The sequence below is a fragment of the Euleptes europaea genome, chromosome 13 (genome assembly GCF_029931775.1).
Source record: "Euleptes europaea isolate rEulEur1 chromosome 13, rEulEur1.hap1, whole genome shotgun sequence".
Lineage (NCBI taxonomy): Eukaryota > Metazoa > Chordata > Lepidosauria > Squamata > Sphaerodactylidae > Euleptes > Euleptes europaea.
The window spans coordinates 51,449,549-51,521,409 of record NC_079324.1 but is presented as its reverse complement, the minus strand read 5'-3'; the positions used below and the strand labels follow the sequence as shown (position 1 = coordinate 51,521,409).

The following is a 71,861-nucleotide window of genomic DNA, read 5'->3' as shown; positions in this document are numbered from 1 at the left end:
GGTTGTAGCTTCACATAAACAAGCAAACCCACAACAGCTGCACTAACGTTTGATGCAGAATGACCAAAATACATTCCTTCCTCTGCTTGTTTTCATTAGTGTAGCGGACATGCTATTGCTCACCCAGTTCTGGGTGTGTTCAATCCTGATCATGGAAAGGAGAAATATTCCTGAGAGGGTACAGGAGCAGCGTTCCTTCTTTTTAGAGCCCTTTTGTTAGAGACAGGGGGGTTTGAAATGTCTTAAATAAATAAATGGAAGGAGGAACTTGTGTTTTTCACCATTTGTTACTGATACCATGGACAGTATACAATGGATTCCCTATTTAGTCACACTGTGGGCAGCCTTCCTAATTGCAGTACCCCCTACTAGCTTGGGAAGAGCTGCATTTCCCCAGCAGCACTATATTGTGGTATGAGTGCTAGGGAAATGCTAGGAGGTTGCAACAGAAGCTCTTCCGTCAGGGAAGTCATCCAGACTGTAGTCAAAAAATGAGTAAGAAATGTGCATCTGTTCCAACTGGTTGTCCGGAAAGACACAAGGGGTTTAACGCAGTGGTTCTCAACTTTTTTTTTTTTTTGCTATGGTGACCAACTTTAAAAAGCAGAGCATGCACAAATCAATAAAACTGCAAAAGCCTGGGACCCCCTTTCATAGGCTTCGTGACCCACTTGTGGGTTGGGACGCACAGGTTGGGAAATGCTGATTTCATGGCAGAAGGGTACAGAGGCCTTATTGCCCCAGACCTATGGCTGAAAAAGAGAACAACGGCTCTGGTCTGGAGGCAGGGTTGCCAGGTCCCTCTTTGCCACTGGTGGGAGGTTTTTGGGGTTTGAGGAGGGGAGGGACTTCAATGTCATAGAGTCCAATTGCCAAACCGTCCATTTTCTGCAGGTGGAGATCAGTTGTAACAGGAGTTCTCCAGCTAGTACCTGGAGGTTGGCGACCATATCTGGAGGCCAGGGGCAGCCAAAGGGTGTGTTTATGTACTGGATCTGAGGAGGAACAGTAGTAGCTGTGCATATGCTGCTGTATGAAGATTTCTGACTACTATATGGGTGGGCATGGATTAAAGATTAATTTCATTTCTCCATTTGTTGTAATTTTATAAACCCCATTTGTTTAGTTTTTCATTCATTTTAATTACTTTAATGTGCTTTTTTCATTCACTGTTAGTTTGTTTTCAATGGGAGACCCAGCCATTGATTCTCCTGACTGTTTCTTTATAAGAAGTTGGTTTTTATATGCCGACTTTCTCTACCACTTAAGGGAGACTCAAACCTGCTTACAATCACCTTCCCTTCCCACAACAGACACCCTGTGAGGTGGGTGGGGCTGAGAGAGCTCTAACAGAGCTGTGACTTGCCCAGGGTTACCCAGCTGGCTTCGTGTGTAGGAGTGGGGAAACAAATCCAGTTCACCAGATTAGCGTCTGCCACTCATGTGGAAGAGTGGGGAATCAAACCCAGTTCTCCAGGTCAGAGTCCACCGCTCCAAACCACCGCTCTTAACCACTATACCATGCTGGCTCTCTTTAGGGTGTTGCATCTAAATGGCATGCCATTTTCAGGCTTTCTACTACTTCCCCCAAAGCATTTCCGAGCCATAGGACATAGGCTGTTCCTTTTAGAGGCCATTTTAAAAGGTGTGTGTCCTATGGATTTCCCATTGATTTCAACAAGAGGCCCAGCTAATTTTTGCATGCCTGGTAGGGTTTGGCCCAGCACTTTGTTGAATGCATTGACCAAATGTTTCTTTGATTCAGACTTGAAAGCTCTCTAGTATGTCAGGCTTCTCTCAGGCTTCTCGATCTTGTAAACTTTCATAAAGTATATATGTTGTTCCCACCAATGTCTCCAATGCAAAATGTCTCCACTGCATTCCTTTGCATCACCCAGGTAAGGCAATGGAAAGCTGCAAAATGAAAAATGTGAGATTTTTCATTAGTTTCTCAAATGCTTTGGTTTTCCCTGTTAGTTTCTATTGCTGAAAACTAACAAAATGGCGGGGGACTATGTGTTTAGTTTTTAAAACAAACAGCCTAACCCTTATCCATTATGGGGCAAGTGGGAAATCTTTTGTTCCCCTGTGCATGGGTGCAGAAGTGTGTTTCCATACATGCATTTCACTTACTGGATCAGAGCAAGTAAATATCAACACAACTGCAACATCCAACCCTTGAAAACGAGCTTAGAAATACCTCTGCATGGAATCCTCCGGACACTTTTTTCTCCTTTTTCGGTTTGGGGAGTCTGGAAACAAATTTATCCAACAGGCACACTTTGCCTGCTGGCTTCTGCTTTTCCTTACTCTGGAACTGCCTTTCCCGGTCTTCATCGGAACTGGATATGGCAGTGGTGGTGGCAGTGGTAGTGGTAGTATAGTATTTAGATTGTGAGTACGTTGAGCAGGAATCAGTATGTCTATGACTGTAGGAAACTGACCAAGATTCACTCTCTGGACTTGAGCAAGCATCTTCTGTGATATCAAAGAGGTGCTCCCCGTTTTCAGTGGTCACATCACAGAGTTTCCGGACTGCATCTTCCACAATGCACTGAAGACTGTCCAGGACTTCCTCATCAGCTAGGAAATTCATAAAATCCGAAAATTCGTCACCGGCAAGACTGCTTGCTCCACATGCACTTCCCTGTCTTTTCCGCTTCCCTTTCTTTGCACTGGCAAAAGCACTGGAAGTAGAAAAAGAGGAGGGGGTGGCGTCTTGATTCCGGAATCCACAACGGGAAGGCGGCCTCAGCATGTTTCTCCAGTTGTTGCTGCCTTTTCCATGGCTGGCGTGTGGGTTTCTCATCTGAAATCGAGCAAAATAGGGAATGTCACCAAGAAAGGAATTGGTAAAATCGAATGCTTTTTACGTTATTGGGATTGTTTTCAATAATTTTAACCCTGGTAGGATTGTAGGAGAGCCCCGTGGCGCAGAGTGGTAAACTACAGTACTGCAGTCAAAAGCTCTTCTCACAACCTAAGTTCGATCCCGACGGGAGTCAGATTCAGGTAGCCGGCTCAAGGTTGACTCAGCCTTCCAGCCTTCCGAGGTCAGTAAAACGAGTACCCAGATTTCTGGGAGTAAAGTGTAGGTGACTGGGGAAGACACTGGCAAACCATCCTGTAAACATAGTCTACCTAGTAAACATCAGGATGTGACGTCACCCCATGGGTCAGGAATGACCCGGTGCTTGCACAGGAAACTCCCTTTACCTTTACCTAGAACTGTAGGAAGCACACTAAGGTAACATTATCCCTGCCCTTATTGACTGGATATAGGAAGCTGCCTTACATTGAGTCAGATCATTGGTCCATTTAGCTCAGTATTGTCTACAGTGAGTGGCAGTGAACACACATGAACACACATGAAGCTGCCTTATACTGAATCAGACCTTGATCCATCAAAGTAGGAAGCACACTAAGGTAACATTATCCCTGCCCTTATTGACTGGATATAGGAAGCTGCCTTACATTGAGTCAGATCATTGGTCCATTTAGCTCAGTATTGTCTTACAGTGAGTGGCAGTGAACACACATGAACACACATGAAGCTGCCTTATACTGAATCAGACCTTGATCCATCAAAGTAGGAAGCACACTAAGGTAACATTATCCCTGCCCTTATTGACTGGATATAGGAAGCTGCCTTACATTGAGTCAGATCATTGGTCCATTTAGCTCAGTATTGTCTTACAGTGAGTGGCAGTGAACACACATGAAGCTGCCTTATACTGAATCAGACCTTGATCCATCAAAGTCAGTATTTACTCAGACAGCAGCGGCACTCCAGGGTCTCAGGCAGAGGTCTTTCACATCACCTACTTGCTTAGTCCCTTTAACTGGAGATGCCGGGGATTGAACCTGGTACCTTCTGCATACCAAGCAGATGCTCTACCACTGAGTGGCTCTTCAAGGCTCTTGGACAGGGAGAGGTCTTTCTCAACCCCTGTTATCTGAGATCCTTCAACTGGAGATTCCCCCTTGCCCAACTGATTCTTAACTGGCCTCAACATTCCAAGACCAATGAGCATGCCCAGTCTTCATCAGACCACTTTTGCAATTTTCAACCCTTCTTTTTATAAATTTACAAAGAAACACCTTTCTCCATCTCTGGGGAGTCCCACAGATCCCTAGTCTACGGGTGGTCCATTTCATTGCCATAATGATAGGCAGTTGCCCTTAGAGGGAACAAGCTGTGGGACTGCAAGGAGCATGGGAGTAGTAGGATAAGTAATTTGGACATTTCCCTCACAAACACCCCCAAATAACCTCCCTCTTTCCAACAGTAATAACATTTTAGAAGCTTGAGCACTCCACTTGCCCCTCCATTATGTGCTTTCTTCCTTGAACTGGCTCTCAACTGCTCTCAGGACTCTGCTTCCTGGAGCATGCTTTGTCCTCATCTGGCAGTTTGGGGAATTCTTTTCTTTTGGGGCAATTTACCACATCATCTTTTCCTCCATATATAGGGAGTCGTCCGAGTACCTTGTTTATCCCTATCTTGTTTATGAGTAGCTTGGTTTTGCTGTTTTGGCACAAACCACCTATGCTGCTAGATATGTAAAAATGATGCTGCTGTGCAGTTAGTTACATGAAGGGGCATGAGTGCATAAGTAGAGTTCTGCTGGGTCAGGCCAAACTTCCTCTAGTTTGGTACCCTGTTTGTAACTGTGGCCAGAAGCTTCTGGGAAGCTCACATATTGGGAAGAAAGACAACATCCCTTCCCCACGGTTTGCCCACTAACAGCTGGTATTCAGAGACAGACTGCCTCTGGACATGGTACAAGTAGCCATCACAGAAAAAGGCTACTATGGACCTATTTCCCAGGAATTTGTCCCTTTTTGAAATCTGCCAGCACTGTAACTTATGGCAGCAAGTTGATTCTACATTTTGTGAATAGGGCCTAGTTTTTCTGTGTGAGGAAAGTCAGTCAATTTCATTGTTGGCCCCTCTCTAATATTATGAGGGAGAAAAATCTCACGGTCCCCTGTGTTTTAAACCTCTGTGCTCGACCATGCTCTAATTTCAAATGTTTTAGCCTTATCGCTTTGGAAAGGCATTCCAACTCACAATTCAATCAGACAGCATTGAATACTTATACTGAAACTGCTTTGCTATTTTCTTAGATTTCTTTATAGCCTGATGGTCATTTAATTAAAAAAACATGCACACTAGAAACAGGGAGTTCATTACAATATATTTTGACTGAGAGGAAAAGCTGAGCTCTGCATTTTGGGAAATGGAGATCCATGCGAACAGTGACAGCTTTCATCTTTCCTTGTAATGCTAGATATTTGACTGCATTCTGAGCTGCCACAAATTAGCTAACCGGGTGGCTCTTTGTCCTAGAAAGTCACCCAAGACAATGGTTCCTTGCCTCCCCCCTTCTTACCTGTGGCCCCTTGAAGCTCTCATCATCGGCCAGATAGCCTGAATACTTGTGGGTCCCCATAGTGCTGAAAGGACAGCACCCGGCCACCACCTCCTCACGCCTTTTTCATGCACAGAGCAATGGTTAGAGAGGAGAGATTCCAAGTGGGGAGTTGGATGGTACTGGTCATGCCATCACTGCACCATCTTGCCTTCTGTAAGCCTGGCATAAATTCCCAGAGAACAGCCCCCTCCCCAGGAGGTAAAGGGTAGGCCTTGTCGTGAAACTTTTACAAATATTGTCACTGTTTTAAAATATCAAAAGGCAGGGGAAATCAGAAAATGCCTTCCAAATCCCGGAAGTTGAAAAATAAAAGATGAAGAGGTAAGCATGGGGGACTCCTTTCTGGTCCTTTAGCATGTCTACATTTTCACGAGGGCCGATAACTCTGAAAGGGAGGATGATTCAGGATTCTCAGAACAGAAGAGTCGTGGCACATTCAGCTTGGAAACTAAGTCGCCTACAGTCTAAGTCAGGGGCTTATTCCCTAACTAGTCGTGTTGATTTTTCCCCCTTTTAAATATTTAGAATAGTGTTCATCGAAGCTGAAAAAGCCAGATATCAGAGATGCTGGAATCAAAACCTTTCCTCCCATAAGGGTTTTTCCAGGGAGCTAATCGGCAGAGAGTCCAAAGAACTACATGATAGCAAAGGATCAGGTAGAAGCCAACGAACGACCCGCAAGTCGCAGAGAATCTTCCTCTGCCATTGTTAAGTAGGCGATTCTATTGTTTGTCCAAGTGATTCTACTCATTCGCATAGGGTCTTCCATTCAAACCATGACACGATGATAACACTAATATTAAGAATTATGACATTAGTAATAGATAGAGGTGAAACAAGGAAATATAATACTATAACATGAATATCGTATTATGAAAATGAAAATTTATCAAGTGGTAAAGGGGATATATGAAGTAAGCAAAGATATGTAATTGAATTGAAATAATGTATGAGACATATCTAATAGTAGTTTCTTGTTCTAGTTAGGTATAAATACAGATGATGAAAGGTAGAACCGTTTAAAAAAATAACAACAATATGATATTGTATCAAAAGTTTAAACTGATACAGTAACTAGTCTAAAATGGTGGAATTTATATTTTTGTTTAGTAATAATTTTTAACATTGATAGAAAATATGCTAGTAGTAAATATAGCAGTGATTCTAATAACAATGCTTCAGGTGGTTGTTTTACCTTGTTTATGTTTATGATTTTTTTTCTTACTTCCCCCCAATATCTCTTCTTTAATTTTTGTATCTCACATTTTAAAAAATCAAAAGTTTTATTGAAAAAACCCAAAACAAAACCATGACACGATGGTCAGAAAATTGCCCTCAACCAATCTTCCGGGACCAACAATTTTGTTTTAATTTTAATTTTTAAGACACACAATTCATACATATAACACACAACTTTCACTCCACATACTTATTCAGTACTCCATACCCATAGCAAGACCCCAACATAAACCCACTATAGTGGAACTAAGTCATACTGCTTTATCTAATATTACCCTTACGTCCTAACAAACTGCTAAATTTTCAGTTAAACTTAAAGTATAAACTTAATATATTCAAAACATGCAATCTAAGCACTGAAATTATGTTATTTATTAATGCCCTTCACTAAATCTCATGGCTGATATATCTAAATTATAATGCTGCTATTTGGTTATATGGTCTAATATAATGCACTTGTAACACATCTAGTGTAGTTGATTTAATATCTAATAATCTCCGCAATCTATTTATTTTTAAACTACCGTAATACTTTCTATACAAGCATTATTTTGCTGCCCTGACCTGGCTGGCCCAGGCTAGCCTGATCTCATCAGACCTCAGAAGCTAAGCAGGGTCTGTCCTGGTTAGTATTTGGATGGGAGACCACCAAGGAATACCAGGGTTGCTGTGCAGAGGAAGGCACTGGCAAACCACCTCTGTTAGTCTCTTGCCTTGGAAACCCCAAAAAGGGGTCCCTGTAAGTCAGCTGCAACTTGATGGCACTTTACACACACATACACACACACGTTATTTTGCTACATAATCAAAATAAGGCTTCCAGTTCTTCTGAAATTCTTCCCGATGATCTCCTGCTCACAAAGTTCGTCAGCTTGGCCATCACTGTATACTCTGCTAATTTATCCAGCAATCCTGACTTTGAGTGCTTTCTCTTAAATCACAATGCAGGATTCTCAGAGAAAGAACGGTCACAGCAGCCGTGAGTCTCAGCTTTCGGAAAAGCACCCAAACATATGCTGCACGAATGGATGAAAGCTAATCCAGCCTCAGGATCAAACCGGACCTTCCCAGTGGAAAGCTTAATGGAAACTGCAGCCACTGGGGCCCCAATTCTGATCAGGGCTGCGGTCTCGGTCAAGAAGGGATTTAAAACTCTCACCTGCGTGGTTTCCCCAGTTGAAACTGGCCCCTTTCTCTGTTATGAACCGGGGGGGGGCACTCGCTCTCTTTTCTCTTCCAGAACTAGTAACAGCCTGTGGGACTTGGCTTTGGTTGGCAAAACCACACGAGGGGTTAAACGAGGTGCAGAAAAGAGCAACCAAAATGATTAGGGGACTAGAGCAACTGTCCTATGGGGAGCGGTTAAGACGCTTAGGGCTATTAAGCTTGGAAAGAAGGCGGCTAAGGGGAGACATGATAGAGGTCTATAAAATTATGCATGGTTTGGAGAGAGTGGACAGGGAGAAGTTTTTCTCCCTCTCCCATAATACTAGAACGCGGGGTCATCTGCTAAAGCTGGAGGGTGAGAGATTCAAAACAGATAAAAGGAATTTTTTTTTCACACAACGCATAATTAAATTGTGGAACTCCCTGCCCCAGGATGTGGTGATGGCTGCCAACTTGGAAGGCTTTAAGAGGGGAGTGGACATATTCATGGAGGAAAGGGGTATTCATGGCTATTAGTTAAAATGGATACTAGTCATGTTGCCTACGTATTCTCCCAAGGATCAGAGGAGCATGCCTATTATATTAGGTGCTGTGGAACACAGGCAGGACGGTGCTGCTGCAGTCATCTTGTTTGTGAGCTTCCTAGAGGCACCTGGTTGGCCACTGTGTGAACAGACTGCCGGACTTGATGGGCCTTGATCTGATCCAGCACGGCCTTTCTTATGTTCCCCTCTATCATGCTCCTGAACCACATTAGGGGCTACAGCCTTTTTTTTTTTTTTTTTTAAATGAAAGCTGGGAATTCAGTTAACATGATACGTAGATAGTTAAGATGGTTGTAATGATATTCAATTGCCGATGTTTTTTAAAAGCCCCTAGTGGCAGGGGAGAAATGGCAACTTCAGGGGAAGGGATAATGGTTTCTCTGTGGGCAGGACCAGAAAATAAATCCGACCTTTCCGTGGCAGCCATTCAGGCTTAGCTGCGATCTTTCCCAAAACTTCGTAGCAAAGCAGGTCAGGGAAAATGTGGAGAAAAGCCAGGGGAAACTCTGGGAGATGCTTGAATGCCCTACATTGCTGTGGGGAAATGGGGGGGGGGGAACAACCTCTTCTTAATAGCATTGAACCTGCGGCAAATAACCCATGTGAAAATGGCCGGAGTGAGTACCTCTGTCTCTGTGGGCAAACCGAAGTACAAGATCTAGTGCATTATTTACTCAACAGCCCACTGTTGGGATAAATTTACACATGATCTTATTACTAAACTCTCCATTATCACAGGGTAGCAGCAAATGTATTATTTTCTCATTGATACAGGCATGTACACAGCTTGCAGAATGGCATTATTCCATTAGAGGTACATTCAGCCCTGGTGGAATGCTCTGCCTAGTGACATCAGGGCCCTGAGGGACCAAAAGATTTCTGTGGGTCCTGTAAGACAGAGCTTTTCCACCAGGCCTACAACTGAGTACAGGTGTTTTATCAATGCTGGCCTCCCTATCCTTTCCCCTCCCCTTTTTTTCTTGTATAATTGGCATTTTATAGAGGGGGGGTGCCTGCTTGGCTATGACATCTCTTGCTACAGCGGATACAACACTAAGTTGTGTGCCATCTATTTTAATAACTGGTTAACCATCTGTGAGTTTGTATTTATTATTGGGTGTTTTAATTGGTATTTTTAATTGGTATTTATATGTATGCTTTGTGATTTTATTGATGTTCCCTGCCCTGAGCCTGGTTTCAGCCAGGGTGGGCAGGCTAGAAATATAATAAATAATATTAATAAGAATAAGAATCTTTAGAGGATAGGCCACAGCTCAGAGGCAAAATGCATAACGTCTAAAGTTCAATCCTTATTTGACTTAGTACTGTATAAGGCAGTGTTGTGTGGTCACACCGGCCTTCTCCCCCCTCCCCATTGCTGACCAGGGCTGCCTTCGTTACTGATAGGTTGGAATGTTGTAGTCAACCTGCTGGAATATAACAGGGAAGTGTTCTTTTGGGTTTCCAGAAAAAAGCATCCTAAAAAAAACCAAACCATTCATGAAAAAGTATGCAGCCAGGTGGCATTCTTCCCATAGTTTTGCCTTACGGGTAACCAGGGTTTATTGAACGAGGCAGGAAATTCAGGTTTCTCCAGGCATGTACAGTCCCCAGACTGCAGAAAAACAGCTTTGCGTGTCAGTGGGGTGTGCGTGCATACAGGCCACAGGTGTCGCAGAGGGGCCAGCCCCAAGGCTCCCGTTTCTGATATCTATGAGATCATTTGGAATGACAGAGTGATAGTAAATCCAAGGGCACAAGTTCAGGGTTCAGCAGGGTATGTTCCTTTCTAAGATCTGTAGGCAGGGCTGCAGATGATCTGATAAACAAGCAGGCTAAAAAGAAATGTCAAAATCCCATGACCAGCTGAGTTCTGCACCATAAATAACTTGGAAACTAAGCAAAACATCACAGAGTTCCAAAACGCAGGACCCGAGATGCTGAAAACTGCTTTCTCCCAGTACCAGTATCTCTGTGATGAACTCTGCCTATCCATTTTTAATCCTATCTTTCCCTTCAAGGAGCTGGGGGCAGCTGACATAGTGCTTCTCCCTTCATCTATTTTATCCTTACAACAGTCCTGTGAAGTAAATTAGGCTAAGAGAGTAATAGGGTCACCCATTGTGCTTCATGAAGGGCTGTCATATAGAGGATGATGCCGAGTTGTTTTCCGTTGCCCAAGAACCTGAACCAACGGGTTGAAATTAAATCAAAAGAGTTTCCGTCTAGACATTAGGAATAATTTTCTAACAGTTAGAGCGGTTCCTCGGTGGAACAGGCTTCCTCGGGAGGTGGTAAGCTCTCCTTCCCTGGAGGTTTTTAAGCAGAGGCTAGATGGCCATCTGTCAGCAATGCTAATGCTATGACCTTAGGCAGATCATGAGAGGGAGGGCATCTTGGCCATCTTCCGGGCATCGAGTAGGGGTCACTGGGTGTGTGTTGGGGGAGGTAGTTGTGAATTTCCTGCACTGTGCAGGGGGTTGGATTAGATGACCCCGGTGGTCTCTTCCAACTCTATGATTCTATTCTATGACTGAGCAGGGATTTTGAACCCGGGTCTCCCAGGTCTCAGTCCAGCACTACCATTACTAATAATATAGTTTCCCTTACCTTTTCCCCTGTAATCTGGTTATCTATTAGAAGAAGTGGTTGTTCTATAACCCTGTTCTATAAACAGTGCAATTTTCCAAATGGACTTTGCAGATGAGCTACTCTCCCCTCAACCGTTTTGATCATTACTCAGAAGTAAATTCCACTTGCAGAGGACTCCTAAGTATGTTCAGAGGGTCAGCCTTCTGTGCAATGCTGCCATCTAGAGGTGGAAAATGGGAAAACGTTGGTGGGTATCACAAGGGGAAAATACGAACTGCATATTTTAATGTGATACTTGATAGAATTTACATCTCTGGCTTGTGCTACAGAAATAGTAATGACCGTTGTTGTTGTTGTTGTTGTTTGTCGAAGGCCTGACATTTCAGGATTTCAGCCCCCTCCTCAGGGACTCCCAAGAAAAGGCTCCAACTTCAAGGTGAGGAGCCAGAAATCAAGGGTCAGGCTATTTGCTGGAGAGCTTGGCTTGAGAGCTTTTGCAGACAACTGCATATTTTTCCAGGCTCCGCCATCAGCACAGCTCCATGCTGCCTTCTCACCCACCAGGGGCCTGATCTTAATAGACTCTACTTCTGAAGTCTCCAAACTTTTTGAGCCTGTGGGCACCTTTGGAGTTTTGGCACAGCTAAAAAAATGGCTCCCGAGGGCTCCGTCAGTTCTGACTTTTCCCTCCCTCACTGCTGTTATCCAGCTGGCTCCATTGATGAATACTGGCTGTCACACAACGCCTGCCGCCGGAGGGGTAGCCAGCCAGTGACTGCCACAGCTAATGTTTCCGCACCCCCCACAAACACGTGAACATACGTTCCGATCAACATGGGGAAATAGCTTGCGTGTTTGTGCAGGGCACAGTAAACCGGGATCTTTTACCTAAAGAGGTGGCTGTGAGTGGCAAGTAGGAGTTCTTTAGTAGGAAAAGGATGTCAGATACCTGATTTAAAAGGAATATAGAGTTTATTGAGGGATTTGGTGCACTAGTGGGGGGGACTTAAGAAAATTGACGTTTATTGAGAGAATATTTTTTAAAATGGGTAAGACTTTATGCTTCCAAGATTTAACATTCCAAGAAATCTCCACTTGTAGAATAATAACTTAAAACACCAGTTCATGTAAGTTTGTGAAATGTCAGGCTGCACACTGCAAGGTGCCTTAGTACTCACGTGCAGACTTCCACATGGATTTGCACAGGGGGACAAGACCCCTCCACACATTCATTCAGACAGCCAACTTCTAGAGACCTTGGAGAGGGAGCTAAAACCACTCTAACAACATCCACTTATCACCTTTTATCCTTCACTGCCTCCACAGAACAGGGTGAGAGGCACATGTTTCTCCCCTCCTCGGTTCAACCCTCTTAACAGCTCTGCAAAGTGGGCTGGTGGAAAGAGCGAGTTGGAGACTGAGCTTCAGGACAGAGGGGAGGTTTGAACCTGGTTTCCTTGGTCTCTGGTCAGTGCTCTAACCACTACACTCTGTGTTCACATGGCATCTTCAAAACGCAAAGGGTGGGAAGCAAAACAGGGGCAATGATGATGTAACTGCTACTGCTGTCAAGAAACAAGGCCTGCGTGTGTTCAGTGCTGTCAAGTTGCTTCCGACTCATGGCGACCCTGTGAATCAATGTCCTCCCAAACGTCCTGTCCTTAACAGCCTTGCTCAGGTCTTGCAAACTGAGGGCCGTGGCTTCTTTTATAGTGTCAATCCACCTTATGTTGGGTCTTCCTCTTTTCCTGCTGCCTTCAACCTTTCCTAGCATTATTGTCTTCTCCAGTGACTCTTGTCTTCTCATAGTATGTCCAAAATACGACAACCTCAGTTTAGTCATTTTAGCTTCTAGGGTCAGTTCAGGGTTGATTTGATCTAAGACTCACTGATTTGTTTTTCTGGCAGTCCATGGTATCCATATCACTCTCCTCCAACACCACATTTCAAAGGAGTCTACTCTCTTCCTATCAGCTTTCTTCATTGTCCAGCTTTCACACCCAATATAGTAATAGGGAATACAATGGCATGAATTAACTTAATCTTGGTGGCCAGTGACACATCCTTACACTTCAGAATCTTTTCTAGCTCCTTCATGGCTGCCCTTCCCAGTCTCAATCTCCTTCTGATTTCTTGGCAGCAGTCTCCCTTTTGGTTGATGATGGAGCCAAGGAATAGAAAGTCTTCAACAATTTCAGTTTCCTCATTGTCAACCTTAAAGTTGTGGAATTCTCCTGTAGTCATTACTTTTGTCTTCTTGATGTTCAGCTGTAGTCCTGCTTTGGCACTTTCTCTTTTAACTTTCAGCAGTAGTCATTTCAAGTCTTCGCTATTTTCTGGCAGTAATGTAGTAGGTAAAGGTAAAAGTCCCCGTGCAAGCACCAGGTCATTCCTGACCCATGGGGTGATGTCACATCCCCACGTTTCCAAGGCAGACTTTGCGGGGTGGTTTGCCAGTGCCTTTCCAAGCTGGGTAATGTAGTATCATCGTCATATCTCAAATTGTTAATGTTCCTCCCTCCAATTTTCACTCCACCTTCATCTAAATCTAATCCAGTTTTCCTAATTATATGTTCTGCATATAGATTGAAAAGATAGGGCAGGGGTCTGCCAACTGCGGCTCCCAAGCCGCATGCGGCTCTTTGGCCCGTTGAGTGCGGGCCAAAGAGTTCTTGGTTCGGAGCCCCTGCTCTCGCGCCCGCTCGTGCCGGCAGCCGGGCTGCAGAGCCGGCACGCCTGAGAGAAAGCGAGCGAGCGAGCGTGAGAGAGCAGGCGAGCGGGTGCGCTGTCTCTCCCCCCCCCCACTGTGGAGAATGGCCAGGTCCCCCTTTCCCTTGCACTCAATGGTTGGGAGGCTAAAGCCTCCCCTCCCCTCTAGCCGTGCGATTGCTGGGCAGGCGGCTCGGCGGTTCCTCCCCCCCCCGCCTATCAGCTGTTGGGCGGGGCGGGCTTCCTTTGGTAGTACTGGCCTCCGGCTGAGTCCCATTGGGAGGCCATGTCTACCCACTGGCTTTCTTGGTGGTAGACCTGGTCTCCGAGGAGGGGAAAAAGTCCCCCTTCAGAGGCCAGGTCTACCAATTGGCTTCTATGGGCCTCTGGAGGCCAGGTCTCCTGCCAAGAAAGCCAACGGGTAGACCTGGCTTCCCAATGGGACTCAGCTGGAGGCCAGGTCTACCACTAGGCTTTTATGGCGGTAGACCAGGCCTCCAGACGGGGAGGGGGAAATGGCAGGGACTTACCATTTAATTTTTATCAATAAATAAGATCACTATTAAGAATGCTATCAAGTTTTATTCAGCGTACCTATAGTTTAATTAAGACTTAAAACTGTAATTAAAGTTTATTAAGTTAATAAACAGTGTATATAGTTTAAGTTTAAGAAATTTGGCTCTCAAAAGAAATCTCAATCGTCCTACAGTTGATATTCGGCTCCTTTGACCAATGAGTTTGCCGACCCCTGCGATAGGGACACCCCTTTCAAATACTGAAAGAGCGCAATCGCGCAGCCTCCTCTTTTCCAGACTAAACATCCCCAACTCCCTCAGCCTTTCCTCACAAGGCGTGGTCTTGCAAAGAAAAAAACTCTTGGCCCCAGGAAAGGTACGCGCTCTGTCAAGATTACAAGTCTGTCAGATAGTTTGACAGGTGCAGGATAGATCAGTGAGATCTAAGGATGATGTAATCAGCCTGGAAAGTACCTGGGGAGCTAGAGAAAGCTGGCCTGATCCAGTTAGAGCCAGGTGGCTGATGCAATGCAGTAGCAATGCCAGGATAATTGGATATCTACTGTGATTGGTGCCCTGACCTGGATGGTCCAGGCTAGCCTGATCTCATCAGATCTCAGAAGCTAAGCAGGGTCAGTCCTGGTTAGTATTTGGATGGGAGACCAGCAAGGAATACCAGGGTTGCTGTGCAGAGGAAGGCACTGGCAAACCACCTCTGTTAGTCTCTTGCCATGAAAACCCCAAAAAGGGGTCGCCATAAGTCAGCTGCGACTTGACGGCACTTTACACACACACACTGTGATTGGTGGCTGCGTCCACCAGGTGTATATAATGAAGTGAAACCGCAGTTCTATGCGGGATGTTATGAGCGGAGAGTGTGAAAGGAGTATCTGTATATATTTCTGCACTGTACAAATAAACTACACTTTTCTATGTGGCCGTGGACTTTCTGATGGGTATCCTGGACAAGACTGCTAATCCGCTTGGCTTCCGCGTCACGCTCCAAATTCCTAAGCCCCGTATTCCCTTTCCCCGCAGCTTCTTGGCTTGTCCGCCTTTGGCCACCGGGGGGCGCCGGCGACCCACCCTCTCTGCCAGCCCCCCGCCTCTCTCCCTCCCCGCTCGCAGAATCGCCAGGCGGTGCAAACGGGCAATGGATGCAGCAGCAGCCGCTGCTGTTGCTGCTCCCGCAGTTCTTCCACGATGGGTGAGTGCAAGAGACCCTCTGCGCGATTTGGGGGAGGGAGTGCATCCTCGAGCAGCTGCATGAGTGGGCGGTGGCGGTGGTGGTGGGGGAGTCTTCTAGGCAGAGATCCCAGGCCTCCCCCCGCCCCACCTCTGCGGCTGTCGGCCTGAGCAAAGAAGCGACCGAAACCCTGGCATTCAGACGTGCTCGGGCAGCTGCCCCGCCGGCCCTTGCAGCCTCCGTTGTGCGGAAGGGGAAGGGGGGAGATCTAAGCCGGCGGGGGAGGAAAAGCACCCGAAGATGGGGCTTCTTTCGCTCCCTTCCTTTGACGCTTTGCCGGCCGGAGGGGCCAGCCCGGGCCGGCTTTTGGGGTTGCAACACGGGACGCTGGAGCGGCTCCGGGGCGTTCCCTGTGCAAAGATCCGGCGTGCAGCAGGAGGAGGGGGACTACCGGGCCACGCGGGCCATTTCTGCACGGGAGGTTGTGCCTTGGATTTGCCGCTCTCTAGATGCACATTTCCCCCCCATCCGCAACTCTGCATGGGGGCTTATGCTTGAGTTTTGAGATTTTTTTTTAATATTTTAATTGTTTTTTATATTACAGTAGTTTCCATCATCCATTAAGATGATTATATGATAGAAACAATATTTCTCTGTTCTATATAACTAATTAATTCATATATTTACGTTGACTCCCCCTCTCTCCTCCTCTGTCTTTTTGATAACTGTATCGCCACCTTTGCATTTAATTTCTAATTCGATACAATGCTTCCTATATAAATCGGAACGATTCTAAAAATCTAAATCATTTATCTTAATGGTATTTCTGCCTTGATCCATTGCATTGGAACAAAACATAACCTTCAATACGTCCCAATTTAAATTCATTTTGACAATATATTGTCCGTGCCTCCCATTCTCCCACAAATTCTGTACTCTCCTTTTGATTTACTAATGCCGTAAGTTTAGCTAGTTTCTGCTAGTTCCAACATTTTATTTATCCAGTCCAGAGTTTTGAGAATTTGGTTGGGGAAAATATGCAACTAAAGAGTGGCAAATCCAAGACAAAACCTCCCATGCGCAGAAGCCCCAAGGCCCCGAAGCCTCTGGCCGCCGCCTGTTGGAAGCAAGAAGCTGGGTTGGATGGGTCCCTCCTTTCACCTTCTCGGATCTGACTTCTTTTCTTCCCTTGGCTGGGGCGTGGAGGTTCTGCCTGCACGCCTGTGGTTTGTCACCGGGTCTGTTTCAAGTGGCTGAGCGCCCCTCCTCCCCCCTGTGTGTCAAGTCGCAGCCGACTTCTGGCAACCCCTTTTGGGGGTTTTCATGGCAAGAGACTAGCAGAGGTGGTTTGCCAGTGCCTTCCTCTGCACAGCAACCCTGGACTTCCTTGGTGGTCTCCCATCTGCCTTCCTCTGCACAGCAACCCTGGTATTCCTTGGTGGTCTCCCATCTGCCTTCCTCTGCACAGCAACCCTGGTATTCCTTGGTGGTCTCCCATCCAAATACTTACCAGGGCTGACCCTGCTTAGCTTCTGAGATCTAATGAGATCAGGCTAGCCTGGGCCATCCTGGTCAGGGTGCCCTCTCCCCTGGCGGGGGTGAAATCTTTGTTCAGGGTTGCCCCCCCCTTCCGTGTCAGTATCATGTATTTTTTTTTCCTCCGTTGAGAAAACAACTAGGTATGCTTATAGTATTTTTAAAAAATCTGTGTTGGAAGCCAGAATTGAATACAGAAGTATAAGAAGATTTCCCCCACCCCCCAATAGAATCATCAAGTTGGAAGGGGCCACCAGGGTCATCTAGTCTAACCTCCTGCACAATGCAGGAAATTCACAACTACCCCCAGCGTGGTGTAGTGGTTAAGAGCGGTGGTTTGGAGGGGTGGACTCTGATCTGGAGAACCGGGTTTGATTCCCCACTCCTCCACATGAGCAGCGGAGGCTAATCTGGTGAACTGGGCTGGTTTCCCCACTAATACACACAAAGCCAGCTGGGTGACCTTAGGCTAGTCACAACTCTCTTAGAGCTCTTTCAGCCTCACCTACCTCCCAGGGTGTCTGTTGTGGGGAAGGGAAGGTGATTGTAAGCTGGTTTGATTCTTCCTTAAGTGGTAGAGAAAGTTGGCATATAAAAACCAACTCTTCTTCTTCCCCCCACACCCGTTGTGACCCCTACTCCATGCCCAGAGGTGATCTGATCTCTGTCGGCTGGAGATCAGTTGAATTAGGAGATCTCCTGCTGCTACCTGGCAGTTGGCAACCCTACACAAATATGACTAATTGAACAGAAAATATATCGGTGGGGAAATTAGAGCTCGCAACCCCACTTCCCGAAGTCGTTTTGTTTTGTTTATTCTTAACCCTTTTTCAAACTCTTCTAAGGAGTTCAGATTTATGCCTTTGTGATGTAAGATTAGATAGCGTTTGTGCGAACTATCCCTGTGTTTATAAAAGAGCAGTAGCACCAACAAAATTTCTGGCAGGGTATGAGCTTTCATGAGTCACGGCTCACTTCTTCAGGTAGAGCTAGAACGTGAGTCCGTCTGTCCTTAAGCAGAGAGGAGTGAATTCAGACACCCAATGGCAATAGCAGGTGAATGTCAATAGCAGGTAAATGACATTAGCAGGCGTGATTGGGTTAGGTGTGATGTGCAGAGGGATGTTTGAGACAGTTCGGACAGGCGTCTTGTAAGAGAGCTCGATTCGAGTCCCTTTAGCACTTTAGAGGCCAACACAATTTCCAAGGTATACGTTTTCAAGGGTCAGAGCTCCCTGTGTGAGATATCTGATGATGGGAGCTTTGTCTCTTGAAAAAGCTCATCGCCCGAAAATCTTGTTGGTCTCTGAGTTGCTACTGGACTCAAATCAAGCTGTCATGCGGCAGACTAACACGGCTGCCCCTCTGTAACTACCTGGTAAGATGGCTTTGTACGGAGACTGGGGTTTGAATCGCTGCTTTTGGGCCCGTCAAGCTCTCTCCGCCTAACCTTCCTCACAGGGTTGTTGTGAGGAAAAATGGAGGAGGTGGGATGCCATATATGCCACCCTGAGGAATCATAGAATCATCGAGTTGGAGGGGGCCATACAGGCCATCTAGTTCAACCCCCTGCTCAATGCAGGATCAGCCTAGAGCCGTGTTGGCAAACCTATGGCACGTGTGCCGGACTTGGCACGCCGAGCCCTCTCTGGGGGCACGCACGGGTAAGTTGAGCAGCCGTCGCGTCTGCCTTCCCTGGACTCCTTGCCGCCCAGCTTAGGGGCTTTCAACAAACATTAATTGCTCAAAAGCATGCCAAATGCAAACTTTTACCTTTCAATAAAAAGTTGTTTGTATCATTGCAAGCTCTGTTATTGTGTTTTTTCTTTTAAGGCAAAAGATGTTAATGTATGTGTTGTTTTTTCTAAACTAAAACCTCAGCATTCAGGTTAAATTGCCGTGTTGGCACTTTGCGATAAATAAGTGGGTTTTGGGTTGCAGTTTGGGCACTCGGTCTCTAAAAGGTTCGCCATCACTGGCCTAGAACATCCCTGGCAAGTGTTTGTCCAGCTGCTGCTTAAAGACTGCCAGCGAGGGGGAGCTCACCACCTCCCTAGGTAGCTGATTCCACTGTTGGAACAACTCTTACTGTAAAAAAATTTTCCCCAATATCCAGCCGGTACCTTTCCTCCTGTAATTTAAACCCATTATTGCGAGTCCTATCCTCTGCTGCCAACAGGAACAGATCCCTGCCCTCCTCTAAGTTACAGCCCTTCAAATACTTAAAGAGAGCAATCATGTCCTCCCTCAGCCTCCTCTTCTCCAGGCTAAACATTCCCAAGTTCCTCAGCCTTTCCTCGTAGGGCCTGGAAGAAAGGTAGGATTTGAGTCTCTACCGGCGGCGAGCAGTTGCCTGTCTGTTCCATCCACCCTGGCCCTCCCTCCAATTTATGGAGCAGGGACTTTGGCAAGGGCCGCATGAAACATGTTTGGGTGGCAGAGAAATCCTTATTGCCGTGGCTGCGAGCAACCGGCAGGGCTGTCCCTTAGAACCTCTTGCACAGTTGGCAAGTTGCAGGATGTTTTTGAACCCACCGACCTTTTAATTCCAGGGGACAGAATGCTCCGGGTTTAATCCCCTCGAATAACTTCATATGTGGCCACCCCTTCGTTTCTTTCCTCGAACAGCAGCGGAAACTCTTGCTGAGCTCCTCAAGGGAGAATGGGCAGGAACAGCCCAGGTGAGCCGTGCAATTATGAGAACAAATAAAACCAACGTTAGTGACGCTCCTTAGCACATGGTTACAAAAGGCAGGATGACTAAACCGGAGCAACAGCTGTAGCCAGAGCTGACTCATGCTTTGATTCAGGAGCACTCATTTCCTGTCGCTCTGTTAACATGAGGACTCTAGCTTGATTTTGAGCTCTGTCTCCTTTTTTCGTCTCTTTCTAGGGTTGACTCTTAATGATGCCCAAGGCGACTGTGAAGCTTATAGTAACCGGGGATGACTTTGGCTACTGCCCAAGAAGAAACCAAGGCATTGTGGAGTGTTTCCTTGCAGGCGCTGTTTCCAACGTGTCCCTTCTGGTCAATGGCAGCGCTGTCTCCGACGCAGTACAACTGGCGAGGAGGTGAGAATCCCCACTATGATCACAATTTCTGATAGGCAAGTGGCTGCCTCCCAACCTCCCCACCCCCACCCCCCAATACCAACCGTGACAGCAGCAATCCCAGGCCAACCATAGGCCGAGGCACCTGCATTCTTGGGAGACGCTTCAAGTAGGGTTCAGGCTTTGAGAGTGAATGGAAGGTTTGATTTTTGTGTGTTTGTAAATTAGGGCCAGACAAACACTATTCATTTATTAAAGTAAAAGTAAAGGTCCCCTGTGCAAGCACTGGGTCATTCCTGACCATGGGGTGACATCACATCCCAACGTTTACTAGGCAGACTGTGTTTACGGGGTGGTTTGCCAGTGCCTTCCCCAGTCATCTACAGTTTACCCCCAGCAAGCTGGGTGCTCATTTTACCGACCTCGGAAGGATGGGAGGCAGAGTCAACCTTGAGTCAGCTACCTGAAACCGACTTCAGTCTGGATCAAACTCAGGTCGTGAGCAGAGCTTGAACTGCAGTACTGCAGTTTACCACTCTGCTCCACGAGGCTCATTTATTAACTTCATTTATATCCCACTTTTCTCCCCAGGGGGAACCAAAAGTGGCTTACCTTGTTCTCCTGTCCTCCATTTTATGCTCTCAACAACCCTGTGAGGTAGGTTAGGCTGAGAGTGTGTGACTGGAGATTGTGTCCCTCCTGACACTGGGCTTGAGGGACTGAAACTCCAAGTATGTTGTGTGTGTTGTGCTGTCAAGTCGCTTCCGACTCATGACGACCCTATGAATCAATGTCCTCCAAAACGTCCTATCTAACAGCCTTGCTCAGGTCTTGCAAACTGAGGGCTGTGGCTTCCTTTATTGAGTCAATCCATCTCTGGTTGGGTCTTCCTCTTTTCCTGCTGCCTTCAACTTTTCCTAGCATGATTGTCTTTTTCCAGTGACTCTTGTCTTCTCATAATGTGTCCAAAGTACGATAGCCTCAGTTTATCTTCTAGGGTCAGTTCGGGCTTGATTTGATCTAGAACCCACTGATTTGGGGGGAGGGGTTTTGGCAGTATGCGGTATTCGTAACCCTCTCTTCCAACACCACATTTCAAAGGAATCTACATGTGTGTTACATGACCCTAAAAAGCAGACACATCTGGTTCCTATTTCTCACAAGTTAGTTGTTGTGAGGATACGAAGGGAAGAACCGAGAAGGGCTGAACTTGGAGAAAGCACAAGAGGAACACATGATAGCTTTGGCTTGCAAATGATTGTTTATGGCTGGGCTCAAAGATTGCCGTGTGCAGATGCCATTTCACAACTTTGTGGCATTATGTTAGCTTTGCCATCCAGGAAGTTACACTCAGAAGTGAATGTGGTGATGTGTGGGTGGAGATATGTTCTTTCAAGGGCACTTGACGCTGTTGCTGCAATCCACAGCACACCTAGCAGAGAGTAAGGTCACATGGGCTTTACTGTAGAATAAAAGATGTAAGCCTCTTTGGGGAGAAAAGCAGAGTCTAAATGAAGTAAATTAAAGTAAATATCTATGCCCAGGAGGCTTCCTGTTTCAAGCAGTATTTACAAGAGGTTCGTGTGTGTGTGTGTGTAAAGTGCCGTCAAGTCGCAGCCGACTTATGGCGACCCCTTTTGGGGGTTTTCATGGCAAGAGACTAACAGAGGTGGTTTGCCAGTGCCTTCCTCGGCACAGCAACCCTGGTATTCCTTGGTGGTCTCCCATCCAAATACTAACCAGGGCTGACCCTGCTTAGCTTCTGAGATCTGACGAGATCAGGCTAGCCTGGGCCATCCAGGTCAGGGCCAAGAGGTTCATACAACAATATGATATATTGCTTTTCTTTAAAAGGAAGGTTAATTTTGGAAATCAAACATGGGCCATTTACGCAGGGTCAATTTTGATGCTCGCTCAAAGCTCTTTTTTTAAATGCAACCTTTAAAATGCCTATTCATGGTCCCGAAGCAAGAGGAGAAATTCCACCCTCCCCCACACTCGCCTGCTCATTCGTTCCTTCCATTAGCAACCGCCGTTTGCATAGCTAATGCTCGCCTGTGATTTTGCATGCTTCCTTGAGGGGATTCTTTGAAGCAGGGGCGGAGCAAACACAAAAGGTCGCGTTAAAGAGGCTCTTAAGAAACGCGAAGCAGGTATGTGCCGGCTTCACAGTCACTTCCTGAATGACGGTTCAGCGTGAGAAACTAAAAAATAATATGCGGGGCCCTTCAGCCTGGACCGTGCTGCTAATTACCAAGCATAAATGGCCACGAATAGATGCTTCGCACAAAAGTTTGATGAGGTGGAGACTGCATAAGGTTGGGTTCAGCCATAATATTCTCTGTCCTCCAGACATTCCTTTGGAACGAACATGAAAGGGCCGCATCCTCACATGTTCCTTCAACCCTTGTTCTCTGCAATTGCTTCTTTCCTTCCCTGTTTCTTAGCAAACCAACATTTGCCATTAAAGCAAATCAGACAAACTGGTTTGGATCAGCTGTCGTTTGCCAGTTCATACATTGCAGCCAGTTTGGCAAGAAATAAGAAGTGATGACTGCATCAGATGGAAAGGAAAAGCCAGGGAGCCCCAGACTTGGGTACAAATAGTTGGCATTTATGTAGCAATCAAGATAGTTCACATTGGAGAGGAGAGAAAATAACTGGGTATATAAGCGGTCCTTATTTGTTTCATTATTCCTGTAGTGCTGAGCCCCGTTCCTGGCCGCCCTCGGTCCATCAAAGTCAGTATTGTCTACTTAGACTGGCAGCGGCTCTCCAGGGTCTCAGGCGGAGGTCTTTCACATCACCTACTTGCCTAGTCCCTTTAACTGGAGATGCCAGGGATTGAACCTGGGACCTTCTGCATGCCAAGCAGATGCTCTACCACAGACCCACAGCCTTAGAGTCACACTTTCTTCAGATACCGCAGTACATGTGTGAGGTTGTTTTAGGAGCCATGTGACCCTTTGCTACATAAAACACACGCCATTCATTCATCCCTTTACTGATGTGCCACAGAAAGGGTTTAAGCCTAAGTTCTGGCTTCTCTTGCCGGAATTCCAAGGTTTTTTTTATTTCTGCAGCGATCGAAGCCGCCTGGCCTAATTTCTGTCGACTACTCGTCTGTGTTTGGAAACTAGGCCATTTGACTGGAGCTTGAAACAGCTTCTTTAAATCAAGGTCAGAGTATTTTTACTAGCAGCTTCACTGACTATGCTATCACCATTCCTAGGCGATCTCAAGAATCCTGACCCTTCCCAACTTGCGGTTCTTACTCCTGGAATGGAACACAGGTGTTTGTTTTCCTTTAGAAGCATGTTTGAGCATTTGGGAATGGTTTCCCGACAAAATAAGCCTGGTGGCAGTCTTTGCAACCTTGTTTTCTTTTAACACCTGGCTATTTGCAGTTCCTGCAAACAGATAAATGCCTGCAGGTAATCCCCTTGAATGGAAGATTGTCCTTAGGCAGAAAGATCTGCAGGCCCATTCGCTTTGTATTAGAGAATAGCTCAGATCTGGGTCAATCTTTTTTGCTTGATGCCATGATAAAGAGAGCTCTCGATTGCTGCCACCTTTAATCCTTTTAGCAGTCTCTGCTGACTGATAGGCTTGTTGGAATTTGATCATAAACATAATTTTGTAAAGACGCCAAGCCTGAGAGTTTAGTAAATTGAGGTTCTGCTTCAGCTGACTGCAAAAGTGATTGGCGTGAACTTCTCTGAATCGTATTATGGCTGGGAAATACATAGGTTTCTGCAGTGGAAGACCCGCAACCGAGAAAGAGAGTGCTACTGAGTTGGAATTCTTACGCAGATTTGACCTTGTCCGGCTTGGACTCAACAGGGACCAGGAGAAGCTAGCGGGTTACAGAGAGCAATTGATTTGTATACACTATTTAACTTGTTTTGATACTGCTAAGCATTCATATTGCCTTTTCAAGTCTTCAGAGCACTTTGCATACATTATAGTGTCCAGATCACACGAAGTGATGGTATCGCTTTACTCTGCTCTGGTTAGACCTCACCTCGAGTATTGTGTTCAGTTTTGGTCACCACAATTTAAGAAGGATGTAGACAAGCTGGAACATGTCCAGAGGAAGGCAACAAAGATGTTGAGGGGTCTGGAGACCAAGTCCTATGAGGAAAGGTTGAAGGAGCTGGGTACGTTTAGCCTGAAGAGGAGAAGACTGAGGGGATATGATAACCATGTTCAAGTACTTGAAGGGCTGTCATATAGAAGATGGTGCTGAGTTGTTTTCTGTTGCCCCCGAAGGTCGGATCAGAACCAACGGGTTGAAATTAAATCAAAAGAGTTTCCGTTTAGACATTAGGGAGAATTTTCTAACAGTCAGAGCAGTTCCTCAGTGGAACAGGCTTCCTTGGGAGGTGGTAAGTGCTCCTTCCCTGGAGGTTTTTAAGCAGAGGCTAGATGGCCATCTGTCAGCAATGCTGATTCTATGACCTTAGGCAGATGATGAGAGGGAGGGCATCTTGGCCATCTTCTGGGCATGGAGTAGGGGTCACTGGAGGTGTATTGGGGAGGTAGTTGTGAATTTCCTGCATTGTGCAGGGGGTTGGACTAGATGACCCTGGTGGTCCCTTCCAACTCTATGGTTCTATGATTCTATGATCTTGCCAGAATCACTACAACGACCCTGCCAGGTCAGTAAGTAGTATTATCCCCATATTGCAGATGTCGAGTCTCAGAGTTGCTTGCTTAAAAACCCCCAGTGAGACCATGGCAGAGGTAAAGTTTGAACCTGGAACTTGTAGATGCGTAGCTCTCTAGCACCCTCTTTTAATTTTTGCTGTTTTCTTGCTTTATTCCTGATACTATTTTGCTACTCTTGGTGCTTTGGATATACTTGATTTTACTGTTTGTTTTGGCTTAGATTACTTATTGATACTTTAATTGTTTTGTGCAGTATGGATGCTGGATTTGTAATTTTTTGTCTGGGATGTTTCAAATTTGTATTTTTTCTTCTAAATGTTATCAGCTTCCCCTAGGGGGATTTGAACCCAGGTCTCCACAGTCCTGGCCCAACACTTTTATCTTTACACTCTCACACTGGTATATGCATGTATGCTGAGGTGCCATGCAGCATACCACCCACCAATTCCCATATCACAACTGCTGAGGTCTGTTTTGAATTGCTGATGACTTATTGCTGGTCATTTATGTTTTTGTAGGATAATTATTAACCCAAAGAACTATCCCCCTTTTACCTTTTAAATCAGGGAAAGACAGACAGCTGCAGAGTGAATGAATACAGCATACAGAAAGCAGAGTAGAAACTTCAGCAATCCTTAGTGTGGGGATTGGGATGTTATAAGCAAAACTGTATTTTTGTCTACAAAAACCTGGAGGGTTTGCCGTGCTTCCAGAAGATTGAAGATCCAATGACCTTTCATTTCCAATTATCCAACAGAATCCTCCTAAATCGATCTCATTGCGTTGCTCATTGGTGAAACTGTGTGTGTTAAATGCCATCAAGTCACTTCTGACTCATGGCGACCCTATGAATCAATGTCCTCCAACACGTCCTATCCTTAACAGCCTTGCTCAGGTCTGGCAAACTGAGGGCCCTGGCTTTCTTTATTGAGTCAATCCATCTCTTGTTGGGTCTTCCTCTTTTCCTTGCATTATTGTCTTTTCCAGTGACTCTTGTCTTCTCATAATGTGACCAAAGTACGACAGCCTCAGTTTAGTCATTTTAGCTTCTAGGGAGCGTTCAGGTTTGATTTGATTGAGAACCCACTTATTTGCTTATTTGGCAGTCCACGGTATCCATAACACTCTCCTCCAACACCACATTTCAAAGGAATCTACTTTCTACCTGTCAGCTTCCTTCATTGTCCTGCTTTCACACCCATACATAGCAATGGGGAATACTATGGCATGAATTAACTTGATTGGCAAAACTAAGAGGTCAGAAGTTAATGAGGGCTTTTAAATATTTATTCTCTAGGTATCACATTCCGATAGGACTTCATGCCAACCTATCCGAAGGCGTACCTGCTTGCCGCGCACTGAAAGAGAAATCCTCGCTGCTCAACCAAGAAGGGTTCTTCCATGGAAAGATGGGAATCAGGACGGTGTTAGCAGAAGGTCTCCTTAAGATGTCTGAGGTTGGAGGAAGAAAGATATATATTCTGCTGGAGACAGATACCATGTGCAGCTTACAGGGGAGGGGTAGAGCAACTGCTTCTATAGCTCAGTGGTAGAGGAAGGCTCAGTGGTAGAGCATCTGCTTGGTATGCAGAAGGTCCCAGGTTCAATCTTCGGCATCTCCAGTTAAAGGGACTAGGCAAGTATGTGATGTGAAAGACCCCAGCCTGAGACCCTGGAGAGCCGCTGCTGGTTTGAGTAGACAATGCTGACTTTGATGGACCAAGGGTCTGATTCAGTATAAGGCAGCTTCATGTGTTCATGTGTACAGTCAGGTGTTCTGGCCAATGGTGGGCTGGTAACTGGGACGTTGGAAGCTGATAGGCCAGAGGTGGGCAGACTTGGAGCAGACTTGCTGCAAGGTATAGAGGAAGGACTTCCTCTAGCAGTAAATGGCCCAGAAGAAAGGAAGTGAGGTGATTTGTCTTCCTCCCTCCGCCAGTAGCAGCAGATTGGATCTCCAACATCACCTCACCTCAAGCCAGGAGGATTATGGGCCACTAGTGGAAAGTACTATCAATTTGCACCTGGCGTATGGTGACCCTGTAAGGCTTTCAAGGCAACAAACAGGTGGTTTGCCGTTGGTGCCTCTGCATAACAGCCCTGAACTTCCTCAGTGGTCTCCCATCCATGTACTAGCCAGGGTCGACCCTGCTTAGCTTTTGAGAACTGTTGAGATCTGGCTAGCCTGGGCCATCCAGGTCAGGTGCTGCAGGTTCTCTTCCTCTGTGCCACCACCCCTTGCCAAGAGGTTGGCAGTGACGAAGCCAGAAAAACAGGCTGCACAAGCAACTTTTCCTTTTCCTGGAGATTGCCACCGCTCACCTGTTCCCTCTCTAATCTGGTGGACTCTGATCTGGAGAACCGGGTTTGATTCCCCACTCTGCCACATGAGCGGCGGAGGCTAATCTGGTGAACTGGATTTGTTTCCCCCACTCCTCCACATGAAACCAGCTGGGTGACCTTGGGCTAGTCACAGCTCTCTTAGAGCTCTCTCAGCCCCACCTACCTCGCAGGGTGTCTGTTGTGGGGAGGGGGAGGGAAGGTGATTGTAAGCCAGTTTGATTCTTCCTTAAGGGGTAAAGAAAGTTGGCATAAACCAACTCTTCTTCTTTTTCTTAGGTGAAGCAGGAATTGATAGCCCAAGTGGAATTGTTCCGCGAACTCACAGGCCACCTGCCTCATCACATGGATGGACATCAGCATGTCCATGTTCTTCCAGGTAGGGGTGTCTCTGCATTGGCCTACCTAGACTTCCTTTTGCTGTCAGTGATATACACAACTTCACTCACCTTGGTTTTTTTTCCCCTAGGATAACTTTTCGCCCAAAGAAGTATTGCCCTTCTGCCTTTAAATGGGCCAAATTCTTTAAAAATCCACACGTCTAGTTTGGCCCTGGCTCTCTTAAGGCAGGGATGGGGAACCTTTTTTCCGCCAAGGGCCATTTGGATATTTATAACATCATTCTGGGGCCATACAAAATTATCAACTTAAAAATTATCCGACCAAGCCCCAAGCAGGAAGCTGCCCCAGGAACCCTAACGCCCCCCCCGCACGGGCAAGCAGGCAGGCATCCAACCGGTGGCACATTCGCCCACCTCGTGGCACAGGATGGTCTGTTGCACCAGCCGGGCATAGCTGTCCAGTGCACTCTGGAGTTGCTCCTGCTCTGCATGGTCGGGGCCGGATTCTACAGCCGGTTCCTGCTACCTCCGCCTTCAGGGATGAAATGAAGACACACTGGCTAAGAACTCCCCCCCGCATTCTGGCCCTGCCCCCTTTAACCCCTCCATTGTGGCCACTTCCACCCCCAGCCTTCTTGTAGTGCAGAGGGAATATGTTTCTCTATGGCCCGGGTGGGAAAGGGTTAACACAGTCTCTTGGGCGGTCCTAGCAGCTCCAAAGCTAATGACTTTTCTGCAAGGGGGAAAAAAGGTTCCTTTTCTCAGCAAAACAAACTCACATCCGCCTTGAATAGAGGCTATTCCAGTCCGCGGGAGGGGATGCATCACCAGTCTTAGATCCTTCTGAGCTAGAGATCTGCCAGGACCCACAAAGGGCCAGACCAAATGATTTCGTGGGCCTTAAACGGCCCCCGGGCCTGACGTTCCCCACCCCTTTCTTAAGCTCTCAAGCAGGGAAAGATATTGCAAAGCCTACTACCCATGGATAATTTTTAACAGGGCACTCATCTTGGGATCTTTTTTGCACACAAAGGACACCCTCTGCTGCTGAGCTAATACTGGGATTTTAGTTTCTTATAAATTGCAGCCATGGCCGAATTATCCAGATAATCCAATATGCCAAAAGTTACCTTTCTCATAGGTGAAAACCTCCAGGTTCAGCATCAGTTAATTAAACTGTGAGGATAAGCAGCAATTATTGTACTATCCACATAGTGCGTTCTTTTCCTTAGCTTGTACCCACATTAGCGAAGGAGCAGGTACATGCTGAATCTTTAATGGTCACATTTTGGTTGTAAAGTGTGAAATAGCCCAACGTGGATGTTTTTTAGGCACCGAGTCAGGTGTGCGTGGTTTCCCTGCTGCTCCTCCTAATACAGAGCAGCTGTTTTGGGGCTTCTGCACAACAGGTTTCCCTGGTAGATTTATTAAACTGGTGAGTTAGCATAATATACCATTATACCAAAACATGCATCTGTTTCTCTGAATTACCGGTTTTAATTTTCTTTAAAAGTAAGTGTCTAGCCCTTTCCTTTGCAGAGATGCACCTTTTTCTTTATCTGTAAGGAAGAGGGCTAGAGCCTAACTTTATAAACAAAAAGAAAGCTGAGAATTCAGGGGACCAGATGTATATATTACTATGACGGTATATCAGTATAACAATATTCAAGCACCAATTTTTAAAAGATAAAAAAGTCCCTGGTCACAGGGAAAGAAAATGGCCATGGTAGGGAAAATCCAAACTTTCCCACCTACATGGTTGCTGTCCAGGCTTTTCTGCGCTCTTTCCCAAAACTTTGGAACAAAGCAGGTTTGGGAATGTACCACGATGCTGTGAGGAAATGAGGGAAAACCCTGCTTCCCAACAGCATTGGACTCAGGGCAAATAACACATTTGGCAATATCCAAGGTATGTTTGGACTGAAAGAAAGCCCATTTTTCTGTCTGTCGTTCACTGAAGCCGACATCCTGGAAATTTTCCCCTTAGCTTCTTTTGGAAGTTGGTAGAGCAAACCACATTTGTACATCACAACAAACCACAGTGTTGTTGTGCTCATGCGCATCTTCCTTCTTCCCTTTGGATACAGAGAACAACTGAGAAGTTCCTGCAGGTGCTCGGGCAGAAAGGCATTTCTTTCCTCCCCACAAATTAGGATTCTAAACGGGGATTAAATTGTGGTTTAGAATTGCAGTTTATTGAGAGGAATCATAGAGTTGGAAGTGACCACCAGGTCATCTAGTCCAACCCCCTGCACAATGCAGGTAATTCACAACTACCTCCCCCCACACCCTCTCAATGACCCTACTCCATACCCAGAAGATGGCCTAGGTGCTTTCCCTCTCATCATCTGCCTAAGGTCATAGAAACAGCATTGCTGACAGATGGCCATCTAACCTCTTCTTAAAAACCTCAAGGGAAGGAGCGCTTACCACCTCCCGAGGAAGCCTGTTCCACTGAGGAACCGCTCTAACTGTTAGAAAATTCTTCCCAACGTCTAGACGGAAACTCCTTTGATTTAATTTCAAACTCTGGTTTGCCCACATGCCTGCAATTTAGTTGGAGCTTAGTTGAAGTCCTCCTGAACTAAGAAGTTCTCAGTCATGCTCTGTGCACTGGGGGGGGGGGGCGGGGAGTGTGAAAGGTGTGTGCAAGCACAAGCCATGTTTGTGTCCATTGCAGAAAAATAGAAGTTTGAACACTGCCCGAGGGACTGTAGTGTGATGGAAGAGAACTCTGGTTAAACTCTTACCTTCTGCCACCACCTAACTAGGGCAGATTGCATTCCTTCTGCCTCATGAGAGCCAGCGTGGTTTAGTGGTTAAGAGCGGTGGTTTGGAGGGGTGTACTCTGATCTGGTGAACTGGATTTGTTTCCCCACTCCTACACATGAAGCCAGCTGGGTGACCTTGGGCTAGTCCCAGCTCTCTCAGCCTCACCTACCTCACAGGGTGTCTGTTGTGGGGAGGGAAAGGGAAAGTGATTGTAAGCCAGTTTGAGTCTCCCTTAAGTGGTAGAGAAAGTCGGCATATAAAAACCAACTCTTCTTCTTCTTCATACCCACCCCCAGCCCTGGCTGCAATATGGACATAGCTAATCTTGGTTTACGTTATAGCCGGGGCTTTTGTGAGGATAGCTGTCTGTGAAGTTCTTTGAAAACGAAAAGCATGATCTAAACTCTGGGTCATGTTCTTATTTATTGCCTTCCAGAGGTCAGACACGTCTTTGCACAGGTGTTAGAGGAATATGGAATCAGACATACTCGTGTCCCTATAGAACCAGCTCTTCACCACTGCAGCTGGATAAATCCACACTTAATGAACTTTTACCTGGGCGTGGAAAAGGATTCACTGAATACGGTGGATGTTTTCACGAAGCACGGGATAAGGTGAGGACCCTCTTCTTCAGAAAGATCTCTGATCCTCACCAGTTCTTGAACATTTTTTTTATCCTGGACTGAACAGATTTGTCGTTTGAACAAAGTTGTTCGTCTGTCTTATGGTGGAATGTTTTGCAGAGGAGAAATGTATCCCTTTTGCGCCTGGCCAACATGCTAGAGGATGATCAGTCATTTCATTGTTTCTGCCTTAACAAGAGTCCACCCCCCTTTTTTTTGGATGGTTGGCTGTATTATGCATTTGGGACTGTAGTTCTATTGAAAATACTTTGGACAAGTTCAGAGTTTGTTGCTATTTGATTTAAAAAGAATAGACAATACATTTAACATCATGAAAGGATCCAAAGCAAAGACAACCCATAAATTACAATACTGAGCAGCGGTGAAACTACTGTTTTTATTTATTTTATGAATAGCTCACCATCCTTGCTCTGACTCAAAGTGGATTACAGCATAAAAATAATATATGAATAAAGCAAAAGACCATCCAGTAAATAATACAGTAGGATTAGGAGACAGCAATAAAACCTCAGAAACCCAACAATGTCTGGAAGTAAAAGGGAAGAAGGAAGCTAACACAACCCCACCTTCCATAAACAGATAATAAAAGATAAATTTTTTGTAGGAAGGGAGTTCCACAGTCAAGGTGCCACAGCTGAAAAGGCCATGCCTTAACCAATAAAAAGCTGGCAGTGGTGCTATTTCTTGGAAAGAAACCACTGGCATTTTGTAATGTGACTATTTCAGGGAGGAAGCTAAATGCTATTTAGTGTCTAGCCCCGATACAAGTCAGTGGTCTGTCTTTAGAAACATTTTGAACTGGAACTATAATCTTGGGGGAGGTGGGGAGAATTCTCCCCGATTAAAAAAAAAAAAAAATCTCTTCCATGCCTTTATTGGCTTGGATCCATGGGAGAATTTCCAATTAATTTCCAATGAGAATTTCCAATGAGCATGAGGGAGGAGGCAATTTTTATCATTTAGTTTCTGGGGTCACCCTGTCTCCCCCTCCAGAGCAGCATTTCTGGGAACATAGCAGGTCTAAAGCAGGAGGCGGGGTAGGTGAGCCTTGTGGACTGCAGTCCCCTCCATCCATGCGAACCTTCCAATGGATCCCAGCCGCCGACTCTCAGATTTGTTGGGTAAATAGTGCGATTGCCAAATATCAGAAATTTGAATGGAAGATTGCAGACAATTACAAACTGACTCAGGGAAGTGTGACTTGGAGCAGTACAGTTGCGAAATGGGGTTAGCAGGAATTAGCACAGCAGGGGTTTCCCGTTGCTAAACACAGGAACTATCATTCGCAGAGTCACCAGTCTGATGGACATTTGTTTTCCTGCCTGGGGATGCCAGGTTTTTTGCAAGTTTTTTTTTTAAGCTCAGCTTGAACTTTTAGCAAAAAACTGAATGTATATTCTAATTTTTAATGGGCCCTCTGGAGATTGGCTTACCTGGCTTGGATCCTGTGTCTACCCTGCAGAAGCAGGCAAAGAAAGGGGAGGGGTTGAGTCTCTTGAGTTCTTGTTGAGGGGCAGGGCTCTAGTGTGTAGTGAAGCAAACCTCTTTTCCTTCTCATTTTCCCTTCTGAGCCTGAATAAAGCAGGAAGGGGTTCAGAAGAAAAATATTGCGTGTAGCAACGAGATATTTAATATTGTGACTTTAAAATTCGCCAGTAAACATAATATTTCATTGTTTCTTAATTTAAAAAATAAAACCAAGTATTTCCCACAGTCCCATAGTTGATATTTCACATTCTACTGTACATTTAACAGTTCCCAATAATTCAGGAACATATGAGCTCTGTTTGCAGAAATTTTGCAGCAGTGTATCCCATAATCTCAATTCTATAACCTATATAGTTATGGAGATTTGAATATATTTGCTTGTTTTGGACAAATTGTTCTGTAACTGCTTCTTGTGGTGGACGGAAATGTAGAACGTTGATAGTTAACACACCGTCTACTAAGAACCCAACTCAGACCCCTTTTTTAAGATTACAGCTGGCTCTGATCTACATGTGGCATTTTTTTCAGCCATAAGGACTAGTGTCATGTTTTTTTAATATAAAGAAAAAGCTATTGAGGATGCTGAAATGGACACCCAATTCTGTGCCAGCACAGAACTGGAGAACACAAAGAATCTTGTTAGTAAAAGATTAATAAGTTATTTTTCCCCCATATAGTGTAATCCTGGATTGGAAAACCAAGAAAACCTTAAGAGGCTGGTAGCATTTCCATTACTATGATCTCAAAAACAGTACAAATTAAGGGGAGGGGCCCTGGCTCAACAGTAGAATATCTCCTTGGCAGGCTGAAGGTCCCCGGTTCAATCCCCAGCATCTCCAGTTAAAAGGGATTGAGTAGCAGGTGATGTAAAAAACCTCTCCCCGAGACCCTCTGCCAGTCTGAGTAGACAGTCCTAACCTTGACGGACCAAGGGCCTGATTCAGTATAAGGCAGATTCATGTATGTGTAATCTTTTACAGAGACGGGGGACACCACTTGTGTGTGAAGCAACTGCTTACTTCATAGGCTTTCCAGCAGCCAGTCGATTTAACGTTTGCCCTTCTTTCCTTCACAGGTGGCCAGATATATACATAGGCTTGAGCACCATGGGGAAAAATATGTCGGTCAGCAACATCCTCAGAGCCATTGATAATGCTACCACAGATTTCCTGGCTAAGGCAGAGCCCTCCATCCCTCCGAGTTCCCCCTCAAGCCCAGATCAAGAAATCAGAACTGTAACAATTGAGCTGATGACGCACCCAGGGTACCCCAGTGTTCCACCTGTCGGGGGCTGTGGCGAGGGACCAGATGACTTCTCTCAGTCATGGGAACGCTTACACGAGCTGGAGACGTTAAAGAACCCGGAGCTGCAGAGCCATTACAAAACAAGGAACATTCAGCTGTGTGCATTTAAAGACTTTTAAACATGTATGGTTGGAGAACGACCCCTCCGTTTTTACAAGAGAGGCAGGTCTGGATTCAGTATGATGTCAGAGAAATGACAGATGAAAGACCCCAAACAAATGGAAGGCATTTTCATGCAATATAAAGAAAAGAGCAAAAGTCCAGTAGCACCTTAAAGACTAACTATATTTCTGGCAGGGTATGAGGTTTTGTGAGTTGCAGCTCACTTCTTCAGGTATCTCACAAAAGCTCATGCCCCGCCAGAAATTTTGTTAATCTTTAAGGTGCTACTGGTCTCTTGCTCTTTTCTGCTGCTACAGACAGACGAACACGGCTACCCATCGTGATCTATAACTGGAAGGATTTGCTATGAAGGAGAGCATGGCCATTCTGGTTATTATATCTCAAAACCCCTCTTCATAAGAAAGGGGATTACAGGATGTAATTCTGCAAGAGGAAGTTGAAAACATCGGTAGCATGGCCTGCATAAAAAGCAGAGTACGATCCATAGAAGCAGGAGAGGAGGTGGAGAAGCTGGGTGTGACTTTTGTAGGTCTGTCATGTTGGACTTGCCTGTGTGGTGGGTCAGAGTTAGAATCAACAAATTAGGTTTCTACAGCCTTCAGTACGGTACCAAGACCACCCAGATCCCATGCTAATAAAAGCTGAATTCGACCCCATGTATAAGTTATGGACAGTTATCTGTATTCTTTATGTATGCTTCATTTGAAGCTGCTCTAGTCAAAATCAGTATTGTCTTAGATCAATGACAGTTCTCCAGGTTCTTGGGCAGCAAAAGGTCATCCCCACTCCAGCTGTCTAAGTACCTTTAATGGGAGAGGTCCTGGATCGAACCAGGGACCTTCTGGTTGGTAAAGCACATCCTCCACCACTAAGCTACAGGGCCTCCCTGAATATATGAATCTGCCTTACGCCAAGTCAGCCCATTGGTCCATCTGGCTCAGTACTGTGTACCCTAATTGGAAGCAGCTCTCAAGGGTCTCAGATAGTGAATGGCCTTTCCCAGCCCAGTTATCTAAGACCTTTTTAGCTGGAAATGTGAGGGTTAGAACATAGGGCTTGTATGAATGATGAGTACTCATTACCATGGAGCATGGCTCCCTGTACACTTTGCAAGCCTTGATTGTATTGCGGGCATGAGAAAGTAGCACTTTTCACCCTATGAAGCTCTACACAGCTTAGAGCCCCATGTAGCTGAGATGAAGAGTTGTTTTTTTATATGCTGACTTTCTCTCCCACTTAAGGAAGAATCAGACCGGCTTACAATCACCTTCCCCTCCCCACAACAGACACCTTGTGAGGTAGGTGGAGCTGAGAGAGTGTGACTAGCCCAAGGTCGCCCAGCTGCCTTTGTGTGTAGGAGTGGGGAAACAAACCCAGTTCACAAGATTAGTGTCTGCCGTTCATGTGGAGGAGAGGGGAATCAAACCCGGTTCTCCAGATCAGACTCCACCGCTCCAAACCACCGCTCTTAACCACTACACCACACTGGCTCCTGAGATGGATTCTTCTATTGTATCCCATATTTTCAGATCATCAGAGTGCACCGTTACAGAAATATCACTAGTGTAACTGATACCCTTGTTAAATGATGCTAAAGTAGCAAATAATGCAGTTTTTTTCCCCCTGAGGGTGGTAGCATCTATTGGTCTTAACCTTTTATGAGAAGTTGTTCCTTCTTTCCATCCCAGTAGGTGAGATGATTATTCTTTTTAAATGGGTCCTGGCTAATGGATGCATTCACTAACTTGTGAAGGCGGCTTTGGCCACTTTCTTAGGCAGAAGCTTTTGTGAACCAAAGCCAACTTCATCAGGTACATGAAGTATTATCCTCAACTGGCAAATTTCAGCTGTGGAGAGAACAGCGGGGCCAAAAGTCTGAGAAAGGGAAAGCGACCAAAGTACACATTGTGCTGGGGATCTGGGATTGGGGACCTTGGACTGAAATGTAGCATAAAAGGTAGCTTGGGGGTCCTGATAAGGATTGGGGAGGCCTTTAAAAAAGCTCTTCTCCCCGACCCCATAAGAAAAGGGACAGGAGTCCATTCTAGGGGGGCTGAAAGCCTTGAAGGGGTCCTATTTTGGATGGGGAAAGGACACGGGGGGTGGTGGTAACTACCTTTCCCCCACTGCTGCAGACCCCATCTGTATAAAACGGCCTCAGGTGCATTTTGAGGTTAAATGGCATTCTAGCCACACACACCCCCCCCCAAAAAAACAGCATGTTAGCTCAGTCCTGTCTGTATGATTTCTGTGCAAAGTTCAAAAATACACAAGACAGGATAGGGATGCTGCAACAGGACTGGCAAATGCTTCTCAGAGTAGTGAAAACACCTGGGGAGCTTGCTTGCTATTTGGTGACACATGAAGCTGCCTTATACTGAGCCAGACCCTCGGTCCATCACAGTCAGTATTGTCTACTCAGACTGGCAGCATCTCTCCAGGGTCTCAGGCAGAGGTCTTTACACATCATCTACTTGCCTAGTCCCTTTAACTGGAGATGCCAGGGATTGAACCTGGGACCTTCTGGATGCCAAGCAGATGCTCTACAAACTGAGTCACGGCCCCTCCCCGTTTTGACCATTCCAATAGAAGTATTGTCCTGTGGTTGCTTTGGGGGTTTCCTCCCACCCCCACCCCCAATGGGACTGCAACTTCCATCTCACAAAACTGGAAAATTGGTGAGAACACATCTTTCTTGCTTTCCTGTGTTAACCTGACACCTGCAGTGGCGTGGCAAATTAGCACAGATCCAACCAAGAAGGTTGTATTAAAACCAGTTATTGATGTTATGAACAGGCAAAATACTTACCTATTGTGCTGTGCATGGAACTATCAGCTTGCGCATCCTCATCCTTTTGCAGCCCTGTTCACAGTTCCCTTCCCCCCCTCCCCCACCATGTGCATATCTACACCTATCTGCCAATGGATGATAACCCCTGATGCATCTGATAGGGAGCTCTCCGCCTTGCAAAAGACCTGCCTTTTAAGGGCTTTTTGTGCTTGCTGTCATGGGTGATCCTACAGCTAGCCTTCCAGAACATGTCACCTTGAGTCAAGGATCAGTTCTTAGTCGTAAACTTAGTGAAAGCAGCCACGCTTAGCAGTTAACATAATCACACTCATCCCTCTACCCACGCAGACTTTCTGGGAGGCAAGAGAGGGCAAAGTACCATGAGGTGGCTTGAGGAGAGTAAACGGGCGTGATAGCGCGGAGTAATTCGACAGCTCTCTCCTGCTGTCCAGAGAGCCAGCGTGGTGTAGTGGTTAAGGGTGGTGGTTTGGAGCGGTGGACTCTGATCTGGAGGACTGGGTTTGATTCCCCGCTCCTCCACATGAGCAGCAGAAGCTAATCTGGTGAACTGGATTTGTTTCCCCAATCCTACACATGAAGCCAGTTGGGTGACCTTGGGCTAGTCACACTCTCTCAACCCCACCTACCTCACCTGTTGGGAGGGGAAGGTGATTGTAAGCCTTAAGTGATTTTTCCTTAAGTGATAAAGTTGGCCTATAAAAACCAACTCTTCTTCTGCTCCACTCATGAGGTCCTTCCTGCATCTGCCCTATCTGTATCATAATCTGCAAGGGTAAGTCTCTACTGCTTCTTACAGGGGGGAAGGTGGGCTGCCAAAAGGGGCCAGAACTGCCATTGGCTGAGTAACTGTGAGCTACTTGCCAACTGCCATTGGATGAGCAGCTCTCAGCCTAAGACTTTCTAGCTACCACTGGATGAACCACACCGTTCTTAGAGAGGGGCAGGACAGGGAAAAGGTCCTATGAAAGGACAGCTACAAGGCCAGGAAATGGAAGGCTGGAATAAGGCAGGCAGAGAGGCCTGAAGGGAAGAGAAAGCAGACAAGAGAAGAATCAGAGAGGTGGTGCATATGGGGCCTATAGCTGCAACTGGATAGCAAAAAAAGCTGGAAGTGCCATGCTGGTAAAGAGCCAATGCTTGGATTTTAGGCCTCTCTTTTATTTATCATATTGCACTAAGGAATTTGGCAATGGGGAAGCCTCTGGCAGTAATTGACCAGGCTGCGCTAACGTCCCAGAAAGGCAAAACAGCCATAAGTTACTTTGGTTCCCACTATTTAAGCTCCTTTGACCCTGTGTGTGTAAAGTGCCGTCAAGTCACAGCTGACATATGGCAACCCGGTAGGGTTTTCAAGGCAAGAGATGGTTTGCCATTGCTTTCCTCTGCATAACCCTCTAAGGTAGCACAATATACAAAGCCAGGGCCTACGATAAGGCAGCCGGAATAGGATGAAGGGGAATGAAGGGAACCGAAATGCAGAGCAGGTGATACAAAGATGCAGCCGGTGAACCCAGAAAAAGCCACCTGCTGAAAACTAAGAGGCAAAAAAATTGTCAACACTTACACAATATAAGTAGCTTTAGAACATTTCTGCCTGGGGATTGTTTTTGAAATGGGTGAGGCAGAAATTGGCCTACATGAAAACAGGCATATCCTTCCCATGATTAGGAGTCTGAACATTTAACCCATTGATCAGCCTTCAGGAAAATGTGAACAGACTAAAAGGGTGTTAAATTTCAGTTATGTAGAGATACAGGGCCTTCACTTGGACAGGCCGGGCTAGCCCCATCTTGCCAAATCCCAGAAGCCAAGCAGGGTTGGCCTTGGTTAGTACTTGGATGGGAGACCACCAAGGAAGTCCTGGGCTGTTATGCAGAGTTAGGCAATGGCAAACCACCTCTGTCCATCTCTTGCCTTGAAAACCCAACAGGGTCAGCATAAGTCAGCTGCAACTTGATAGCAAAAAATAAATAAATAAATTAGAAATGACACCTATGAATGGCCAATATGGAGTCAGACCATTCATTGGTCCACCTGCTTCAGCACTGTCTACTTCTAATGGCAGAGAATTTTTAAGATCTCAGGGACCTGGTCTTTACTAGCACCTGCTATCCAAGTGTCTTTTGGAGGCATGTAAATACCAAAGGGCCTTTACTCTTGCACGGTTCAATGTCTTACCTTCAGCCCTCCTAGAAGGCAGGTATCACCGTATTCCTTTTTACCTATGATTATGCCCATGCAAAACAGAGAAAGTGGAAATAGAACATGTTTTGCTGCAATGCCCTTTTTTCACCGATATAAGATCGCAGTACATTCTTCCCGTATTGTCAACCTTTCTTGGGAGATCTGAAGAAGCTAGTTTCCCTTCTCTTAGCAGACTCCTCTTGGGAGATAATCACCCAAGTGGCCCAATTTTGCCTTCGGTCTTGTGGGATTCAAAAACGGCTGACTGAAAATCTTACCCCGTAGCTTATCTTTCCTCCTGTTCACACCATCTCTCCAAGAACCATTAACACATTTTTTCTTTTAATTATTTTAACCTTTTAATTTTTATTCAGAGCTGATCTTGTGTCAAAATAAAGATGATTTAAATGGAGGCATACTGGAAATTGAGCCTGTAGAATGTGTTCTGCCACTGAGCTTCCCCCTACTCCTCCAATAAATTGGTTCCAAGAGAATGGCAAAAGAGCCAAAACGACATGGTCCCCTTGGGAGTAACTCGCAGGACACTTAATAATCCCTTCCCACCTCCACCCTGGTAAATATCCGAGAGGATTTCAAATGTACAATTTGAATCCTGTAAAAGACCCCCAGATCTGTGACTATAGACACAGAAAAGGGGAAAATATATTCAATCTCAACCTTTTGATCTCATCTTAATCTCTGCTCAGGAAAAAAAAAAGACTTTAACAAACTTACAAAGACCAAAACACTGAGAAATAACTAATAAAAAAAATAAGACCAAGGGAAGTAAGCCATGCCACAAAGCATTTGAGAGCATTTTTATTCAGGGTAGCAGAACGGAATTGCAAGAAGGCCTATACCAGTACAAGTAGGTGGTGTAGATTTGGATCTCAAACTACAGGTTTAGAATTCAGCTTTGTTCAGGAATCCAGACAGAACCAAAAGAGACAGGAAGAAGTCGCCTGAATGCCTAAGGTCACCCCCTCACTTGGGCTGCTCTGTGTTCTCACGTACCTCAATGATACTGCACTTGAGGGCCGGTTCAACCAGGACTCCCAGCAACGCTCCCTTCTGAGCTTGCCCACTGTTGCCTTCCCCAGGTTCCATCCCTTCACGGAGAAGTGAAAATTGCTAAGTGAATTCCGTGTCTAGGACCACCCCAATTTTAATTAAATATGGGCTCTCCTGTCTACACAGCAGAGACGCCAGACCTCAACGCTTGCTCCCAATCTCACCACTGGTGGGTGGGAAGCAATCTCTTTAACAGCTGGACAATCTACCGGTGTACAGCACTGGAAGCATTTGCCTAAGCAACAGCTGCAGAGAAGCACCCACGACAACGTTGTCGCATTGGATCTTTGCTGTGAACGTTACCCTGACTTCCCACAAGGAAGGACAGCTGGAATGCACTCTGAAAATCTCACTTCTGGACAAGCAGTGGGATTTTGAGAGGCTTTTGAGGGGATACCTCATGAAGGAGGAGGCATCGGGTTCCAGTGGTTTAGATTTTTCCGTGATGTGTTCAAATTGCCCCACAAACGCAGCCCTGGAGACAAACGTTGGATCCTTCAGGTACAGCCAGACCCTAGCAGAAGTCATTTGAAGTACCCACAAACAAAGATGACATCGGCGGCTAAGCTTTGTCTGGAGCTCAAGCACATTTTCTGCAGCCTGGGTCAGGATGTGAACATGTGAACCAGCCCCCAGAAGCAAAAAAAACCCACTGTTTTTGCTTACTTGGCATATTGTTTTAGATCAGAGGTTCCCAAACTTTTTGAGTCATGGAGCACTTTTCAGGAGAGAAATCCGTCACAAAGCACTAATTTTCACCTAGCACCTATATACTAAACCAAACAACAGTAGTATTTTTCTTTCCAATCTTTTCCAATATCTTCACTGAGCACTAGGAGATGCTTCACAGAGGACCAAGTGCTCCTTGGAGCACAGTTTGGGAACCTCTGTTTTAGATTATGGAGCAGGTGGGATAGGTTTTCCTTCACTGTGCTCCTGGGTGCAAGTGGAGGAACCAGCAGAGCAAAGACGGGTGTGAATTCTGAACTGCAGTTCCTTGAATGACCCAAGGTCCTCTTTGCAGAGAGCACCAGTTCACACATAACGCAGTTCTACCTGAGAGATTTACAATTGAAAAAAGAGACTATTTCTCACTATCAAAGTAACAAGAGTGACAAATTAAGGGCAGGGTCGTGCGCAAGAGGCTACATTGCGAACAGATGCTTCCGACAGCTGAAGATGAACGCGACTCGCTGAGGAGGTGATGCAATGCAGGAGTTACATACACTTCAGTTTGACAGATAAAATTTGGCATTTTATGTTTATTTTTGAATCTGCGTGAGCGTGAATGAAACAAAGTCAGTACCAACTTTTTGCAAATGAAGACACAAAAGATTTGTGGAAATTTTGGTAATAAGACAGTGCTGATCACCAAGCCTGAACACACACACACAGGAAATGGCAAGTGTCCGTAAGTAAAGGTAGTTTGTTTTGTTTTTTTACTTTAATTACCTACCAAAGAATTTGTCTAAGAACACTTAAAAACAGAGATGCTTCATACCCAAACTTATAAAGGAAAAAAAACTTTTTTGTTGTTGTTTTTTTACTTTTCAACAGAGGTACTTGGCTGTCCATCTTCTTAAATTTTTAAATCAAAGTTGGGAGTAGGAGGGAAGAAGAAAGGATATATAGAAAACCGGTTACTCTACTGCTCCCTTGACACGCGCTAGCACTGAAAGGCTGCAGTGGGAAAAACTACTGATGAACCCCCTGGCTGCACCAGGATTCACTAATGCAATTTGCCTCAAAACAGAAATGATATGAGCTTTCTACTCTCTGCTAAGATATCGCCAGGGAGGGAGAGAAATGCTTTCTTAAACCAGGCATTCCAATGTAGTGGCTGAGAAGTCACCTTTGGTCACCTAGCTAGATGACTTTTTACCACATCCTAAAAAAATGAAGAACGAAGGGAAAGGGTGGGATGTGAACGACTGGGATTCAAAAGGGGGGACACACACACAAATAAATCTTCTTTGTCCCTGGAAAACATTATTAAATAATCTGGTTCCAGAATGGCATATTTCATACAAGCTCTTCTAAGAACGAGAGTAGTTTTTGTCTCCGACTATTGGCCACGTATTGCTTAATGGGAATTTCGCACTGCAATGTGCAACAGAAAGACAAGGCAGTATTAGGGGAAAGTTACACTGACCATTCTCCATCAGAGAGGTAATATGATGGAAAGATGTGCTCAATACTCCCCCATAAAATATTAAGATTTCGAGAAGCTCTCCCTCTGAACACCCTCCTCAGGGGTTGGGATAGGGGAGGTCTCAAGTTTTCTTTTTTTTTGTCTTCTTCTTCTTTTTAACAACTTTGGTACCTCTTGGTCCCTCATCTGAAATTCTCCCAAGCTAGTTTGTTCTCAGCAATTCTTTCTAATAGGTAGTCTGCATAGATATTAAGAATAAAAGTGGAAAAAAAAATCACATCCCACTATTCTTTTGCTACAGATAATCCTGTGCCAAACTTTCCAAAAAGCAGGACATAGAAGTCATATTTTAATTCACTCGCGCACACAGAAGCTTGGAGTTCCCCATTTAATAAACATTATTGTGGTAACATCAGCCAAATTTACATAAGATCTGGGATTTGGTTCTGATTCTTTTGCAGTGTACATGTGGTGATTTTTTTTTTTATGTTACAAACTGAAGTTAAGAGAAACTTGGGATCAAGTTTTATGAAGCGCAGAGCAACATTTAAGAGAGGGAAATAAAAGAAGCTCACTGCCAAACATTCAACTTTTCTTCTTTTTTGCCAGGACAACAATATAATTTTGCTAAGACATCAATGTGATGGGTGTTTTCTCTTTTTTGGGGGGTGGGGAAGGGAGAAAAATGTGATAAAAAAGGAATTGCAAGGGGAAAATAAGAAATAACAGCCACAACCTTCTGAACTTTTAAGGGCAGATTATAAGTCTAAGGTATTTTTCATAAATTCTGACAAGAAAAAAAAAAGAAACGGCATCCTTTAAAGTATATTGAAGCAGTGATTTTAAACAAAGAAAGCAGAACTAGAACATCTTAAATTTTTAATCCTTTCTTTAGAGGTTGCCTAGACCACTTTTGATTAAGAAACTGTAGAAAGTTAGTAACAGCCACAAGTTAACACCGAAAGGTGGCACTTGTCAATTTTCCAGAGAGTCCTGCTTTGTGGGGTGTCTGAAATGCACTGCTCCAGATCTTCTATCACACACTGCTGACATCAACTGTGCCAGAGTTTAGTCCACTGGTCGCTTTTCACCATATTTCTTTGTAAACTCTTCAGCGTTCTTACAGAATTTTTTACGGTCCTTAGAGTATTCTTCGGCTAGGTCAGCCCGAAGTGGGTGCTCGGGCTGAGGATCGTTCACCAGTGCGATGAGGGACTGGATTACTGTCAAAAGAAGCACAGAAGCTGTTAGAGGGGAGGGGGGGAAAATAAGCATTCCTTACAACGCAATCATTAACGCTTTGGGGTTTGTTGTTTCTATGCAAATAAAATCTAACCCATATGTATTTATTTTAAGTTATATGCGCTTTTTTTGGTCTGCTTTATAAGCTGCCAAAGACATTGCAAGACAAAACCAAATAAAGAACACGACTCAGAAGCAAGCATTCCATTCACTTTTTAAAATATGCTGACTGAGTGCCCACAGAGGACACGCTGGCACCCTTACAAATCTTGTCTGATAGTCCAGTTGGATAGCCTATTAGCCTCTTGCAGCAAAATGAAACAGGAGTCCAGGGGCACCTTATTCTAGCACAAGTGTATGCAAGTCAGAGCTCACCTCTTCCGATGCATATGCGTAAGCTTACAAAAGCTTCTGCTGGAATGCATTCTGTTAATCTTTAACATGCCACTGAGCTTCTGTTTAATCTTGCATGGGGAGAGTGTTACAGAACAAGGCACCCCCACGGAAAGTTCCCAATTTCTAAAGGTGGGGGCACCTACAGTAGGGCCTCTGAAGCAGCTCTTATCAAGATCGACTTGGTTTGCAGAGGAGAATGTCGTTTGGATGCGGAATAAACAGAACTGATTAAATTAAAATTTAAACTGCAATCCTAAATCTGTTGCGGTGCCGGAGAGGAGTGCTGGATCTGAACCAGAGAAACCTCAGGTCAAAACCCACGGTCCACTATGACATTCACAGTGTGATCTAAAGCCACCTGCTTTCCTGCTCTCTGTCTGATCTACCTCACAGGGGTGTTGTAAATAAACAGGAGGAACAGGTTGCCAAGCTTCATAGATGGGATCAGATGTAATAAATAAGTTCCACTAAGCTGTGGGGCTTGTGTTTGTGTGTGAAGTGCTGTTAAACTGCAGCCAACTTATGGTGACCCCAGCAAGGGGCTTTCAAGGCAAGAGAGAAGCAGAGGTGGTTTGCCATTGCCCTTCTCTGCAGAGCCTTCCTTGGTGGTCTCCCTTCCAAGTACCGACCGAGACTGGGCTATACCATGCTGCCTTCTCTCCTGATGTGGGGCTTACCTCCATACAAATCACACCAATTTGGGGATCAGTGTGTGGTCCAATTACACATGCTACTCATGGGATACATCGCATGTTTAAAGGAACAGGTATGTTGATCTTTCTCCTTCATGAGAATTGGTGGGGGAAGCCTTTGTGAGGAGGAGTTCTGTGTGCACACAGGAGCTTCTGAGTATGTAAAATTGTTAAGATTGAGGCTAACTAATTGAGAATCAATGCGTGAGTCCTGTTGAAATGAACTGCCATGGGCCTTTTAACCTGTGTTGCAACAGACTCCTAGATAGCCTCTGGTTATCTGGCTAGGGCTTCTGCCGATATACTGAACGAAGCACAACATGTTGTCCTTTTGCTTCCTTCTACTTCAGCCCAACAACCCTCAGCATGTCCAGCCAACAGGTTCTGCGCAGAGCAAAAGCTTGCGAAACCTATGAGCCAATTAATTCAATTCATAGCTATCACTGAAACCTTTTTAAACATAGAGCTAGTTGCTTTATCTAACTTAAAAGACCATCCTGCCGGAACGCTTGTTGCTTCCCAGCCTGAGAAACCTGCAGAAAAAGATGGGCACAAGAAGTTTCTAATGCGCTGAAGCAAAGAATCCAAGTACAAATGGAGGCTCTTACAATCTGCTAAAAGGGTTTCTTAGCGCTGAAAAAGCTGCGCAAGCCATGAGGGGGCTGGTGCAGACATTTGATCGCAAGCTCTTGCAATATTGCCGCAAGACAGCTACGCCCTTGGCTATACTGCTGGTTGGCTTTGGTGCCAACAGTGCTATTCATACGCTATTAAATGACATCGTATGAAGAGAAGGAACTGAAAAGGAAGCCAGGAGAAACAGCTACACGCAGCGGTCACTTTCTGCTCAAAACTGCTATCGAGATTTATCTCCTTATCTGTTTGCAACATGCTGAATCAGTGATCGTGACGCACCCAAGTGCTGCCAGAAGTGCGTAAAGAGCCTTGGCAACGGATCCAGGACTCCGCCAGAGATCAGATAGGTGACTCGAAACCTGACGAAAGGCTGTCTCAACTGTCAGATACCCATAATGAAAGTAACCTAACATTAGGATAGTTGTGTATTTTTCTCTTTTAAAAGGCTGTGCAAACTTCTAGTGTAGAGCCCTGAGGAAAAATGACGCTTTTCTTTATTGCACATTAACACCAAGCACATGGAAATGAATATTATCAAGATTTTTTTTTACCCAGTGAAATTTACTGAGGATGCACAATTATGTTCAATTACTAAGAATCAGGGCTGACAGCTGCAATTACAGTGGAATCCTAAAAAAACAGTTACACTCTTCTAAACACACTGGCTTCAGCGGACTTAGAAGGGTGTGCAATGCTGTTTAGGACTGCAGTGTGAGTAGATCAATCTGTTAAATTATATTATATAGTGCATGAACTGCCTCAACAGTTTCTCTGGACTTCATATAAACTTGTAACAGGTCCCTGCATGCACAAGTTCCCATTCCTTAAAACAACCTTCTGAGTCATAAGAGAAAAAAAATTTGTTTCTATAATATGATAAATAAGTCACATCATGGCAATAGGCTTGCAATCTCCTGGAACCCTAGTAAAGTATACCCCCCCCACCCCCAAACACACTCAATGATTGGCCCTGCTTAGAAAGCCGGCAAAAATATAGCTGCTTGGAGAATGGCAGAACACTGTCGATTATATTTTCCAACAGACTTTTCTCAAAGCAGTCCTCATTTAAGGAGGAGGCGAATCATATATTTTTGCATTTCCTGCCTCTCATTCTTGTTATCCCATTTATAAAGATCAACATGGATCAGTACACACAACACGTGCAATCTCAGGCATTTGTGTGTGTGTAAAGTGCTGTCCAGTCATAGCTGACTTTTGGCAACCGAGGAGGGTTTTCAAGGCAAGGAACTAACAGAGGTGGTTTGCAGGTTCAATATGCATAGTGAACCTGGTATTGGCTATGCATATCGAACCTGGTACTTCCCCTGCATAGCAAACCTGGTATTCCTTGGTGGTCTCCCACTCAAGTACTAACCAGGGCTGACCCTGCTTAGCTTCTGACGAGATCAGGCTAGCCTGGGCCATCCAGGTCAAGGCCTCAAGGCATTTAATCCTCTTTAATTCTCGCTAACATTCAACTTAGTGGAACGAAGTGTGGTTATCCACTGCAAGTCTTACCTTGATCAGTTTTGGTGGCTGGCTTCCAGTTTTCAGCACTAATTACTGGCAGACAAACCTGACCCTTTTCATCGATGTTAGGGTGATAGATCTTTGTTTTAAATGTAATCTTAGGAGGTTTGAATGGATACTCTGCTGGAAAGTTGATTTCGATTCTGAACGCACCCTTATCATACGGTGGATTGTCCTGCAAAGAGAAGGTGAGATGGTAAGAACTGCACAATATTGAGAAAAGTAAAATTTGGAGGGATTATCTATGGCAGTAGTTCCCAGCCTTTCGGGGGTGGGGATCCACAGCTCCAAGTTTTCTTGGTATTGTGACCCACTTAAAACAACAACATCAACAGACCATGTACAAATCAATAAAAATGGCAAAAACCTGGGTCCCACTTCCACAGGCTTCACAAACCACAAGTTGGGAAACATTGATCTATGGAACATGTAATTCAGAACTGTGAACATTCCTGTAATAAACACATTCTCTCTGTAAAGAGCTAATAATTTTTACCGGCTTATAGTTTTAAAATTATGTGCTAAAAGGGTAACTTGTATGATTTGCAGCAAAGATAACAAGTGCCCGATAAGGAGGAGTATACTCTATTAGGACTGCATTGGGAAGCACTTGCAGAATGAACTGGCGACCCGAACCTGGAGGGGGTGCCTTATGCTGCTATTATACACTCTGTGGCTTATCCGAATAAACATCTCTCCTACAACAACTGGTTAACAGAACTACTATGAGATGGTCACGGGGCATAGCTCAACAGGACGCTTTCCTTATTGTTCTTTTGTAAAGTTGAATGGCATCATAAGGAGCTCAGATTTGATCAAGAAAAAAATGGTGCTATTTACTACTGAATACAACCGGCATTCTGCAAGTGTGGATATTTACTTATTAACAAGATTTCTACCCTGCCTTTCTGCCCTTCAAAGGGCCACCTAGGCAGCTAACAAATTAAAACATGCCAATTACAATCTCTTCTTAAAAGCCCTTAAAACCAAGGCACGAATACATCATTAAAACCAGAGCTTAAAATAAGAACAAAAGATTAAAAAACGACAGTTAAAATATTGGGGAGGAAGGAGGGATCATCGCAGGAATGCCAAGCCATTGAGAAAGTTCCTCTTTCAGTCCAAGGCATGCCAAAGTGTGTAATTGGAGAACTCTCTTGTCCCTCCATTCTGTCACACTTGCCCCACTTTCAGATTCACATTCCTGGCTACTACTGCAAGCACCCTTCATTCAAAGACAATTCAAACAGATACAGCAAACTCCTACATAACAGTTTTACATTACATGCACAGTTTTCCTCACACAACTACCACTGTCCATTGTTCCAAACCCCATGGTCCATGGTTCCAAACCATTTGCCACTCAACATTATAAACTCTTTCTCGTCCACCCACCCCCATCTCAGACTCTTCCCGTGTCTCCACAAAACCTTTTGGGAAGTCAAAGCATTAGAGAAGAAGCAGGAGGCTTAGTATGAGACGCACTGGGCCTCGAATGACCGAAATTCAACTGTCATTTTCACTAGGTAAAGAGCTTCAAACCTTACATTTACTTCTTTTTGGTTTGCATAACGTAAATACCATAAATCAAACATGCACGCAAGAGCATATTAACATAAGAAAAACCCCTAAGAACAAAGGAACAGATGAATCCATGGAAACAGTGACTGCCAGCATCCAAAAGCAGACACCATTTGAAATCATTAGAGAAAGGATTAAAAAACTATGCAGAACATGTCTTTATGCATGTAAGTCAACTGGCTAGGAGCCAAAGAACCATGCAACGAATTCCACGCACCCAAGGCAGCTTGGCGCTTACATGTCCCGAATAAGCTACTCACTCCCCAACCAGAAGCCCTTTCAAAAACATTACGTGACATGGAAGCAAGGGGGTGAGGAGATGCTCAAAGAGGAAAAAGGTCAAGAAAAACAGAGTGTATGAAAACTCTTGTCTGGTGCCCTTAAAAGATCCTCTCTGGATTTGACTCTTGTATGCCCTTAGCTTCATTAACCTATACTGTTCCACCTCAAAGGGGACTGAGAACTGGAAAAGAGCTCGGGACAGAGCAACAAAATGGCTCGGGGATGTGACGGGAACATTTTCTTTACAAAACTGAAAGATAAACAGGTTTTGCCACCAGGAAAAAGCAAACAGGAGGCTATTTACAAGAAAGCATCGCAAACGGCCCTCCTGGCTTCCCTCCCCCGCCATATTTGAGGAAACTAACCACAAATTTCACCAATCGCAAAAGCGCTTTGCTCATAAAAGCAGGTCCAACAATGCAAGAGATGAGATTCCTACAATGGAGACTTCAGGGAAGCCTCTTAACTTTGAACAACCATCTAACACAGTTACTTGCTCATATTGCCCTGAACTGGATAGCCCAGGCTAGCCTGATCGCTAAGCAGGGTCAACCCTGGCAAGTATTTGGATGGGAGACCACCAAGGAATACCAGGGGCGTGAGGCGGAGGCAGGCAATGGCAAACCACCTCCGAACATCTCTGGCCTTGAAAATCCCACCTGGGGTTGCCATAAGTCATATGTGACTTGACGGCAAAAATCCTTGCTCATACTAAAGGAACTGACAGCGTTCTATCTAGTTCCTACATTTTAATCCCACCCTTCTTCCCAAGAGCTCAGCCTGTTCTACAGGTTCACTCTTCCCCCATTTTTTCCCCATAACAAACGTGTGAAGTAGGATTAGGATGGGAAAGACAATGAGACTAGTGAGCTTTGTGACTGAGCGAGGATTTGAACCTGGGTCTCCCAAATCTTCGTCCAACACTCTACCTGCTATGCCACATTGGCTTTCTGAGATGTGTGAGTGCTGGAACCCTTAATCAAGGACCTGCCTGTATTCTTCTGGTTCTATTGATTCTCCAGCACACATGCTCCTGGAGTATAGTTTTTGAGGATCTAAGATCACGTTATTCCTCTCCTAACAGACTGGACTAGTACCTCTGTGTCTGAGTTAATACCCTATTTATTTAGTGACAGTGATCCTAAGGTTACATTGGCAGTGGCAAAAATTATCTCAGTCCTTATATCCCTTAAACAACAGATTTAGAATTACCGTATATACTCGGGTATAAGCCGACCCCCCAAATTTGAGGCCAGAAAAGGGAATTTCTTATTGACCTGCGTATAAGCCGAGGGTCAATAAAAAATTCCGGCCGCCATTTTAGAGCGCAGGGCCCCTGACCCAGGTCGCCCTCCCGCCGGCCTCCCGGGCCCTCCCAACCCACCCTGACCCCAGTGCCATCCAAGGGGGGGGAGGGGGAAGAGCCCCTGAACCCCCTACTCACCGGGAGAGGTGGCGAATAGATGGCGGCGGCAGCGGCGCGGCCTTCCTGCGCCAGCAGGAGGCCCCTCCAGGCCGCTGCCGGCCGGAGGAAGCCGCGCGGGTGCGGCAGCCCGGCAGGGCCTCCTGCCGGCCCAGGAAGGCCGTTGCCGGCCGGAGGAAGCCGCGCAGGTGCGGCGGCGGCCCGGCCTGCAGGGGCCTCCTGCCGGCCCAGGAAGGCCGTTGCCGGCCGGAGGAAGCCGCGCGGGCGCGGCGGCAAGGGTGGCGGTAAGTTCCCCCTCCCCCCTCTACCGTATTGATCCGCGTATAAGCAGAGTTTGGCTTTTTCAGACCTTTTTTTGGGCTGAAAAACTCTGCTTATACGCGAGTATATACGGTATGCCGCTCAAGATTTATGAATCAAGGAGTTTCTAAGGGAGACAGGAAAGGAAGCCATAATCAGTCACGATACAGGCTCCAATACCTCTCCTGCCGACAGATCTGTTGGCACAACTTCTGTTGTAAAGTTCAAAGTCTTCAAGATAAAACCGTGGTTACTACAAGAAATCAGGGCAATTAGGCTAGATGGCTATCGGTAACTTAGTCCCTCCCTTCCCCACTCCCCACTGTGCATAGGAATATGCCTATTTAGCATTCAAGCCAAGTACAGAATTACAAGTGCAATACAGCACATCGTGACGCATACCTCTTTGGGTGCTACATTTTGTCTTCTGACAAAAGGAAGCCCCAAGAACAAAGCAGATTGATATCAAGTATCTTCAAGTATCCTTAGCAACATGTCACAACACAGAACAGATAAATTTCGTGGCCAGAAATTGGTTATTGGACTCATGCTGCAGCACTTGATCAAATTGCTCAAGCACTCGTGACATGATTCATCTGACTAATGAAGATTTCTATGCAACTCAAAAGTTGGCATCCTATTACGTTAACAACCCGGTTCGATATACCCCACCTAACCTACCTACCTCATCAAAACACCGTCATTACTGAACTGAGATGCTTACTGGTGGTGGTGGAAAGTGCCATCAAATTGCAGCAGCCAACTTACGGCAACCCCTCAAGGAGTTTTCAAGACAAAAGGTAACAGTGGTGGTTTGCCAGTGCCTCCCCGCTGCAGAGCAACCCTGGACATCTTTGATAGCTTCTCATCTAAGTATTAACAACAGCCAACCCTGCTTAGCTTGAGATCTGATGAGATTGGGCTAGCCTGGACCATCAAGGTCAGGGCGAGCTGCTTATTCCTCCTCTTTAAATAGCATTTAAGCAATACACAAATATTTAAATCCCCTAAAGCAGAGTTTGTCCAGGCATTTCAGTTTGAGCAACTCAAGTTACCAGGAGTTTCCCAAACCATGGTTTGGAAGTTAGCTCTAAACAGTTCTCCTGATTCTGACAACACAGCCAACCATAGTTACCACAACTCAGAAATGAAAGAAAGGATGGTGTACAAGCTCACTGCATTCGGCCAATCCTCTATACCCTTGGAAATTCCCAACTAATTGAGTACTATCTACCGATTGGAAAGCAACTGCCAAGGTCAAGTAAAGGCTCTCCCTGAATCCTGCTACCAAAAGATCCATTTTTCTGTAGTGTAAATGCCAGTGAATGTGGGACCCCTTGGGCTCTGCTACTGAACTGTGGGCTCTGCTACTGAACTGTGGTCCTCTGTGGCCAAAGATACCCCCAGTGCCAGAGAGAGACGCCATGCTTGATCATCAAAGGCAACTCCTGTCCAAGAGACCCATTCTACCTCCCCCAAGTCCAAATTTGACGTACCTGTTGGGACTGCAGCCAAGACCAGTGGACTGAAGTAGCCCCATCCCCCCCCCCAAAAAAAATATTTTGGGAAAAATCCATAACATTACAGAACAGTTTTCCACTCATGATGAAGGGCCCTAGAGACAAGTTCTGAGTTAGGTGAAGGTTGTGTCCTCTAAGGCAACTCACTGGTGTCAAACTGAGGGTTCTGTTCATGTCCGGAACTGAGCTCTATCATGGTGAGCCTTTAGACCTTGGCCTCAACCAATGACATTAGCAAGCACCAGCACCTAAAGGCTTCTGGAAAGCCTAAACACAAGAACAACTCTGGCATTTAACTTTTATTTGTAAATACTGCTTTTTACCTGTTACTCAAAAGGGGTTCAAATAACACCCCAAGAGGAAATGCATTTAGAACCATTATAATCTTAACAGGAAGTACCAAGCAGGATGGGGCTAAAACTCAAAACCACAGTTTCAACTAAAAGGCCAGTCAAAACAAGCCTATTTTCAACTTTCTCCAAAACGATATAAACATTGGGACTTAGTGGGCCTCCTGAGGAAGACAGTAGCTGAAAGGGGGCTGCTTTAGAGGGGCATTCACAAGCAATGGTGCCCTGACCTGGGCCTCCCTAGGGAAGAAGGGGAGGTTTCCTGTAGGAGAGGTTGTTTCCTGAGACACCCCATTTTAAAAACCACCTCTCCAGAATTCTGTGATGAGAATGAGGTGGGCAGATCATTCTACAGAACTCCTGCCAGTGAGTCTGCCCATACCCACTGACAAGGTTAGGCTTGAAAGACTTGGATATCTGTTTTGCTCTTTCTGCAACTGCATCCCTTCCACGTTCCCTCAACAGCTCCAAGTAAGGAAAGCAGCTGCTCTGGCACGGAGGTGGGAACCCCTTTGGCCCACTCAGCTCTTGTGGCAGCCCTTGTGAGGACCCTCGGGGCTGCTGCTGTGCTTGCGGCCAGATGTCACTCGCACAAAGGCACCATTCTTGAGAATGCCACCAACATGCTGCTGCCCTGATCTGCATCCATGCAAGAATAACCTGGTTGCGCGCTTGGCTGCAACCCTTGCAGGGGAGGGGCTGTGGCTCAGTGGTAGAGCATCTGCTTGGCATGCAGAAGTTCCCAGGTTCAACCCCCGGCATCTCCAATTAAAGGGACTAGGCAAGTAGATGATGTGAAAGACCTCTGCCTGAGACCGTGAAGAGCTGCTGCTGGTCAAAGTAGATATTACTGACTTGGATGGACCAAGGGTCTGATTCAGTATAAGGCAGTTGAATAAAAAAAGGGGGAAAGAAACTTAACCTAAAAAACCAAAAGCTGGGTACCCAAGGTTGGGTGTAAAAGGTAAAATTATAAAATAGAAAAATATTTTTATTTTATTTTTATTTTAAGGCACTTAAAATAAAAATATTCTCGGTTAAAATATTAAAAATTATAAAACAAGGCACAACGGCAACTCATAAGGTTGATAGACCTAAACCACACAGACCATACAGTTTTCGGCCTACAGACCTTCATCAGTGGTCAAATAAAAACTCATATAATGCACACACAAGTATTAAACAAATGTTTGACCATATATAGATAGATATCTTTATTCCAGCCCAGGCAGGTGTATAAGATGTATGAACAATTTCGAAGTAGAGATCCCTCTAGGTAGAATACCTATAAGTTTTTCTACCCTGGGCTGTATTGGTCTCTCATACAGTGTGCGCGTGCCAGTATCAATCTTGTAAAGCAGTCTGCATATATATATGTTTTTTAAAAACTCTGATTCCACTGCATACTCCTCTTATGAACATCAGGTGTTGGCAGGTGACATGGTACCCACAGACACCATGTTGGGGACCTCTGAACTACATTATGTACCAATTGACCCCTGTCTTTAGTGCCTTGCTCATAAAAACTATTTTAGGAAAACACCTCAACCATCCTTTAGTGTATGTTTATATACACTGCTTGTCCAGGAAAACACAACCTTGCTTTGATGCGTTCATCTGCCAAAAGCCAGTGTAGTGGTTAGCGTTAGAGTAGGATCAGGACTCGAATTCCCTCATGGTCATGAAGTTTTCTGGTTGACTTTGGGCTAGTCACTCTCAGTGTAGCTTCTCTGACAGAGTTGTGATAAGGATAAAAAGAAGGAGGGGGAGAGAAGAGACCACTACATAAGCCTCCTTTTGTTCCCTGGAAGAAGGGCGGGGGGAAACGTTAATACCTGAAGAGGTAATAAATGATGGAGTCTCCAGAGGGTGCTAGAAACAATCCCACATTATTTATTTACAACACCATTTTCTCAGTTGAACTAACTCATCGGGTCAGGTTTCTTTCCACATATAGTGCCACAGCACTGTTTTATGCTAGCAATACCTATTCATTAGCCCAACTGGTGTTGTAACTGATAGTCTACAAGTCTTGAACAATTCTCTAGCAAATTCATCACCATGTACAGATGACCTGTGTTTTGAAATTCTTAAGAAGCCGCTTCCATACTCACAGGAACAATAAGCCCTTGCCAAGTCAATAAGTTAGCTTCGTCAACTTGGATATTACGGAAGTTCTTCATTCCACATTTGCGGATTTCTTCAAGCTCCTGTAAATCAAACAAAGCGGAAGGCCAGGTTAGCAAGAACAGCCGGCAAAACTGTTTGCTACGGTTCACAGGAAATCTCAAGTGTCCATCTGAATTCTTCTTTTCATATTGAATAAAGGAGTGAGTCAGTTGCTAAAAATACAACTTTTGTACATGGTTAGAACATTTGTATCCTGTTTTTTCCCATTCAATCTTCTGACAGCAGGTTGGAAACAATATAAAAAGTCAGCCACCAATTAAAGTGAATAACAACAAAATGTATACAGCAACATTTTCACTCATGGGAGAAGGGACAATCATTAACATTGCCCAAAGAAGATGCAGAAGCCTTCTGAAAAGGCCAACCTTTCACTCTCTGTTGAAGGATGAGCAGGGAGGAAGGCAAGCAAGTTTCCCCAGGAAGTCTTTAACAAGTGCAGTGCCACTGCAGAAAAAGCCCTATCACTTCATCTTGAATTTCTAATGGTGAAGGGACACACTGCAGACCCCAGGTATTGGCCTGACATGTCAAGTCATACTGATGGAGGTGATCCTTATAACATATGGATGGAAACAGTCCATATGACAGCCCAGACCATTTAGAGCATTAAATGCAAAACCAGCCCTTTGAACTGGGGCTGAAAAAAAGTAGTCAGCGCCATTAGAACGATATTAGAATTATGTGCTCTGTCTGGTGACCTCCAGTCAATAATCTATCCATCTGAACCAACCGCTGTTCCAAAGGCAGCACCCTGAAGAGCACACCACAGTAATCCAATCTGGATATTACTAGTGCATGACCAAACGCAGTACGTTCATCTTTCGCTTGAGTTTCCTAGCTACCCTGAACACTTGACTATCATGCACACAAACGCTCGAATCGATTTTCTTTACATTTCTCTTACACTCTTTTCTGCAGGATGCAAAACGATAATAACAACAGGTCACCCCCAAAGTTAAACACTTTCAAGTCCTATTGATTTGTCAGAGAGATTTATGTAGAGATGGGACTAGAAAGTGCTTCAGTCTGGCTGGATGGTGCCTTTGGCATTTATATAGCACTATCGAGTACACAATGAACATTACCTCAGCAAATCACTACAGCAACCATCTAAGTCAGGTCAGGGTTACCATCCCCATAATGCAAATGTGAGGCTGAGATCTATAGAAGTTTGCCACCAAATGAATGGGGTAGAACGATTTAAATCAAGCTTTAAAATCATGCAGAAACGAAGAGATCGATTTAATCATCTATTTACATCAAGCTTCTCATTATGAAATGCAAGTATCTCCCAAACAAGCAAACATACTAACTGGTTGCTATAACAAAACAGAACACTGGTTTGCAAATGTTATACCACCCAGGAACATAACCCAAAACTTCTGGTTGCGCAACCTTTTGCCCTACGGAGTTGTATCTGCTTAGAGGCAGATTTCTCCTCAGCTCTCCCTACTTATGTGGGGATATGAAGCAAGATCACTTACTTGAAGGCTGGGGCTATGATTGTGTGCACACCTAGCGGGAAGTCTAATTGAACAAAACAGAATTTATTTCCACACAGGATAAGGCTATAAGTGTCCAGAACTTCTCAGAAGCAAGAGTTTCTCACTGCTAGGCAAACAGTGTTTTCCGGAGATGGCAAGCCAACATCCATGTAGCTGGGCTGGCAGTTATAAATGTTCATGATTTCAAACTGAACATACTGCCCAGTACAGCTAGACATAAAAATTCATCCATACAGGCTCAGTGAATAATACTCGTGGCATCTCCTGGATCTTTGCTTCTCTGGTGACCTTCTAGTACCTAGGTCCTTATGCTATAACCATAGGCAGTTCATGTGAGGGAGGGCATCTTGGCCATCTTCTGGGCACAGAGTAGGGGGTCACTGGGTGTGTGTGGGAGAGGTAGTTGTGAAAATCCTGCATTGTGCAGGAGGTTGGACTAGATGACCCTGGTGGTCCCTTCCAACTCTATGATTCTAGGTCCAATAGGAAGTCCACAATAATAAAAATACATGATTATGACACAAGCAATGCACAATGTACCTTTTCCTATAGTTCTCTTTTACACAGAAAGCAGCCATGGACTCAATGGCTTGGTTATACACAACAGCAAATTATAAGATGCTGTGATGTAAATAAGTTCGGAGGTGGAGGAGAAGAGGTTGATACCTGGGCTTATATGCTTCTTCCTTTCTAGAACGGTAAAGGCAGTTCCCTGTGCAAGCACAAGGTCATTACTGACCCATGGGGTGTCATCACTTCACGCCATTTACTAGACAGACTTTATTTACAGGATGGTTTGCCATTCCCTTCCCCAGTCATCTACACTTTACCCCCAGCAAACTGGGTACTCATTTTACCGACTTCAGAAGGATGGAAGGCTGAGTCAGCCTTGAGCCGACCACCTGAAACCGACTTCTGTTGGGATCGAACTCAGGTCGTGAGTAGAGCTTTGACTCCAGTACTGCAGATTACCACTCTGCGTCACGAGGCTTCCCTTCTACCCCCTGACAAATGGTCAGATAATTAAATGCTTCTGAGGAAAGCATTCATTTGTTGTTGTATCCTGAACTATTTAGAGCTGAACTGAACATGTGTACTGGATTGCCATCTGATCCAGACAGAAATCTCTTGCTGGCACTATCAGGATTATAATTAGAGCCTGGAGGAGATCACATCCTTCCACTGAGTCCTCCCAAAAGAAGTGTTGTTGGGGCACTCAGAACTCTTTCTAGTTGTGGCAAGCCTGGCTAGCACAGGAGAAAAGGGAGCAGAGGAAATCCCCAACACTTCCTGACATCAGTAGCTAGGCCATTACTAAGGAAAACAACATGCAAACACACCCTGTTGCTTTATATCACACGCACAGCCTGTCTTTCAGCACAATGATTCTCAATTATCAGAAACTATTAATTCAACCAATGCCAGGCAAAGAAAACAACAACAGAACTATACCACACCCAACACCCAACTAAAACAACAATAAAACAAGTACAAAAGCCCTATGCAAAAAGATGAGTTTTTCACAGGCTCCAGAGCCGCCAAACAAAAATACTGTATCTACTTGAAAGGAAGATGACCATGAATGTAAGACAACACCCTGCCCACTAAGTTATACACAAGTTTTTTAAAAAAATTATCAGACAAAACTGCAACTTGTATGTGAATGTAAAATGACCCCCTCTTTTTTGGGATGGCATGCATGGGGTGGGAGGAAACCTAGCCCTCCATTTAGAATAATAGAATTATAGAGTTGGAAGGGACCACCAGGGTCATCTAGTCCAACCCCCTGCACAATGCAGGAAATTCACAAATACCCCTCCCCCACACCCCCAGTGACCAGAAGATGGCCAAGTGCCTTCCCTCTCATCATCTGCCTAAGGTCACAGAATCAGCATTGCTGACAGATGGCCATCTAACCTCTTCTTAAAAACCTGCATCATGGACATGCAGTATAAAAGATATTACCCAAACTTATCAGAACAAATGGCACTAACAGCACTGAGAGATTCATCACGCCACATCTTCCCCAGGCTTCACCTGGGAGCGTTCACCCTTCCCATACCAAGAGGCCTGATCGTCAATAATATGATGACTAAGTGGGCCTTGAGCATTAAGTTCTCTGGCAGACCAGTCCGAGAGAAACAATGCAAAAACACTGCTTTTCTCCACTGACCCTCCTGCCCTCCCAACCCAAGCACTGACAATATATGCAAGCAGTAGCAGACACAGCTCCCCTTGCTTTCCAGTTGCACCTGTACCATTAAGAATCTCTCTCCTTCTGGCGACAGGCATCCCTGCTCTAACAATTCCCATTTCACAGTATGAGAACTCTTTTACAGGAAGACCTAACTTAATTAGACCACAGCAGTCACTGGCCGATACAAGATTAGAGGTTAGTACTAAAAATACCCTGTCAGTCTGGTCTTCCCACTGATGTCTGCTGTCACAGTGTATTCAACCGATAATAAAATAGTTTTTCATATGTCTTTCGCTGCATCATCAGTGAAGAGCACAGTGAAAAGGCACACCACTGGAAATCCGTTGTATGGCTTAATGTAAGGTTATGTACAAAATGCCAATTGATCAGCTAGAATGTGCAATCAAATACAGTAAAAAAGTCTGGGGTGGCACGCTTTAAATAGCTGATTAATCTCATAAGAAGAACCCTGCTGGATCAGACCACTAGTCCATCATCCTTTCTCACACAGTGGCTACCCTGCATACTATGGAGGGCCAACAACAGGGCATAGAGGCAATGGATGGTCTTCCACCAATGCTGCCTCCTAGTACTAGAATCCAGAGTTTTCTGCCTCTGAACATGGAAGTTCTCTTTAGTCACCATGGCTTGTAGCCGATGGACCTAGACTCCATAAATAAATGCAAATACGCTCAAGCAAATGGATAGACAGTAGCCACAGAAATGCAAACCTTTGAAATGCTTTGAGTTTCTGTCGAATCCTTCTTTTGCTTAGAAGCCTAATCACTTCTGTAGCTATACAGTACCTACTCATAAACCATAATCATGATCATAATAAACCAACGAGCAATTCCAAATCAAAATTAACTTAAAGGACTTCCTGGTGATCAGAAAAAGCTAACGCATGTGAGCATTTCTGTATATGTAATCCAATATACTACTTCTATAACATAAAGGAAATAAAATTCAACATTATGTACTTAGAATGATGCTGTATCATCTCACACACACACCTCAACAGTGTCTACATGCACAGAGTCTAGTCTGAGGCACTGCCATGATATGTAATGAAGTCCTTGCCTAGGCAGTAAACAGGCTAGCACAGATAATCAGCCTGACTCAAGACAATTACAAGGCCTTAGAACAGGGGTGTCAAACATCCGGCCCGCGGGCCAGCCACTCCCCTCAGTCCTGATCTAGGCCGGCGAGCCCACTACAGCATGGAGTGGCTGACATTTATGTCATATCTGGCTCTCGCAACAAATGAGCTCGACACCCCTGCTTTAGAAGGTAATACAAAAAGCAGCCCAAGAGGCCTTTAAGTGCCAATATACGGTCTCAGTCATTCTCGAACGAATACCAAAAGCTCACTCAGTGCTGAACTGGGAATGTATAACAGGTTGTTTTTTCTTTGATTAAGTTCAGGTTCACATTGAAAAATTGCTAATGGAAGTCTCATTAGCAGTTCTGCCTGCCTGGGAGCAGCTGATACACCTCACACAACCAGTCTTTTGTTAACATACCTTCATTGGGCTTTACTTGCCCCCCAGGACTCGTACTGATGTTCCACACAAACTACAGAATTGCCTTCACACTAGGTGTGTGTGTGTGTGTGTGTGTGTGTGTAAAGTGCCATCAAGTCGCAGCCGACTTATGGCAACCCCTTTTGGGGGTTTTCATGGCAAGAGACTAACAGAGGTGGTTTGCCAGTGCCTTCCTCTGCACAGCAACCCTGGTATTCTTTGGTGGTCTCCCATCCAAATACTAACCAGGGCTGACCTTGCTTAGCTTCTGAGAGCTGATGAGATCAGGCTAGCCTGGGCCATCCAGGTCAGGGCTCACACTAGGTAGCAACACCTTTATGGGGGGGGGGGATGAACTGACCACTACCAACTATTGTATACATCAGCCTTTTCACTATCCCATTTAGATTAGCAGCACAGATTTAGAATTTGCCAGTGTTTCATCCAAATGAGAAGAGTGAGGCCTGGATTGCCATAGTCTGTTGCCAGTGGAGAATGAGACTTGGCTGACAAGGACATTTAAGCTGTCAAGACAAGAGGATAGTCATTTTACCATTAGATAAAATTTTGGAAGGCAAGGAGTGGCATATGGGAAAGTGGGTCAGATGCTGTAGATACAGGAGATGGAAGGCACAGCAGAATTAGACAGGCTATTTTTAGAAGTTAACCACTCGTGCTATCGCTGGCTTCTTTCCCCACCCAAACTGGCGATTCCCCCCCCAATGGAATATTGTGTGTGCAACTTCCGGGCCACCTGCTGCTCTCTTTACCCTATTTCAGTTTGATGCCCCTGACTTATAATTTCAGTGTAAGCAAAAGCCTATACATCAAGCTGACACCGGTCATGTCTATGGAGGAGTCCTACCACACACAAGTAAAATATAAGTGATCAGAGGCCTTCCTGCTCTGCACTTTCAATAGAGATTTTATTACGAAACAGAGGTGTCCACCACTTCCTCCAGGAAAACTACGTGAACTTTATAAATGTGTTCTACCTATACACAAGAATGTCTGTGCTGGGTCAGACCAATGGTCCATCTAGATCAGTGGTTCCCAAAGTGGGCAGTACCACCCCGGGGTGGTGGTATTACCTAGGGGGGCACTAATAGGCAAGGGGGCAGCAGGGGGTGCTAGAGGTGGGCCCCTTCAACTGTGTTGTTCACTAATTTACAATAGATTAAGCTATGGCACCATGCTGGTAAATTTGGTGGAAACTATCAGAATTCCCCACCCCCACCCCCAGATTTTGAAGAGCTGGTACCACTGGATCAAGTTATCAGTTTTGTTGAATAAATTTCATCTAAAAGGTTTTAATATGATTTTGAATAGATGTGCAATTAATTGTTACTGTTTTGAAATTTTATTATTATCTTCTTTAGTGAGTCATGCAAACCCCTATTTTGAATAATGCTTATTATAGGATAGGGGGCACTGGGGTGGAGTTTGTGGAACCAAGGGGGTGGTGGCTGGTAAAGTTTGGGGACCACTGATCTAGATCAATATTTTGTCTGCTAAGATCATCTCTCAAGTAAGGAAGCCACAGCCTTCAGTTTGCAAGACTTGAGCAAGGCTGTCAAGTGATAGGATGTTTTGGAGGTCATTAATTCATGTGTTTGTAAAGTGCCATCAAGCAGTTGCTGACTTATGGTGACCCAGAAGGGTATTCAAGGCAAGGGACTAACAGAGGTGGTTTGCCATTGCCTTCCTCTGTGTAGCGACCCTGATATTCCTCCCATCCAAGTACTAACCAGGGCAAACCCTGCTTTGTTTCTGATATCTGACGAGATCAGGCTAGCCTAGGCCATCCAGGTCAGGGCCATCAATTCATAGGGTGGCTATAAATCAGAAGCAACTTGACAACACATAACTAATACAACAAACTTCACAGAAATGTGCAGAAGGACACAATGGTAGTGTCTGCAATCTACCTCAGTCATTAATTCCATTACCCAGTATTCTGAAGTACAACCTATCCATAACTTGCACGAGTGTCTACTAAGACCAATAGACCTGCCTGCCATTTATTTGGGTAATTCTTGTCTATTCTAAATCAGTGTATGTTAAAAACACAAAATCATGTGGAAATGAGTTCCACAGCTTAACTCCACATTAGGTAAGGAAGCAAATCCTTTTGCCTGCCTTAAACCGATTGCCTATTTTAATGAGCAACTCCTGAGGTATTTTCATCCCTGCTTAACCATTCCCACAATGCCGACTATGGTCTCAATTGCTGGCTCTACTTCAGAATGTGCAACTTGTTCTTCAGGAAAGATCACATGGCAAATGTATCATGTACCAGAAGGTTGCCAGGAGGTAACTATGGATGTGAACATTGGAACATGGCTTGTCATTTGTGATTTTTTTCATGTAAGGCAAAACAGCAGTTCAACATACTTGGGTGATAACATTGAGAGAGTAAAAACTGGCATACGCTTGCTAGCCATCTTTACCAGGAAAACCTTTCAACCTCAATTATTCACATCAGCCATGCATCTTTCACTCTGCACTTTGTCCGTCATTTCCTTTTCAGGAAGCACATTCAGCAAATTATGAATCTCCACCCACCAAATGAATGGTATACTTCAGATGTTTGCAGATTATCTTAAACGTACTTACACTAAGATCCTCTTTGGCTTTCTTGTTTCTCAACCTTGAGTACAATCACATTCTCAACTTTTGCGCTACAACCACAAGGCACATTTTTCCTGGGAAAAGGAAAAGTAGGCCCGCTGCAACACATGAAAATGACTGGAAGCCGCACATTGTTGCAGGTCAGGTTTTGCTACTCCTAGATGGAAAAGTGAGCCAGGAATACTGGCCAAAAAAGGAGAGTTAAGAACTCATCAACTTTTTGCTAAATGGAGAAGCTGAAGAGGTTAGGAAAATGTCCTGTCATCTATTTTATCTGTGAGAGGAAACCCCCCCCCCAGCATTTTCACTTCCAATTCTGAAGTTAATAACTATACATATAATAACAGCCAGCATTGTGACAAGCATTTAGAACATTTATTAATTCTGCCACACACCCTTTGCATGTTGGTGATTATGTGTGTTCCAAATGGGAGATAAACACATAGATACACCCACCCCACTTTACATACATTTGAATGTTAATTCATGCTGATGTACAAATTTAAAAATAGCACATCGACAATATGATGGCTGGGCTAAAGCAAATGTATTATCTGTTTCAAATGAACAGGAAAAACAAACTAGACATTCATCCCTAAGATTGTTTCACATGAGCCATGCTCTGCTTTGATTTTTGAACACCTGAAGTTCAAGAGCAACTGTTTGCATATGAAGCCTCTATTTATCCCCCAGTTCTACACACATTGGCTAGAATTTACTTCCAAAGAGAGTATTCAACAACAGAACTGTCAATTTTGTAAAGTTTGAGGCTTCAGGAGCAAGCCTTTATAACTTGCCATCTTTCGTTGTGTTCTTAATATAGGAGACAGTCATTCTAGTAAGTATTAATCTCATTACTTTCTAGCCAAATGTGCTCCTCTGTTCCAGAGTGAACTTGGGCAGAGCTGTGGGGAAGACGGCACAGCCACCCAGTCTAAACTCAGCAACCCAGAAACAGAAACAAATACACACGAACCAAACAGGCTTGAGTGACCTTGGTAGAATTACTAGGCAAAAGCAGAGAAATCTCACCAGTGAGTCAACACACTATTTACAATGGTAGGAATACAAATGCATACCATTAATGTTAGTAACATGGGTGTGGCTGGAGCTATGCAAAAGGCTTAGTTGTTGAGTAAATGTTTGATGATGCAGTTCAAGGATACAGCAAAGAAACCTGGTTTGCTTTCTGTTTTCTAGTTCTATGCATTACTTTTGGACAGAAAGAAGAAGAGTTGGCTTTTATATGCCGACTTTCTCTACCACTTAAGGGAGACTCAAACCGGCTTACAATCACCTTCCCTTCCCACAGCAGACACCCTGTGAGGTGGTTGGGGCTGAGAGTGTGTGACTTGCCCAAGGTCACCCAGCTGGCTTTGTGTGTAGGAGTGGGGGAAACAATTCCAGTTCACCAGATTAGCCTCGGCTGCTCATGTGGAGGAGTGGGGAATCAAACCCATTTCTACAGATCAGAATCCACTGTTCCAAACCACTGCTCTTAACCACACCACGCTGGATCTCAGAAATTCAAAGACAAGCTGCTTTAACATTTCAAATATAGCTGTGACCTGAAGAAATGATCTGGATGGCCTAGCCAGCCCAATCTTGTCAGACCTCAGAAGTTAAGCAGGGTCGGCCCTGGTTAGTACTTGGATGGGAGACCACCAAGGAATACCAGGGTTGTTATGCAGAGGGAAGGCACTGGCAAACCACCTCTGTTAGTCCATTGCCATGAAAACCCCCAAAAGGGGTCGCCATAAGTCGGCTGCGACTGGACGGAACTTTACACACGCACATTGAAGAAATTAAAAAAATAGTGCTCACAAAATCCTGATTAAATCATATCACTTTGGGAGGAAAGTGACTACTAAAGTACCAAAGGAGCTGGTGCCACATTAATACCAAATTTTAATTCCAAAATGATGTGTTGCACACATTGCAGAGTATCCTTTATTGGATTAATTGTTCCTGGTAGTATGCAAGGTTTCATATAACACAGACGCCTTCATACAATTCGATGTTCTTTCACCAAACGTAATTTCATTATTTCATTGCCATTGAGATTAACATCTTGCCCCTACAGTGACTGGGGGGAGCATAGAAAAGGAAAAGAGAATTCTATGGACTGGTTCAGGGATGTTGTGAATACACGCCACATGAGGAGCTCTTTGTGTGAACTAGCAGCCTCATCACAGGTAGTTTACATATACATGCTGTAATTCTGAAATGGTGGCTTTGTTGAGAAACTGGGATGTTTATGTTTAGAGGAACCATGTACAAGCAGCACCTCCACACAAACCCACTGGCCCCCCACATACTTCATAGGTGCTCGTATGGTGGAATGCCACATGCCTGAACTAGCCCCATGCCACGAAGCAGACATCTCAGTGACACAATTCTATGAGCTGCTGACCAGCACAATAAGTTCGCTAGTCTTACGGGTTGCCATAAACCAGCTGTGACTTGATGGCAAAAAAAGTCCTCTGGTATACAATTCTGTGAGAGTCAGTGTTTCTTTTCCCACCTGGCAAAGCAACAAGCACCAGAGCAAGCTAACTGAGCCCCATTTCCCCCAAAACATTATTTGTTCTTGCTAGAACATGCCACCATCACAGCTCTGGTTGCTGTTAAGATGAGCCACAGCAGGCCAGTGTAGGCCCTACTCTATTCTGCAGACTTCCTTCATTCTTCAAAAATTTCCTGTGCTGGAGCTGTTCTCCAGCACTGGAGCAGGAGAGAAAAAAGCTACTGCCTTGATGACAGGCAGCCTGCAACTGACTCCATGCTTTGCTGCCAATATGTTTGGGCAATTTCAGCTTGTATGATGCAGACATGACACATTACACTGTGTTGAGGCCCAGATTTCCAGACACACCCAAGAATACAAAGAAGAAGTTGGTTTTTATACCCCAATTTTCTCTACCATTTTAAGGAGACTCAAACTGGCTTACAATTGCCTTGCCTTCCTCTCCCCACAACAGACACCTTGTGAGGTAGGTGGGGCTGACAGAGTTCAGAGAGAACTGTGACTAACCCAAGGTCACCCAGCAGGCTTCATGTGAAGGAGTGGGGAAACCGCCGCTCATGTGGAGAAGTGTGGAATCAAACCCAGTTCTCCAGATTAGAGTCCACTGCTCTAAACCACTACACTACACTGGAAGGAGACATTATATACAAAGTATTCTATGTAATGTAGGAGAATTAACGCTCAACCAGACAGTCAAGATGGTGACCTCCAAATACACATCAGCTTCCTCTACAATAGTCTTGCTTGCACACATTTGGAAGCAACAGCAAATGTAATTTATTTGTGGAAAACCTGTGTTTAGTCCACCCAACCACCCCCTTTTAAAGCAATCATTTGTACTCTATAGGTGGGGTGGGGACGCACATCGGAGAGCTAAATAAAACACAGGAACGCTTAGAAAGTAAAGGGAAAATGGTTGCCTAAGCTGCATTGGAAAAGTTGGCATTACTTTCCCAAACAGCAATATCAGCTATGAGAAACACACAACATCAACACAAAATCTTTACCAAATGGCACATCATCACTTGCAGAGAGTGGGTAGGCGCAGTAGCCTTGTTTGGCATTTTTTAAAAAAAGGCAAGGTGAGCACTCCTACACTGGAGTGATACAGCGTGGGAATGCTCAGTGACAAAAGCATTTAAGAAAAATAAACATCAAGGGAAAAAATCTCCCGAAGTGCACAGGCGTGTGGGTGAACAGTTGTGTCTGTTGTCACCAATCGTACCAAAGGCATCATCCAACAGGTGCACATGACACACAGCACTTGCAACAGCCGGGGGTGAACTTACTGCCTATCTGGGGTGGAATGATGATCATGGCAGCAATTTCCTAGATATAAAATATAGTTTCATTCCTAACTAAGAAAATGAAACAACTCTTAATGTAATTAGGATCCTGAAGGAAATTGTGCACATTGTTTGCAGCCAATGGGTGACAGATGCACATTTTACTGCACCAAAAACCTCATCCTAGGATAAAACCCTCATAGAAGAAAGGCCAACATTCAATTTCAACATTTTTTACATTCTTTTAGAGTCTTATACTTTGACACAGAGACGCTTACTATGACAAGATTTGAGAATCTCTGCTTTACTAATAACTAATTCTAACTACTTCAAATTCCCAGCACTTAAGGAGTATTTAAGAAGATTTGCAGCATTACGACTACTGAATTACTAGAAAAGGCTATTTATATAAAAGCACCGTAAAAGGGTACACTTTAAAATTTGCCATGTAATAGGTGAGAGATAAATAAATAAAATTTTAATACTTATTTCATTAATACCCTGCATTTCTCTCCACTGGGGACTAAGAATAGCTTTCATTGGTCTCCTTTCCTCTATTTTATCCTCACAACAACCCTGTAAACTAGGTGAGGCTGAAAGTAACCAGGCAAAAGAGGCCACCTAGCTAAAGTGGAAATTCGAACCTGGGTCTCCACGATTCTAGTCCAACACTCTAACCATTGGCTTTGCAGTGTGCATGTGAGATGTGATTTCCCTCTCAGATTCTGTACATTCTCTACTTTAGTATCCTAATTTGTATCTAGAACTATATGCTTATGTCGGTGAAGCCAATGTCAAGGGATAGTAGCTATTCATGCAGTGAAGCATTTTTCTTATTAAAAGAAGGCTCTTTTAGTCATAACCTTTATATCCACCCCAAAACGGTAAGCTTATATACAATCTAGTCAAGGTAACAGAAGTACTGTTTGGATGAAGCACGTCTATAGCGGATACCAACTTCAGGATCTGCGGCTGAGTACTACATGAAACTCCTGTACAAGCCAATGAATGTCAAAGTGAGACATGTTTGAGTCTTAAGCGCCAATGAGCAATTAACAGGCAGCAAAACAATAACAGAGGTACAGATTAAAAGACAGGTTAAAACTGCATTTTTCATTTGCACCATGAATAGCAGATATGATCAAACTGCTAATTACACCAGACTCTGGGGAAGAATACTACAGCTATTATGAGCTATCAGGATAAAAGAGATGTACGTTTCACTTTCCTTTTCAACAGAGTGGTGCTTTTTCCTGATTCACTCCAGAAAGCAAATGACGGTCACACCACCTCCACTGCAATAACAAACAGATGTACATGGGTGGTGAGGGAAGATTAACACACACATGCTGTGGCAGCATTTTGAATATCATGTGACAGGCAACCTCCTGAAGTTACCAATATTAGTGAGAGCCTGCACTTGTAGCAATGGAACCATAACCCGGAGAGCTGCAGAAGCTATCCTGTGATTCTCCAAACAGTTCATTTACTATTTATTATGTAATTTTCTGTGACTTTCTGGGCTGAAATACTTGGTAGTGCAAACATAACAGTACATAAACACTACTGTGACAGTCCTCAGGAAAAGCACTTTCAACATTTCGGGCACCATCAGTGAATGAGGCTTAAGAACAGTAGCCGGTTTCAGTTAATGAAAAATCCAAAAACCAAAGAAGATAGTTTCAGGCGGGTGGTCAGGTTGGTCTGAGGTAGAAGAGCAAGATTTGAGTCCAGTAGCACCCTAAAGGGTGACAAGATATCCAGGGTGTAAGCTTTCAAGAGTCAAGCTCCCTTTGTCAGGTATCTGATGAAGAGCGCTTTTGACTCTCAAAAGCTTATACCCTGGAAATCTGAACAGTCTTTAAAGGAGCTACTGGACTTAAACCTCACTCTTCTAAAATAAAGGCATAAGATACCTTTATCTTTTATTAGGGCCAACCAGAAGAGTTATGGAGAACCAGAAAGCTCACATCATTTTTTGTGATATTTTGATGGATCCTAATAAAGGATATTGCATGGCTTTTTGTGATCCAACCCATCTACCTGCACTTTCTATTTAATGAAAAACAATTGCTCCATACCCAGAGCAGCAGAGCTACCACTTTAGCATATCAGCACCACAACTGGTGGCCAAAATAAAAGAATTAAGAACCCAAATTTTTAATTTAAAAATTAATTTTTTAAAAATCTGACATATCAGGAGAATAAATTTTCTTGCAATAGGATTCCACCCCAATTTAAATTAATTCAAAACCTAAAATTGACTGTGCAATAAGGGGAAGAACCACAGATTACTCAGCAAACCAATAAGGGGAAGAACCACGGAGTCTTCAGCAAGAAACTCTCAGGTCATTTGGCAGCAGACTTCACTTAAGCAGAATCAATATAAAATAACACCATTATTGAAACATCCACAAACTTGCTGACTATGGCAAGATAATCTTACGTAAGATTTGAAATAATGCACACCTTAGGTTTATAATGAGGGCAGTCTCCTGATTGTAGCTGTCTCCTGACTGCAGCTGATAACTATACAAGTTTCAGTGGAATATTTTTGCTCATTTGTAAAAACAACTAATCAACTGTTCTGAAGCAAAAAAGCGCACTTTTTAGATGATATAAGCATGTATCATAGCATGCATCCTAAAACAGGCATTCTCACCAGTGTGACAGAGAAGGGGGGGAATGCATCTTCTAAGATGGCACTTGCCACCAACAGTTGTGCCAGTATTCATAATTATTATTTTTTGTAAACAACCTGTTTTCTAATTAATCAGGACACTTTTTTAGTTCATGTAAAGGTTGTTACTGATTCATTTATGAGCTGGTATAGCACAGAGGCTAGGAGAATAATCTAGAAGTTCCTAATTCAAATCTCACCTCTGACACAAGCTCACTAGGCAGCCCTGCGCAAGACGTGTTGTCTCAACTTCAAACCATCACAACTGCATCTGTAATATGGACACAATACTAACCTGCCTACTAGGGCTATTGTATGGGCTGCAACAATAATGAGTATAAAACAACATTCAAACTGTGATATAAATATCAACTACTACTACTATACACGGCAGCTTTATTAATAATGCTGGCATAATGCACTAGTTATATTGTAATAGTTTTAAAAGCTCTACTTGAGCAGCACTACCCATACAGATTGGCCCAAGAAACAAAACTCAGTAGTTTTACAGATAGACAGAAACTGAAGTCAATTACACCAGCAGCTTTTGCTGTTGATAGGTAAGGGGGAGGGAACTTTACAGCATGTGAACTGTGCACCTTTGAGAGTGTTCAGCACTTCCTGGATCTATCATTTGAGAAAGGTGACATGCTGTGAATGTGTTTCAGTAAACCTACTCCTTGCATAATTATTATTATGATAAAGTTTTTTTTAAAAAAAAAACACGTTTATTGCTTCCTATTTAGAGAGGTTTAGAGAAAGTGTGAGTACAATATACACATTTCAATCCACCCCACCTGAATCGACTTTTGAGCCCACTTTCGGTATTCCAACCACCACGTTTTAAAGGGAAAAGCAGTCACGCTAAAAGACTCAATTCCGAAATGCGATCGGGCCCCAGGAGAGGGAGATCTCCCTCTTGCCCCCCATTCAATTTTCGGTCCCCCAAGGGCTGTTTCCTGCACTTTCTGTGGGTTAAGGAAGCCGCCACCCACCCAAACACTCCGCCCATCCACCGTGGGCCAGGGGTACTGACACCTTGCCCTCTTCCTCGCGGCCTTCCAAGCGAACGGGTCGATCCCAAACCGCCCTCCCTCGCTCAAACGCGCACACAACCCCGGGGGGGGGGCGGGCAAGAGGCTCCGGCGGCGGCCACCCCCGGTCCACCTTTGCTTAGTCACCGCGGGAACCCCTTTTTGGCGAAAGGCGACCGGGCGGCTTGACTCCCTCCCTCGCGCCTCCTAGGGCCGGCTCCGGGCCTTCCCAAGGCCCCCAAACCTCAGCCCGGCGACCTCGTCGGGAGACCGGCCGGGAGGAAGACCACCCTCCGCCGCCGCGGCCTAGGCGCTGCCTCTTTCCCTCAGGCGCCGGCGGGGCGGCCCCCCAAGCGCCGAGCGGAAGCGGCCCCGCTGCCCCGAGCCGGCGGCGAGGAACCGGCTGCCGGCGAGGAACGGGAGCCCCCGGAGGCGAAGGAAAGAGAGAGCCCTCCCCGGCCGCTCCCCTCGCCTTCCCCCGGCCCTGCCCGGCTGCAAGCCTGGATGTTACCTTCATCAGCCTCCTGCTGGCCGCCATCTTGGATCTGCTGCCGCTGCCCCACAATGCATGGCGGCGGCGGCTGCGGGCGAGGCGGCTACATAGTCCCTGCGCGCTTCCTGGAGCTGGCACACATGGAGGGGGAGGGGGAGGGAAGGCGCAGCGGGGGGGGGTCCCCTCGCCTGAGGGGAGGAAGGGGTTGTAACGGGGAGGGGCAGGCCCCGGTATGGGGTGGGAGGTGGGGGAGGAAGGAGATGCGATTGGCTTCAGAGCCCTCCACCCTGGGTGGGGAGCAGGGGGAAAGTTGCTCGAGGGGAAGGAGGAACCAGGAGGTTCTGGGTTAGCCCCAAATCGCTTTGTAAACAATAAGGCCGTCTGCTGGGGTGCCCTGATCTCGTCAGACCTCAGAAGCGAAGCCGGGTCAGCCCTGGTTCGCATTTGGATGGGAGGCCACCAGGGAATAGCAGGGTTGATGTGCAGAGGAAGGCACTGGCAAACCACCTCTCTGTTAGTCTCTTGCCGTGAAACACCTCGCCCCCCCAAAAAAAAGGGGTCGCCTTAAGTCGGCTGCGACTTGACTGCACTTTACACACACAAACTTGTGTGTGTGAAAGCTGGACGCTGAAGAAAGCTGACAGGAAGAAAGTAGATTCCTTTGAAATGTGTTGGAGGAGAGGGTTACGGATACCGTGGACTGCCAAAAAAACAAATCAGTGGGTTATAGATCAAATCAAGCCTGCACTGACCCTAGAAGCTAAACTGAGGCTATCGTATTTTGGTCACATTATGAGAAGACAAGAGTCACTGGAAAAGACAGTCATGCCAGGAAAACCTGAAAGCAGCAGGAAAAGAGTAAGACCCAACAAGAGATGGATTGACTCAGTAAAGGAAGCCACAGCCCTCGGTTTGCAGGATCTGAGCAAGGCTGTCCTTTCCTTTTGCTTTCCTTTTATTTCAAGCTCACCCGACCAAAGATCTTGAGCGCATCATACATAAGACAGAGCAAGGCTGTCAAAGATAGGACATTTTGGAGGACTTTGATTCATAGGGTCGCCATGAGTCAGAAGCAACTTGACCGCACTTAACATATACACACACAGGCCCGGGGAAGGGGAGGGGGGAAGGAAGGAGATGCTATTGGCTTCAGAGCCCTCCATCCTGGGTTGGGAGCAGGGTAAAGTTGCTCGAGGGGAAGGAGGAATGAGGAGGTTCTGGGTTAGCACCAAATTATATTTTAAACAATAAGGCCATCTACTTGTGTGCAGTAGCGGACTGGGTCTAAAAATATTGGTTGCCAGGAGACAAAGGGGACCCACCCACAACTATAAGGCTATCATTTAATTTTTATAAGAAATAAATAAAACTTTCAAAAAATACACTTGGAAAAAAGTTACAATTAATTTTTTTGTGAAATAAATGTATATTTATGTAATTACAGTGTACATATATTGTACATGTTACTGGCAGTATACAGTAGATACTAAATGTAAATAGAGATTATCGAAGGCAATCATTGCAGGACAATGATTCAGCTCAAACCCAACCCCTTTCTGACTATATATTACTCTTCCTACACACTTGACACTGAGAGACACTGTCCTTCAGTGTTACTCCTCTGAAGATGCCTGCCACAGCTGCTGGTGAAACGTCAGGAAAGAAAATACCAAGACCACGGTTACATAGCCCGGATAACCTACAAGAACCAATAAATACAGATTGTTATAATCGAATTTTTAAATTATTTTTTAAATTTTAAATAAACCTATTATATTTTCAAGCTACCAAAAAGTCATTAACATTTTTAACATATTGTCTAATGTTTAAGGGGCCCCACTTCATTAGGGGCCCACAGGGCCCACTTGCCATCGGGCAAGCTGACACCCTGGCCAGTCCGCCACTGCTTGTGTGTGATGATTTACAGAGGACAATAAAACGGGTCTCTGCCTTCAGGTGTTT

At 45.0% G+C, this 71,861-nt stretch overlaps 2 protein-coding genes across 2 annotated transcripts; one reads left to right on the top strand and one right to left on the bottom strand.

Annotated features, from left to right (window-relative positions):
- The first annotated feature begins 15,376 nt into the window (after positions 1-15,376).
- On the top strand, positions 15,377-33,664 carry YDJC (YdjC chitooligosaccharide deacetylase homolog). Its single transcript, XM_056859202.1, has 6 exons — positions 15,377-15,412; positions 19,821-19,999; positions 25,947-26,106; positions 27,269-27,368; positions 30,539-30,716; positions 33,310-33,664. The coding sequence occupies exons 2-6, from the start codon at positions 19,833-19,835 to the stop codon at positions 33,656-33,658; spliced, it is 954 nt and encodes a 317-aa protein (XP_056715180.1). The 5' UTR covers positions 15,377-15,412; positions 19,821-19,832; the 3' UTR covers positions 33,659-33,664.
- An 8,916-nt stretch (positions 33,665-42,580) lies between these two features.
- UBE2L3 (ubiquitin conjugating enzyme E2 L3) lies at positions 42,581-70,022 on the bottom strand. The gene is made up of 4 exons (XM_056859201.1): positions 69,918-70,022; positions 53,948-54,043; positions 46,366-46,552; positions 42,581-43,104 (listed from the first exon to the last, which is right to left on the bottom strand). Exons 1-4 carry the CDS (start codon positions 69,942-69,944, stop codon positions 42,950-42,952), a joined length of 465 nt encoding a protein of 154 aa, XP_056715179.1. The 5' UTR covers positions 69,945-70,022; the 3' UTR covers positions 42,581-42,949.
- Between the last annotated feature and the right edge of the window lie 1,839 nt (positions 70,023-71,861).

Excerpts from the sequence above, each read along its gene's own strand:
- YDJC (XM_056859202.1), top strand. The coding sequence starts at position 19,833 with ATGATGCCCAAGGCGACTGTGAAGCTTATAGTAACCGGGGATGACTTT. Across the intron at positions 26,107-27,268 it reads GTCTCCTTAAGATGTCTGAG|GTGAAGCAGGAATTGATAGC; the intron begins GTTGGAGGAAGA and ends TCTTTTTCTTAG. Across the intron at positions 30,717-33,309 it reads TTCACGAAGCACGGGATAAG|GTGGCCAGATATATACATAG; the intron begins GTGAGGACCCTC and ends TTTCCTTCACAG.
- UBE2L3 (XM_056859201.1), bottom strand. The coding sequence starts at position 69,944 with ATGGCGGCCAGCAGGAGGCTGATGAAG. Across the intron at positions 54,044-69,917 it reads CCAGCAGGAGGCTGATGAAG|GAGCTTGAAGAAATCCGCAA; the intron begins GTAACATCCAGG and ends TTTGATTTACAG. Across the intron at positions 46,553-53,947 it reads GGCAAGGGCTTATTGTTCCT|GACAATCCACCGTATGATAA; the intron begins GTGAGTATGGAA and ends TTCTCTTTGCAG.